The sequence below is a fragment of the Delphinus delphis genome, chromosome 17 (genome assembly GCF_949987515.2).
Source record: "Delphinus delphis chromosome 17, mDelDel1.2, whole genome shotgun sequence".
Taxonomy (NCBI): domain Eukaryota; kingdom Metazoa; phylum Chordata; class Mammalia; order Artiodactyla; family Delphinidae; genus Delphinus; species Delphinus delphis.
The window spans coordinates 34,399,620-34,455,813 of NC_082699.1; the positions used below are offsets into that span (position 1 = coordinate 34,399,620).

Consider the following 56,194-nt stretch of genomic DNA (forward strand, 5'->3'; position numbering starts at 1 on the left):
TTAAAGATATATGAAGTAAAAATGGACAGAACTAAAGGGAGAAATAGACAAATCCACAACTACAGTTGGAGATTTTAATATGCATCTTTCAGTAACTGGTCAAAGAGAAAAAAAATTAGTATATTAAAGATTTCAATAGTATTATTAACCACTGACCTAACTTTTACAGAACACCTATACGCACAAACTGCATAATACACTTTAAGTGTACATAGAACACAAACAGACCAACCATATGATATGCTGTGATAAAACAAGTTGCAAAAAATTTCAAAAGACTGAAATTCTTACTAAATACATCTCTCACCATAGTGCAATTAATTTAGAAAGCAGTAACAAAGAACTGGTAACTAACTAGCTATTATATCTCTGGATAGACAGAGAACTTTTATTTGGAAATTAAATAGCTAATGCACATGTCAATGAAGAAAGCACAAGGAGATTAAAACATATTTTGTATTGAATAATAACACAAATATCCAAAGTTGTCACATGCAGCTAATGCAGTGCACAGAGGGAAACATATAGTTTTGAATTCTAATATTAGAAAGAAGACAGGTTTAAAATCAATGATCTAAGTTTCCATCTACAGGGGCTAGAAAAATACGAGCAAAGTTAAACACAAAGTAAGTGGAAGGTAGGAAATAAAGAGTGAAAATCAATGAAACAAGACAAAAAATAGAGAAAATCAACGAAACTAAACATTCTTTAAAATTTTTAGAACAGAATTGATAAACTTCTAACTAGATTGATCAAGCAAAAAAAAAAGAACACAAATCTCTGAAAAGAACAAAAGAGACATCACTATATATTATACAGACATTAAAAGCTTAATACAGGAATATTATGAACTCTACGCCAGTAAATTTGTTAAACTTGAGGGAGGAGAAAACTTTACCTAAGTCTCAATGTGCTTTGATCTCTTAGGAAGGAATATGGATCATGATCATTCAAATAAGCAAATATAGACTCCCACTAGTGTGCCCAACCACAAGGTTTCAGTTAACGAATTAGGAAGAAATACGTAAGGAAGATACTTCTGGGTAGAAAGAGCATTATACCTAGAGAAAGGGAAGGGGGTATGCAACTTTAAAAGTGCTGCTGGAGATCCTTTTTGACCCACCTCCCAGAGAAATGGAAATAAAAACAAAAATAAACAAATGGGACCTAATGAAAGTTAAAAGCTTTTGCACAGCAAAGGAAACCATAAAAAAGACAAAAAGACAATGCTCAGAATGGGAGAAAATATTTGCAAATGAAGCAACTGACAAAGGATTAATCTCCAAAATATACAAGCAGCTCATGGAGCTCAATATCAAAAAAACAAACAACCCAATCCAAAAATTGGCAGATGACGTAAATAAGACATTTCTCCAAAGAAGATATACAGTTTGCCAACAAACACATGAAAAGATACTCAACATCACTAATCATTTGAGAAATGCAAATCAAAACTACAACGAGGTATCACCTCACACCGGTCAGAATGGCCATCATCAAAAATCTACAAACAATAAATGCTGGAGAGGGTGTGGAGAAAGGGAACCCTCTTACACTGTTGGTGGGAACGCAAACTGGTACAGCCACTATGGAGAACAGTTAGGAGGCTCCTTAAAAAACTAAAAATAGAACTACCATATGACCCAGCAATTCCACTACTGGGCATATACCCTGAGAAAACCATAATTCAAAAAGTCATGTACCACAATGTTCACTGCAGCACTATTTACAATAGCCAGGATATGTTAGCAACCTAAGTGTCCATCGATAGATGAATGGATAAAGAAGATGTGGCACATATATACAATGGAATATTACTCGCCAAAAAAAGCAACGAAATTGACTTTTTTGCAGTGAGGTGGATGGACCTAGAGTCTGTCATACAGAGTGAAGTCAGAGAAACAGAAAAATACCTTATGCTAAGACATATATATGGAATCCAAAAAAAAAAAAAAAATGTTCTCATGAACCTCAGGGCAGGACAGGAATAAAGACACAGACGTAGAGAATGGACTTAAGGACACAGGGAGGGGGAAGGGTAAGCTGGGACAAAGTAAGAGGGTAGCATTGACATATATACACTACCAAATGTAAAATAGCTAGCTAGTGGGAAGCAGCTGCATAGCACAGGGAGATCAGCTTGGTGCTTTGTGATCACCTAGAGGGGTGGGATAAGGAGGGTGAAAGGGAGACACAAGAGGGAGGGGATATGGGGATATACGTATGCATATAGCTGGTTCACTTTGTTATACAGCAGAAACACAACACTGTAAAGCAATTATACTCCAATAAAGATGTTAAAAAAAAAAAAGTGCTGCTGGGCAATGGACAATTGTGAGATTATGGTCAAAGGCTAGGCTAACCTCTTCCCTGCCACCACCTAAAGGCCCAGGTCAAAAATGGGGGCAGAGTTCCCACTCATCTGACTAAGAAAGGGAGGTGGCAAGTTACACCTCCCCTCTTTCTCCTAAAACATGTAAAGGCTTACAGAAGAGTCCCCCAAAATCCAAGGGAAAAGGTACACACCTTACCCAAGCATGGGTGTGACTAAAGTTGTTCAGGGCAGAGCTAAGAGCTTTATAAAAACTGTGCAGCACTGAAGGATCTATGCAAAGCAATGGCAAACATCTTTCATCTATTTAACAATACTTTCTAAGCTAAACAGAACTTAAAGGGAATTTAAAAAACTCAGTCAGTTCTGGAGTGTTTGAGCTTTTAGACTACTCCTAGAAAGTTAGAGAGACCATTATTCATTTATCTTTGAATTCTTTCAATGTTGTGGAGGGTAATGTTTTATATAAAATACACATTTAATAATGTTTCCTAAACAAAGAATTTGAAGGGATAATAAAACGAAGAAACAAGAAAAAGCTAGGACATTTAAAAACTATGTCCTGAAAGGAAATAACATGTTCTGAAGGCTGGTCAAGGGTGCAAAGTATATTAGTCAGATACTTAAATATGGTGACTTCCCTTGACTGAATATGAAGGAACACTAAATCTTCCATGAAGGCTTAGCAACACTATAAACTAATTTATGATATAACTTTTCATGCTAGGCTATCTCTCACAACCTAAAAAGGGGTGGCAGAACCTACGTGAAACTAGGAAGTTTTCAGTCAGTATAAAAAGCATGTTCTACCTCCTAAGACAAAATGCATCGGTCCTTTGAGCAGGTAAAAAGACTTTACCCTAATTATAATGTACAGCCAAAGCTGTCTATATGACAAAATGTGGAAAAAGACATTCTTTTTTTCTTACCATCTCCCTTTAAGGTAGAAAGAAGACGATCTTACCATTTCTACTTTATAGATACAAAAACTAGGATTCTAAAAGGCTCAAAACACCCAGCTCAGTAAGACCACCAGATAGGTCTTATCTCATTCTAGTGAGATCTATCCAGAAGCTTGATGAAGTCTTCCACTATCATTCCCAGTACTAGAATAATATGTGGGTGACATCTTCAACACTGAAATCCATTTCACTTGGGTTACTTCAGCTCAGGGAAGACTATGGCATAATGGAAAAGAAAAAAATAATAAACAGAAAAAAATTATGTTTTGATATGACTATAACCTTCCAATCTAGTCAGTGAAGAAGAATAAGGTACAGAACACTGTATATATTATGCTATCATTTTATAGGAAATTACTGAAAAATGATATGCAGAGAAATTTGAATAGACATTAAAAATCTCTGTAAAGACTCATAAGAAATGAGTGTCATGGATTTTTTTCAGAGGAGGGGAAACGAATAGCTAGGACAGTGGTAGAAGGGAGACCTTTTAATCTTTTACCCTTTTTATACTTTTAGAATTTTGAACTGAGACCACAGTAACTATTCAATAAGTTAAAGTAACGTTTAAAAATGAAAAAAACATTATTATAAAAGATTAGATAACAAAGACTGAAAACAGAATAAACAATACTAATTGTCACACACAAAAGAAATGGAGTTTTGTTCATTTTATTTAACAAATTTAGGCCATAAACTTAAATCTTCTATACACTATATGCATGTATCCCAGAGGAAACTCGATGTAAATACTTGATAGGAAATGTTTTTCCATGGCTTCTTCATAAAACCCTGTTATCTTCTCCTTTTTACATTAGGATTGTATCTGCAAAGAAAGAAACAGTTAAATGATATCTAGATAAATGACAGCATTCCTTTCACTTTTCAAGTTAAAGAGCTTTCAAAACATAGACATACTTCTGCAAACAGAAATGAGAATGCTAATTTTATCCTTGGGATCAGATATTAAGCACTGACATTTTTACTGTCATTTATCCTTTTGATGCTGCTTTGATGAATATTTGGTAAAACATCATCAAAAAATCCTGTAAAAGCACTAAAATAATTAATGAAAACAACAGTTTAAAAATTAATACATGTTTTTATACTTCCTCCAGGATGGCTGCAAACAGACCTCTCCACTCTCAAATTAAATTATATCATTTTCACCAAGAGCATAATGAACCTCAAATATAATTATAAAGTCTTCTCCTATAACAAACAATGTAGTTGGGCAACTATTCCCATCTGACTTGTACTTATGAAAAATCAGCACCATTTGTCAACATTTTCATCAATGATTCACACTGTCAATAATGAAATTAAAGAATCAAATTGGTTACAAAACAGACTCAAAATACAGTATTTCTTGGGAAAATGTTATTCTCCCCTAGCCAGTATCTACCTACAATATTGTTTATGAATATTTGTGAGCTAATTATTATAATGTTTGTTGGGTCTGCAGGAATGCTGAAAATGTTAAATCAGAATTAAATTATAATCATCCATTATAACTCCTCTAACCCTCCCACAAAAACCTGCTTTGAAACTCTAATCCAGCTTCTTATTTTTATGTATGTGCCAAATAAAACTAACAAATGGTCTGGTATTTTACTTGTCTTATTTCAAAACCCCATTCATTCATAATTCTACTCAGAGCTGAAAATCTCACAAATTTATCAGCCAAATTCACCCAGCTCAGGACCCTTCTTTTGCCTAAATGCCCCAAATAAATTTTAAATATCTTGTGACACAGTATAAGTGAATTAAGCTCAAACCTAGAAGCTATATCCAGTAAACCTAATTATGAGGTGCTCAAGTAGTAAAAAGAAATACCTATATTAAAAACAAGACAAAATATTCTTTCGGTGAAGGTACTGAAGTGTCTATTTCTAAGGATAGAAGAAACAAATATTTAAACTCTATCAATAGAACTGAATTTTATATACAAAGATTCAGGAGAAAGCTGAAATTAAACTTTACCTAAAGAGTTCATCGGCAAGAGATTCTTCTTTTGCATGTTGATTTTGCACCTGTCAAAATTAACATAGTTTCAGAAACTTGCTAAGTGATGAAAATATAGTTAATGAAATTGCCATGCTGGGTGATCACATCCCAGAGGTCACCAGGTCTGTAAGTTTTTGCCTCTATGACTTCTTGCCCATTCAACAGGTCTGTTCCGTATTCACTTCATGCCAAGATTACTGCGAAAGTCCTCTAATTGAACAACTTTCTCCAGCCAATCTCCTCTCAAAGGCAACCAACACATACATTGCTAGCTTGTTGAGTTTTTAAACATTTTTTTCCAGGAGAACCCTTTTACTAAATGAAATTTCAGTGTTTTGAGATCATACCACTGATGGAGGGGCTGAAAGGGCAATATTTACCCCCCCTTCAACCAGAGCAGCTCTGCAGGTAAAGTGGCTCTCTTCCTCACAGCCCCAAATCAGGACTCAGAAGTTGCTGCTGAATCACCTCACCCACAAAATAATTTAAAACACAAACTCACCAAACTCCTAAAGTACCTTTGACAGTTAGGACTGGAAATACCTTGTGCTGGGTGCATCTTCCTAAAGTCCAGTATGATGGACTTCAGTATGTATGATCCTATCATGTGCCATGATCCTATCATGTGCCATTCAAAACCCTTCAATGACTTCTCCCACCTACCAAAGAAAACACAAACTCTTGAGTCTGACCCTTAAATGGGAAAGGCTCTTCATAACCTGGCTCCATTCTACTTCCTCAATCACTTCTCACTCTCCTCTTCATGAACCCTGTATGCCAGTTAAACTGAATCACACAAAAAGACAAAACAAACAAAACAAACAAAAAACCAGGCTCATCTCCGAACAAATATACTGGGACCCTCTCTGCTTTTGTTCATGACAAAAAATGTGATACAGTATACTCCTCTTTCCACATCTGACCATCTTTCAAGGTGCATTCACTCAATAATTGTTTAGTGTCTACTATGCATCAAGGAACATGTTCTTCACCTCTTTAACAATGGCTTTCTAATCCTCTTCATTTAAAAGTAAGTCTGCTATGAAGAACTCCCACAGAACTTTACCTATGTGACTCCTAGATGTTCATCAATTTCTATCTTCTGTTATAATTATTTATATCACATCTCCACTAAAAAACTGTAAGTTCTCTGAATGCAGACACTGTTTGCTTACTGTAAGTAATTTACATTTGTGTATTTCCAGATACTATCTTAAAACTGTTTCTAAAAAGAACTCATTTAATCTTCATATAATCTCATTACTACTTTTACACTATTATTCCAATTGTAATCAATAAGGAAACAGAGACTTAGGTTAAGTACATTGTAGAAAATCAAAAAATTGTCATATGGAAGAACTGGGATTGACCAGGTCTCCTTGAATAAAAGCACCAGCTATTAACCAGGCTGTTACACTGCTTCTGAGTCTTTGGAAAGGGCCTAGAAGAAGACTTGCAGGGATTCAAACTTATAGAATGATTTTCTATTCATACAGTGAAATGTCAAACTGAAATTACATCTTTTACATTTTCTAATAAGTACAGCAGAACACAAATGGGAAGGCACATGATTTTCATAAAGCAGTTGTCAAAAAAGCTGCTGGTATCATTCTCCTAAATATTCTTAGAGGCTTCCTAGTAAGGGATGTGAATTTTAAAGTTTAAATAGTAAACAAAAATCAGCTTTATCTTATATATCTTAGTAAAATCATTAAGTAAAAAAGTATTAAAAACCAGAAATCCTCCTATTACTGGCATTTTTCAGTGGCTTGGGAGAACTACAAATCACAGTCTTTCAAAAGTCAAATCAGGTTGGGTAGAGGTCAAAGAGTTATTACGTTTAATGCACAGAATAAAAATATCCTATATTCAAAGAAAGTTTGGGAACTAAGTGATTATGAAAACTAAGACTGGTCTGCAGCAAAAGAAGAAAAAGGAGGGCTAAAAAAGAACAAAGGCAGGGAATACAGAAGAGTAGCTAGAGCAAGCCTAGGGAAACATCAAGACAGTAGCACATTTATACATAGAAGCTGCAGTCATGTAGAAGAGCAAAGTCAACTCTATTATCTTAGAGAGCAAATCCTACCTAGAGCACCTAAAATTGTTCTAGCAAAAAAAGGAGAGATTTGGTAGAATAAATCTAGGACACAGCCTCTCTACTAATGCTAATGAAATAAATGAAAGATAGGAAAAAGTCAGCAGCTGCACCATCGTTCTGTCAACTCCTCCCCATCCAAGAACAAGTAAAACTCGACAGCTATAATTAATCAAGAAGCACATAACCCCACGCCACAGACTTCAAAAAGGTGGCTGTGCAAAGAACCAAAAGATTAATGCAACTGATTCCTAACCCTCCCCCAACTCATTAAAAAGTGCTACGGAACTGTCCAAACCTGAGAATTCTTACTAATAATACAAATTTGGGAAAAAGTAGCCTGAGCAGGAAAGAGAAAACAACTGCTGGTGGACTGCTGGGAGGGGACTAATGGCATGGAGAGGTAAGTGGGACTGACACTGACCAAAGGCATAGGCTCCAGGCATCCCTGACAAATTAGGCAAATAACCTAAAATGTAAGTTATTCTCTTCTGGGATAAGATATACTCCCTGGTACATATTTAATTCCAGTTCCAAGAAAGAGCTGCACACAGCTTTACATTACCCTTGCCTTTCCTCAATTCAATGTTTTCAGGCAATAGAAACTAGATGGGACATGCAATGTGCCTTTGACTGAACATGCTGCCATACCAACAGTATGGAGGCATCAGGATAATTGTTTTTTATGAACAAGCTAAGATGGGTAGGAGTGACTTCAACGACATTCAATTTTTGCCTCACAAACTGGTTTCAGAATGTAATCCCTGCAATAAGATGTCATATAATGTTTCACACAGCAAACAATATCTGGAAAGGGTATTTTACTTTAAATAGCTGCAAGATGAAAGAAAACAGGAAAGCCACTCCACATCCAGATGGAAAAAAAGAGAGAAAGACTGGAATAGAACCTGCAAAAGACAGTTAAAGAACCTAGTCTGAAACAAATAATAACCCATAAATAAAAAATAAATAAAATTAGTAAGAACATGAATGCAATAAAATAAGAACAAGAGTTAAATATAGAAAAAACACAATGAAATGAAATGGGAATGAATGCTAAGTAAACAAACCGAGAACTCTAATAACACCATTTCAGAATTAAATAAATGAGAAATAGCTAACACTGTTTCCACTGTTATAAATGCTTTATTAAGTAGTATCGTATGTTATTCTCACAAAAAGCCTGTGAAATGGAGGTACTATTATTATTCCCATTCTGCAAAGGAAGAAACAGAAGGATAGAGAAGTAATTTCCTCAAGGTCACATAACATAGCTGGTGAGGAACAGAAGAGACACAACTGAAATTTGGATTTCTGATATAGTGAAAGAGCTTAAGAAAACCACAATGAACGTAGAAGAAATGCATGTGAAGGGCAAAGGTGATTTAATAAAAGGAGGGTTATGTCTTAAATGTAGAGAACCCAGCAAATATAAAAATGTTTTTAAAGATGTAATAGAAAAGTTCCTTGAAATAAAAAAAGAACTGCACCTACAAATCAAAATAGCATACTTTACTCTGGGAAAAATGAAGGGAGAATGATCAACACTGAGATATATTCTGACTGTTACTGACTTTCAAGCCTAAGAAGGAATACTGAAGGCATGCAAGTCACCTAAAAAGGGAGAAAAGGGGCACTGGCATGAGGTGCGGGCGGGGAAGCAGAGGAAGCACAAATAATTTCCTCACTCTTCACAGTAGGAGCCAACAAACAGTATCTAAAGTCAAAATATGTAGTTTGAAACAAATACTGATTGTAACCTGATAGTGTTTTTCTTATTTAGGGATCTCAGGAAATATCTGGAAGGAAGAAACATTTATACGAATTCAGCAATGCTTTCAGTTTTACTTCCTTCTATCAATCTCTCTCCTTCCCTTCCTACATTATCCCTCCCTGCCTCCACTCCTCCTCCATAAACAGACGTCTGGAACATTATGTATTTAATGTCTAAATGGGTACTTAGGATTTTCACTTCATTCTTTTGTGTACTACCATAATTATTTGGAATGCACATTTATAAAATGGCAAAGCCAGTTATCCTTTCAAAAAAGAATGAAGTGAAGGATGGTACCTCCATCCTTCCATTTTCTGACATTAAAAATCCTGACAACCCTATTTTTGAGTGACCTAACAATTTTTTGATTAAAAAAAGCATGTTTAAAAACAAATTTCTGAATACTACATTAAACCCATAATAAAGCAAAATATAAATCCTGAGATGTCACCAAGTACCAAAGCCAGCTTTTGCCCTGCCCTGGGGGGATCTACAAAGCAGGAAAAAACCCAGGCTCTCCTTTGATGTCTGTACAGGAAATGAGCATTATTAAAGAAAATCCAAGATAAATAGAATAAAAGACTCCAGCACTAAAGGGCGAAAGAGGAACAAACTCTACAACACAAAAGGAGACAGCAAAGAAACTTGCCTATCTTGACCCTGACACAGGGTGAAAGAAATAAATAAAAAATCTCACTATGTTTATAATGACAAGGTAGCCTTCACCCAAGCTTCTGGTCCAAATACATTAACTACCTGAATGATCCCAAAACATCACAAGCAGAGATTAAAGTAGTCTCATATTGGTAGAACAAGATTGGCAGACACAAACTTATCTTTTCTGGAGGAAATAAACCTCAAATTAGGACTTAAGGAATTCCCATAGATCAAGTTCCAAGGAAAATGAGCAGTTCACATTCAAAGATCACAAAATACATACTTGGAAACAAGGCACCGTAAGAGAGAACTACATTAAACAGATCAACACTTTAGGTATTGGTATCATTGGGAAAAGAATACAAGAGAGGAACTTTAAAATGTCAGCAGGAAACAAGATTTAGAAATAAATGACAAAGATTTCCAGAAATGAAAAAATCCAATAGGTTGAATGAAAACTCAGTGGATGAATGAAATACCAACCAGAGAGAGCTCAAGAGAGAAGTACTAAACTGGAAGACAATCTAAAGAAATTACCAAAGTACAATCCAAAGAAACAAAGCAGTGAAATATACAGAAAGGAGCTAAGATACATTGAGAAGAAAGTGGGATTTAACTTATGTCACATCAGAGTGCAAGAAAGAGATATTGTCCCTACCCCCTAATTACCAAACAGCCCTACTTCAAACAGCCCATTGAGATGACCAATGGAGCCCACCTTTGGGTTTCAGTAGCACCGGATAATCACGCAATACAAAGACTAAGAAGAAGACTTTCTACCTTTGGATATGGACTCTGATTACCTCTCAATTCAATGGTCATGTGTTTCTGAATTCTTAACTTCCACGTAGTACTTCTATATTAAAAAGCTCCCAACTTTAATGAATTTTTTTCAAATTCACCAGTTTAAAAAAAGGGGTTGAAAGAATTATGGATCACGTGGACAGTCTTGTTATATAACATACACTAGTACTCAAAACACCCAGGGAGAAAGTAAAAGAAGCATATTTTTGTATTCTTCCCTGTGAGTTCTCATTATAGTAGTTTATAAATATTTACTTGCAGCCAATAGCTGTAAAACAGTGAGTTTTTGGAAACCACATTCTAACATGGAGAGCTGTAAAGCAGTTCATATTTTCCCAAAAGAGCACTGTAACTGAGGTTTGGTTTCCTGAGGCTTAGATGGCATATTAGATAGGATATGATCAATAAATCTAGAAGTCCCTTAATGAAGTGTTATGGAAAGGTACAAATTAATCTTAATGCTCTGTAACTCACGAATTTTTCTGAAAGAATAACCTTAGGTCACTCATCTTAAGTTTGGTTTTAAGAAGAATTTGCTCTAAGGAAATCACAAGGGATCAAAATACAAATCAAACAAGTTACTGGGTCTTACTTCCTACTAACCTCCATTTCCTGCCTCAACCACTCCTCTAATTCTGTAGTCTTTCGGGTATGATGAGCTATTAGATCTGATCCTCCAATGATGTGTGGAAGTTTTCCTGCTCCAGGAAATTTGACCTGTTAAATAGTAAACCTTGGTAAATGCACTAAAAAATTGACAATCTTTTTTTTAAAAAAGCTTAAAAAAACAAAGACTGTAAATCACATATAAGTACTAAAGATGTTTATATATTATGAATGAAAATGAGTGTGAGAGGAAATAGAGCTGTTTCATTGATTTGAGTATATACAGAAAAAGTCAAATTCTTTCACTAGAGGCAATCCAGTTAAGCTTCTTTTTATTGAGTATTATTGATTGTTGTTTGGTAACTTAATTTTAAAAATTAGTATGCCTTTTGAATTTTGATTTAACAATGAGATTCTGCAACACGATACTGAACATGAAGTAAGCATGCATTAATACAGACTGGATCAGAAATATTCTCTTAGAGCAACAAATATTGTATATTAATGCATATATGTGGAACCTAGAAAAATGGTACAGATGAACCGGTTTGCAGGGCAGAAATAGAGACACAGATGTAGAGAACAAACGTTATGGTCACCAACGGGGGAAAGTGGCAGGGGGTGGTGGTAGTGGTGGGATGAACTGGGAGATTCTGATTGACATATATACACTAATATGTATAAAATGGATAACTAATAAGAACCTGCTGTATAAAAAATAAATAAAATTCAAAAAAAAGGGAAAAAAATTCTCAAATATCTTGTCAGTTCCTAAAGGAGGAGGAACTCAGATCTGATATTCAGTATACTTATTTATATTTTGTTTAATATACACACGTAATAATAAAATGCCTAGTTTTCATTATTGAATGTGCTCAGTTAGTTTGAACAAATCTGTTATTGTCACAAAGTCCTAAGTTAAAGAACGTCTTCAGGTAGTCATAGATCAATATTAGAAAATAGGAGGACCTGGGAATTCCCTGGCAGTTCAGTGGTTAGCACCCCACACGTTCACCGCTGAGGACACAGGTCTGATTCCGGGTTGGGGAACTAGGATCCCGCAAGCCATGCTGTGCGGCCAAAAGACATTAAAAAAAAAAAAAGAACTAGGAGGACACTGTCGATACAGCCAAAAGCCTGCTGCTTAAGGTAGAAAAAAACAGGTAAACAGCAACCTTTAAAGAATTCAACCTTAATAAAATTTGTTTTATATATTCATTTAAGTGTCAGTTTATGTCCTTAGTAGTTTTTAACTGTTTTAAGCAGAAGAAATAGCATCACTTTTCAACATAAACTGCTTTTATTACTAGTTAGCATATTTCTAAAAACATTTCAAACACTGGCCTCTTGTGATATTTTAGTTAAAGGAATACATACCTTTTTGAATTTCTTGAAATTCTTTAGTTCACCATAATCATTATTTACACTGGATGCATTTCTGGAAGTAGAGTTACGAACCACCAGTGACCTAAATTCAGTCAGTAACACCGTCTTTGGAAGCATCTCACCATCACCCTGAAGTTCATCATTGTTCTTAAATGGTGTTAAGATGGAGAGAAGAAATTAGAAGGAAAAGGAAAATTACTTGTCATTTAGGAGTTTACAGAAAAAAGTTCAAATACCCACAAAAACAGTAAAAAAAAAAAAAAAAAAAAAAAAAAAAAAAAGGTTTATTTCTGGCACCTGCTTTGTACTTGAAATCAAATCATATCTATTTCAAAACCAGAAAATTACTCAATTACTCTACAACTTTAGAAACATTTATAACACATTATCTATGAGAGAAGGCTAAAAAACCATAGTGTTTGAAATTTAGTAGCATATTCTAATAAAAATCATCCCAATAAACAATTTATCTTCTTGTATACATTTTCTTGGCAAGAAATAGTCTGCTTCTTTTCATTAAAACCATACACCACGATTATTATACAATCCATCCTAGAAGTTCTCTATACTATGTTTAAGGTTTCTTGGATTTTCAATAATTTATATTTTTTATTATTTTGGACACCTCAAAAAAAGTCAATCATTAATTCTGGGCACACTACCTTATTAACTGAAAGCCACTTTTTTATTCCAGATTAATAATTATTAAATCAGCTTGAAGATTCCTTCCTGTTGCTGGAAGAGATTCTTTATGTCACTTACTATTAACTAACTAGTTAGTTACATATCCACATTCTTACAGCTGCTCAAGGCTATCTTAGTTTTTAAAACTGCTTTACTATATATCCATTTGGAAGCTGCTAACAGGACTAAGATAAAAACAGTCAGAGAGAGAAGAAAAAAGGGAAAAGTCAAAAGAAAAGGTTCATGCGACAGTGACAGAACGTAATCAGGAACTCAAAATAACAATGGCCTAATACTTTTGTATTTTGTTTTAGAGTTTACAAATATTTCATTACTCTTTTGGATATAAACAACAACCCTGTTGTAAAAGTGTTAACCTGATTTTATAAACAAAAGACTTGCGGTTCATAAATGTGAAACTGTTGTTTTCAAGGTCACTATCTATGGAGTAGAGGGCAGGGAATTACACTCAGGCTTTGTCCATACTCTTTTTGCTATACCATGGTTATAATACGATCTATCCATTTCCAGAGGAGGCATAATTATGAAATAGATGAAAATTATAGAAAGAGAATCAATTAATCCTAAGAATATATAGACTGACAGAAATTGATGCAATGATGGTCCATACAAGTCAAATCTTTATAAAAATAAAATACAAATCCCTCACAGATAGTTCTTTAGTTGACCAGAGTGATTCTTGAGCTCACAATTCTTCGCAATTTCATTTTCTTGCTAAAAAATAAAAAATATTGCTCATAAGAGTTATAAGATGGTACCTTTCTGAAAACCTTAGAGATACTCATGCCCTTGACCCAGTTATTTCACTTTCAAGCATCTTTCCTAGAGAAACTATGACGTGAGAATAGAAATATACATATAAAAAGACTGTCGTATAAGAGTAAAGAACAAGAAGCAATTTAAGTTCATACAAGTTATACATCTAAAGAATGTAATAAGAGAAATGATAATAATACAAATGAATTTAAAATGGCTATAAAATTGCATTAACATTTGAGTCCAATTTGAAAAATAAGATTTAAAAACAAATGCCAAAATATTGACTATGGTTATCTGCAGATGGCAGGATTATCAACAAACTGTAATGTTTTTCTTTATTTTTCATATTTCTACATGATCGTGTATTACTTTTACAGTCAAAAAAAAAACCAAATTTTTAAAGAAGTCTATCTAAATTTATTTAGAATTGAATGTTAAGTCGTCCTTAATCCAAAAGAGTTATTTTAATTGTTCAAGATATTTATGGAGACTGCTTTGTATAAAATCATACTATCCTTCATATTCATATATCCAGACCACGTACTAGACAAAAGTATATTACACAGATAGCTTTCTAATACTTCCAATAAAAACTACAATTCCTTTGTATACAATAGGGGGGCATATCATTTTACATCAAATTTTCAATGATTCAGTAATAAAAATTCAGAAAAATTTTAATAAGTAGAAAGTTGGAAAGAAAAAGCAAGATGTACTCTGTGCTTGCTTAGAGACTAAAGAAAATTAATGCTATTTGTCAGTTGTAAGATTAAAAATTTCGATTCCAAGCCTACCATGTACCCTTTTACTGAGTATTTTCACATACATTACCCACTGGAAGTTGTTACTACAATCAGAACATTTTACTCCCCTGTACATTTTCCCCATCCTGTCCTACTCCCTCAAACTTGCTTAACCTCTTGAGCAAGTTTTTATTTCCTATCTCTGAGAATCATACTACAGCCTACCCAGACCCTTCGACTGAAAGCTTGGGACTTCTACACTCTTTCCTCTCTCCTCATTTATCATATTGAGTCAATCACCAAGTCTTAGAGATTCTACCTCCTAAAGGCCTATCAAACTTATTCTCTCAGACTGCCTTTCATGTTAGCATGCCCAATGCCTAGAATAAATAAGTGAATGAATGACATTCTGAGAAACCTGACAAAAGAAACAGCCAAAAGAACAGAGTGGACCTTGCATTTTTGTCTCAGTTGTCAAAACCTAGCTAAGTCACTTTGGCAAGTTACTTAACTCCCACTGCAGTTTCCACATCTGTTCAATGTGTATAGTACTACTTCACTGCAGGCTGCTATAAATAGCATGATGGTATCCAGGAGGTGGTAGGTATAATTGTGAGGCTTTCAAAGATGCTATATGGTAAGAGAAGAGGAAACCTTAATTTAGAATAGAAGGATGGAAAGAGGTGAAGAAGAGATATTCTGTAGACAGAGGTTGCTGTTAAGAGGAGGAATGTTAACAAGGATATGGAGACATGTTTGCATTTTATGGAGACTGGGAAATTGAAAGTAAGGCCAAGACCCCGACACAGTTGTCATTTACACAAGGATAAATGCCTAGCAGGGTTATCTAGCCAATAGCCCTCTATTTCAGCTTATAGTAAATCTTACAGACATGCTAGAATCCATACTTAATTCCAAAACAGAAAAATGATAGTTCTATCATCAATATATTTTAGAAAATGCCCTTCTGATATACAGCTAAGGAATCCAATGCCAGAGAAGTATGACATTTTTGCCTTCTTAAAAGTGCAAAAAGTTTTTTAAATGAAAGGATTAAAAAATATTTTTTCTGATCATCACTTCTGTAGCTAGAAAATTTAAGTGTAATTCTATCAATTCACGAGTATCCACAAGGACCTTCAGACAACAAATTCTTAAAACAGTAAAAATGAAAGAATTAAAAATAATTTCACACTGTCTGAGTAAGGTTGATGAATTATATCAATATCAATTTCCTGGTTTTGATATTATACTTAAGTTCTGCAAGATGTTACTAGTAGGGGAAACAGGGTGAAAGGTATATGGAATCTTTCTATATAATTTCTTACAACTGCATGTGAATCAGCAATTATTTCAAAATAAAAAGTTTTAAAAAATTATCTTACATTGAAAGCAAAATTACTTTTGTTAACAATGTTCTTACTAAAAAAGTACAGTGCTAAAATAGTGATTTAACTTTAGTATATCCAGAAGTGTGTCACAACTGAGTTGCTATTCACTCTCCAAACGTCTGCTACAACATATTTATGTTGTACCATATTTTTATTCAGAATGTCATGAATTCTAAAATAGTAAAATAAGGACAAAGTAAATTATGCTGCAGAATCGTAGAGCAAAATAAAATAATTATATTCCCTGATATCATTATACAGCATGTAAATCTTGGCCCTATCTTATTCAAGCCACTGATTTTAGAATTTTTTAAAGACAGCAAAAGGAATTCTTAACTAATACAGTGAGGGAACTTATTCTGGGAAGAAAACTGGATGTGCTGAATCAGGATCTCTGGGGCTTTGGTCTGGGAATCCCTATTTTTAAAAAGCTCAATAGGTGATTCTGATGCAGCTGGTCCACAAAATGGCATTAAGTATTCACTCATAAGGAATAACAAACATTGAGGATTTTCTACCTCATATGAAGATGCCAGTATATAGGCTAAACAGGACATATATTTTGATTTTTCAATAGTAGTTATAGATTTATATCGTGCTTGATACACACTAGGTTCTCAACAAATGCTTATCAAATCATTGTACCTGTGCTCTCACCTAATGAGGTAACCAGTCTACCAACAGTAGGCAACTTAATGATGCATAAAATACAAAATAAAGAGTTTTCTTAGACCAAAGTGGGTAAGACAAATATACCAACTTCATGAAAAGAGGACAGAACATTAAAGATAAAAATGAAAATTAAAAATCCCGAGTGATGTTATACATGTTCTATCCTAAAAATTCATTTAGCAGATACTTTGTTTTTACTAACTTTCTTCATCTCTCTGTGCCTGTTTACTCTATTAAAGTTCCTCCTATACTTACCATCATGGCTAAATGTCTGATATAATAAAATAGTACAGCCTGGGAATCTATTAAAACAATCATGGGGACTTCCCTGGTGGCGCAGTGGTTAAGAATCCGTCTGCCAATGCAGGGGACACGGGTTCGAGCCCTGCTCCAGGAAGGTCTCACATGCCACGGAGCAACTAAGCCCGTGCACCACAACTACTAAGCCTGCGCTCTAGAGCCCACGAGCCACAACTACTGAGCCTGCATGCCACAACTACTGAAGTCCACCCGCCTAGAGCCCGTGCTCTGCAACAAGAGAAGTCACCGGAGAAGCCCGCGCACTGCAATGAAGAGTAGCCCCCGTGCACCACAACCACAACGAAGAGTAGCCCCTGCTCGCTGCAACTAGAGAAAGCTCCCGTGCAGCAACGAAGACACAGTGCAACCAAAAATAAATAAATAAAATTGATTCTTTAAAAAAAAAAATCATGAATAAGTTTTATTTGTTGTCATTTATTATATATAGTCAAGGAATCATTGTATTTTTAACATTCACCCTATCAACCAACAAATTCTTATACTTAATACTAGGTGTAGAAGATACTAATTTTTTCCCCCAAATAAACATCATGACTGCTCATACTGTCAATACAAATACCTCAAGTACTTTTTAACATTCTAAGTTCCTATTTGCAATACTTCTTATTAAAAAATGTTACTTACAGAGATTTTGTTACTTTCTGGTATTGCTTCATCATTACAAGGGCCATTTGTTTCTATATCCAATCTTGGCCTTTTTCTAATATTGACATCTTCCTCTTGTTTTTGAACTTTCACTTCAATTTCTAACTCTGGTTTTGCGTTCTTCAATAACTGTTCCAATACTTCATTTTCTATGGCTAAATCATCAATTTCTTTTCTTTTTTCTGATCTTAGTTTTTCTGTAGAGAGAGATTTATTGGCAGAATTTTTCACAGTGGATTTTAAATCTATATCTGCATACGAGTTATCTGGGTTTCTTTCCACAGGCTCATTCTGCTGCTCCTTATTGTTCCATACTGAGGATGTAGTAGGCTGTGTTTGTTCTAACAGAGAACAAGACATTTCTATTCTTGCTGATTTAGATAAAGACATTTCTTGATTTTCTTCATCCCTTTCCCTTAGGTTCAAAAAAGGAGAGAAGAAAACAAAAACAGGAAATGAACACAGCTAAGTAATTTTTTTAGTTTGGCAGTATTCAGCCCCTTCTTCATTTAATTAACAATATTCTTGGTTTTACTGATTAACAATCTCACCAGAAATAAAAAAACACATCTGAAAACAGTACATAATTCATATACACCCTACTGTTTTGATAGGACTGGTCAATTCCATGGCTTAAAAAATAGGGAAATGTCTATCTTCTTTTCTGGAAGTTGCAGTAGTTGATGAATCAGTGTGGAGGAAAAGGTAGAAAATATAAAATATAAAAGACTTGGGGCTTCCCTGGTGGCACAGTGGTTGAGAGTCCACCTGCTGATGCAGGGGACACGGGTTCGTGCCCCGGTCCAGGAAGATCCCACGTGCCGCAGAGCGGCTGGGCCAGTGAGCCATGGCCGCTAAGCCTGCGTGTCCAGAGCCTGTGCTCGGCAACGGGGGAGGCCACAACAGTGAGAGGCCTGCGTACCGTAAAAAAAAAAAAAAAAAAAAAAAAGACTTGTCAGAAAACAACAGCTTACTTTATAATGTAGGGAACCTGTGGACATGGAAAAATTACCCTGGGACTAAATCCTGATGGGTTAATGAGAGCTAGATTCAAGATAGTAAGTTAAAGTGGCTAAATCCAGAATACAGTATAAACTATATACTGCAAGTAATATGTGAATATATGACTAAGGGTATTCTATACAATACTGTATCATTCATTCAATGAGTACTGAATACCTGACTCACTTAAACTGTACTGAGGCCCACAAAAACTTGGGTCTCTGCTCTCTAGTTTACTGGATTCATGTTGAACTGGAACAGTTAGAGTGATACTTTAATAATACTAATCTAATGTCAGGGTCCTAAATAAACCAATCAAGAAGTTTTTTGTAATAATTTACATGATCAGCGTTTGAACCAGAGAGCTAGCAACACAAACAGATGGAAACAGAGGAATTTATAAGACAAGGAAAATAAGAATCAGCAATACTGGTTTGGGGAGGCAGAGGAGAAACAGTCAAAGATGTTGACAAAGTAAATTACAAACAAAAATATATATACAAGGCAGTGATAGGGGAGAAAGTTTTAGGCCTATGATTAGGGGAAAAAGCAGGAGATTTCTGTGGGAAAGTAGAAATGATGCTTAAAGAATAAGTCAGGACCAAATATACTGATCATCTGTAACCTGAAGTACAATATACATAGCAGGACGAAAAGAAGTCCTCAAAGGGAGCAAAGGAGAAAGTCAGAGAGGCAAAAAAAACCCAGGATAGGACACTACCACAAAAGCCAAGAAGAGACCAGAAGGAGAACAAAAGTTCAAGAGTTGAGTGTTACCAAAAGGCCACAAGAGGTGGCAACTTGTGTCAATGATTACTTTCAAGGATGTCATGTCAAGATGAAATATTGCGAGTTAAGAAATATTTCACATAGAAATGGGAACAATAACAATAATCTCCTCTTTATGAGAAGTTTAACAGTGATTGTAAAAGATAAAGGGCAGTAGCTAGAGGAACAAATCAAGTCAAGGGAAGGTTCTAAAAACTAAAAATGAGATAGAGTCTTTGAACACAGACGAAAAGGACCTAGAAGAAGATATTAAACATGCTAGAAATTAAGAATAATTGATGAAGCATGGTCCTAGAGGAAATGAGAGACATGACCAAGGGAAATAGGTAGGTCAAAAAAACTGAGGTGTGGGAAACCTCTTCTTCAACAGAAGTAGAGCAAATGAAACAACAGAAGGAAAAAAATGAGGGAAAATGTATCTAATGACCTTAGTGAAGAAGGAGACTTGGACATTTCTGAGAGGGAATAAGCTCAAAGGGCCACAGCTTTCCACAGAAGCATACTTAAGCAGAACATGGACTTAGTACCATTCTACAATCGTATAACAAATATTAATATTTTTAGACACACAGAGCAGTATTATTAAAAATTATACCTTTTTTTGGTAGATGGCTGAAAGTAGTTTTTGATGGAGTTGGTTTGCTGATGCTGAGAAGCCCAATCTCCACTTTTATTTACACCTGGGAATTTAGTTGGTGAAAGCTGACATTTTGGGATTTTCATACTAACAAGAGTATTTGATACTATATTATTATTACTAGAGTTTACTTTGTGGGGTTCCTTCACAGTGGATGTTTCTTGTGAAGGTATTCTGAACTTTTGTTCCATTCCGAAGATTTTGATTTCTTTTGGCCTTTCACTCAAATTCATACTGCAGCAAAAGAAAGGAATGCAAGGTAAACAATCACATTTACAGCAATTTTTATCCAGAAACAAAGTCCTTTAAGTAGTACTAACGTAATACAGCTTTAGAACATAGTTATCTTGAGACAGTAGTTTAGTGAATATATTTTACTATCCCAAGACAGTAGCTCCTTTGTCATCAAAGCTCCCTGAAGACAAGATACCTTTCTCTTCTTCATCCCCTATAGCACATACTGTCAGGAATGCTCTATAAAAAACTGCCAAACACACATGGAATAACAACCTAGTATCCTATTATAAATTATACCAGGTCATATACTGAAGTGATGTTTGCTTTGTTTAAAATTGTAAAATTATTTCCATGTAAAAAAATAAAAACTGGAAATTTATAAAAAGAATAAGCTATCATTCCAATTTCAAATATAATGGGGTATTTAGATCACTTTTGATGAACTGATACGGTTATATTCCAACCAGATGGCAGTCTCTAGAACATAACTCTAGAGTAGAACTCTAGATCATCAGAAAAATATTTTAAACACACACACACAAACACACAGTTCTACAATGTAGAACTGGTTGAATATATACTACTTTTGCTATTCTTACTTCACCAAAAACCCCAAACTTGTCATTCAACTGACTTCTAAAAAATTAAGTTTCTCTTTTAAAAGTTATATTAAAAGTTCTGTTTTAAAAAAATTTGTAGTTTCTCTTTTAAAAGTTTTGATCTCAATATAAAACATAGGTATAGTGAAAATTTAAGTATGGTCTAATATAGTGCAATCAGAAGTATCTTCCAATACGAATAATTCATTATGGAGTATTTAAAATACAGTCTTAAGTGAAAAATGCCATAGGATACATATGAGCTACCCTTGCTCTCCGAAAAAAAAAAAAAATTCCAAAAAACTATTTTAAAAAACCCTCTTCAAATAGAGAACCACTGGGCTTCCCTGGTGGCTCAGTGGTTGGGAATCCGCCTGCCAATGCAGGGGACACGGGTTTGATCCCTGGTCCGGGAAGATCCCACATGCCGCGGAGCAACTGAGCCCGTGTGCCACAACTACTGAGCTTGCGCTCTAGAGCCCGCGAGCCACGGCTACTGAGCCCGCGTGCCACAACTACTGAGGCCCGTGCGCCTGGAGCCTGTGCTCCTCAACAGGAGAGGCCACCGCAGTGAGAGGCCCGCGCACCGCGGCGAAGGGTAGCCCCCGCTCGCCACAACTGGAGGGGGCCCGCGCGCAGCAGCAAAGACCCAGTGCAGCCAAAAATAAACAAATAAATAAATTAATTTAAAAAAATAGAGAACCACTAAAAAAACTACCTTTATGAACAAATATTGATTATTTAGATAGCCAGGTACACACATATAAAGTACCTCTAAAACTGTGTAATGTTCACATACAGGCAACATCATATAATAGAAACAAATTGATCTCAAACTTATTTCACCAGTCACAAATAAAACAGTATAATTCTTTGTAGTCTTCCATATACATTTGCACGGAATTAAAAAAAAAACTTTATTATTTTCAGGAGTTGGCAAACTACAGCTTGCAGGACACATCTGGCCTGCCACTTGTTTTTGTAAATTAAGTTTTATTGGAACACAGCCACACTCATTCATTTACACGTTGTCTATGGCTGCTTTAATCCTACAATGGCAGAGTTGAGTAGCTGTGACAGAGATCAGTGACCCACAGAGCCAAAAATATTTACTCTCTAGTGCTTCATTTTAATTTTTATATTTATTTTTGGCTGTGTTGGGTCTTCGTTGCTGCACATGGGCTTTCTTTAGTTGCAGTGAGCAGGGGCTACTCTTCTTGCAGTGTGCAGGCTTCTCACTGCGGTGGCTTCTCGTTTCAGAGCATGGGCACTAGGTGTGCGGGCTTCAGTAGTTGCGGCACATGGCCTCAGTAGTTGTGGCTTGCAGGGTCTAGAGCGCAGGCCCAGTAGTTGCGGCACCCGGGTTTAGTTGCTCTGCGGCATGTGGGATCTTCCCGGACCAGGGATCGAACCCATGTCCCCTGCATTGGCAGGCAGATTCTTAACCACTGCGCCACCAGGGAAGTCCCTCTAGTGCTTTATAAAGTCTGCTAAACCCTGTCCCAAAATGTTATTTTCCCTGGCATCCCACACTCCCAATTCTTTATCTCCCAAGAGATGACTTGATACAGGCATTGACTTTACTTCATTAATTTATTGATAGAATAATAACAATAGTTCGTTAACAATGAAGCTTTACCATTTATTTCCTTGCTCTGATTGTGTATCAGCTACATATGTTGTAGTATTCACTGGGGCACCTGGCATTAAGTTTTCATTGGCTGGTAAGACTTGGGAAAGGCTTGGACCTGGAGTTGTTGTCTTCAATCCTGTAAATCACAGAAGTGAAAGAAAGAATCACAATTGCTAGACACAAGATAGACATTTGGTCACTTAGAATTGTTAGGACTGTGCCATGTTGAGAGAATTAACTATAGCACACAGTTGTCTCCAGTCAAATACTTAACAAAACAGCCTATGAGCAGCAGCCTGTTGGCATCTGTGATGGGCTTATCTGAAATAAATCATTTTAAAGACACATCAAATCCTTCAGGTTAAACTATTATCAACTTAAATAAAAACAAACTCAACTTAAATTCTAATTCAAATTATGCTTTAGTCAGGAGACCAAAAATTAAAATTTCTCCCCCACAGAAAGTATATCTACTGTCTACACAAATCGAAATCAATGTGAATTTAATTTTTAGAAGGAATATACTATTTGAAAAGAAGAGATGAACAGTTTTAGACATAAATTTTTTGGCTACTCCAGAAAACCATAATGATTACTTCATCATTTTATATACCAAAATAGCAATTTAATTCAAGTGCCACTCTTCTGGAATACTTCTCTTGAACCTCCCACATTGAATTAGATGCCCCTCATTTTAAATCCCATACCACCCTTTACATCACTCTACTAACTGTTAACACACTCTTACTAACTTTTTAACACTAGCTGTGTGACCTGTATTACTTAACCTCTCTATGCCTTAGTTTCCTCATCTATGAAATGAGGATAATTACATGCTGTTTCTTCCTCACATATTGTTTTAAGGGCAAAGTGAACTAATATATGGACAGCACTTAGAAAAATGCTTGGAACATAGTAAGGACTATGAAGTGTTAGCTGTTATCATCACTGTATACCGTACTTGTTTACTTGTTACTTTCTCTTATTAGACTTGGAACCTCCTTGAGAACAGGGACTGAGTCTTGCTCATTTCTGTATCTCATCTCTGAGCAATGTTTGGTATATAATGGATATAAATAAGTTAACAGAATTAAATTAACTGAAAAAAAAAATTTTAAGTTGACATTTATTAAGTATCAAAGCTAAATTACCACTCTGTTAGCTCCTGACACAGGATGTGTTTAATAAAATGTTTATAACTGATTCCAAATTCAGGTATTTAACTTACTTCTGCCACTCTCCTTATATGACCACCTTAGCTCACTGGCATTTCCTTATACATACATATCCCTAAAATTCTTCTTAGCTTGCACAGTTTGCAAAAAATAATAATTATAAATGTGTATATAACCATTAAAAGAAATATTCATAAGCTGAATCTAATGACCCAGAATAACTAATGTCTGCCAATAAGATTATTTATAATATTCTCCTTGCTAAAATACCAGGAGGGTAGGGATTTGCTCTACTCTGCTCACCTCTTTATTCCAAGTGTTTAGAGTAATTAAAGGCATATAACAAGGTTCAATAAATACCTGTTGAAAGATAAATGAATGAATATGGAAGGAAAGGAGGAAACAAAGGAGAAAAAGGGAGGAAAGAAGACATGCATTCACTCTGTTACCCCCAAAACTAGCCGTGTTCTAAAATTGTTTGTAAGTCTGATGTCTATGACTTGGAACCCACACAGATCTACCTATGAATATGTGCAAGAAATAATACTACTAATTATAATGTAGATTTTTTATCAATTCCTTATGACCTTGTTCCCATATGAAATAACACAATAGAAAAGATGCTGCTCTAGCAGTCACAAAACCCCAATTTTAGGATTGTCTTGGCTGTTTTATTTATGGGACCTTAACTTTTCTCAGCCTTGAGGTCTCTTACCTTTTAATAGAAAGATTAGATGATCTTTAAGGACCTTCTGGCCATAAATACATTTCTAACAGTGGATGATAAAATTTTGTTGCTCCACCCTAGCAAAGATAATCTTGTGTACCAATAACTTAGTTCAATTAAGCAAATATTTATACCAACTATAAACAAGTATTGGGCTTGGTGATGTCAGAGAAACCAAAATTAGTAAGAGTTTATAATCAGTCTAGTGGTTGAAAGAGGCATGGAAACAACTGGCTATGCTTCAAAGTAGGAAAAAGTTCTAACTGGAATGCAAAAAAAAAAGTTACTGGGGTATAAAAAACCAAAATAATTAACCTGACTTGGAGAAGAGTTATGGGAGAGGAAAAAACCTAGAAAAACTTCACGAAAGAGGTGAGCATTTGTGGAAGGAGTCAGATTTTGAAGAGCAGTGCTAGCATTCTAGGAACAAGGACCATGATGAGCAAGGTCAAGGAGTATGGCACATAAAAAAATATGGCGTATGTATTCTGTAGGGAAGTATATTAAAAAAAGATGAGGATGGGAAGAGATAGGCTACAGCTAAACTGTTGAAGGCTCGAAAGTCTAGACAAAGGGCTCAGGGATTTATTCTATAGATAATAAGAACTAGTAAAAGTTTTTAGGAGAAGGGAAGGTGATTCTAGTGGCAAAGTGAAATATTAACTGTAGAGATGAATATGGAGGCAGGACCTTACTGAGGGCGGTTAGAACAGCCCTCAGGAAATAAAGACATGGAGGGTTAAATAGGGCAGTGGCTGTGGGAAGGGATGGTAGCAGACCTCTTGAGCAGAAGCTACAGAGGAACAATTTCATGAGTAAAAAATGTAAAAAAAATGTAAAAAAATGTAAAAAAAATGTAAAAAAATTTTTTTACTTGTATGAGTAAAAAAATGACTTAAATTTATAGTCTGAGTGCCTCCTCCATTTATATAAAGAAGGTTCCTCTCTAGTTCAGTCCTTCCCTAGTTTCTTGGAGTTTATATGACAAACAGGAGGTTAAAATCAAGCAAAAGAAACCAAAAAAATCTGATGCCTTGGCTGCATCCCAGAATATCCTGGAATACAGAGAATGTGAATTTGAATTTTAAAAAAATGTTTCTGAAGCATATAGCTAGTTGAGATTAGTTTTCTAAAAGAGAACAGAGGACAGTTGTTCCAAACAGGGACCTGGGACAAGAGGAGATACTCACATAGACCCAATGATTGTTTATTTTTACATATTTTTTGTTGTGTTGTTAAAGTCTGAAATTACACATAGCATTTTATTTTTTTCTGTAACAGAACAGAAATGCACAATCAACAAAATAGTATTTACAGTACATGCTATTTCTAAAGGGCTGTGGAGCTTTCTAATGGACAGCTTCTATAAGAATATGGCTCATTTTGGTATCCACATCAAAGTAGTTTTCTCTCTAAGAGAGGTTGAAGAGCTGGTCTTTGACTTCTGACTCTAAGGATAAATTCTAAGAATGTTAGTCCTGAATTTTGAGGAAACATTCACCATATCACAATTATTATGGAAACTTCACAAGCTCTTAAAACTGTATTTGAAGGTTACCCACGTATAGACAGAAACATATCTAGTGTACTCATGGGAAAGGGTACAGATATCAGGCGAATAAACATTCTTAACCAAATCATAAAATCCAAGTACTAGTCTGTTTATCCTTTTATATCTGCTCCCAGTAACCCCTACACCATCAATCATAATAGCAGTGTAATAACATCATAAAAGCTTTGACTTCAAGAGTCAGTTTGAATCAAATTATTTGCTATGTGACCTCTGGCTAATTTCTTAACCTCTCTGTACATCAGTTCCCTCATCTATAAAATGCAAACAATGTCATCTATCTTAAAAGGATTGTTTTGCAGATTAAATTGTAATGCCTTGTGTAAAGCACATACTTCAGTCTCTGCAGACTCAAGAGACAGCAGCTATTATTACTGATCAGGAGGTACACTGTCCAATTCTATAGGTGCCATTCAGTGGGCTACAATGTAAATGATATCCCCTGGAGTGTATTATTACATAGTGCTGCCCTTACTTGTCTTTTAGCCAAAGTCCAATAACTGCTGACAAATAGCTATAAAAAGAACTTAGGAGGCAAATAAATGTATAAAGAAATACCAAATGGATGCACACATAACTAGACAAAGAAAAGTTATGAGGAAGAATAAACGTAAAAATATCTAAGGTAAAGAAGCGAGAAGAAAAGAATAAATGAACCATCTTCTTGATGGCAACATCACCTTATCAAGAAAAGTAGGGGAATGAGTTTTAAAAAACCAAGGGGTAGGGCTTCCCTGGTGGCGCAGTGGTTGAGAGTCCGCCTGCCGATGCCGGGGACATAGGTTCGTGCCCCGATCTGGGAAGATCCCACATGCTGTGGAGCGGCTGGGCCCGTGAGCCATGGCCGCTGAGCCTGCGCGTCCGGAGCCTGTGCTCCGCAACGGGAGAGGCCCGTGTACCAAAAAAACAAAAAACAAAAAACAAACCAAGGGGTAATAGCTGCCCTGAGTAAACTGGCTTTTGTGATAGTCAACACTGAGATAATTATAATATGTATTCTTCATCTCTGTAAAATGGCATCACCACCCAACCAGCTACTCATGCCAAAAGATTAGGAGTTGTTTCTAAATCCTCCACGGGCAAGATGTGCTGGGTCTAGTTCCAAAATTTGGCCTGAATTTATTTGCTTTTCTGCATCTCTACTACTACCACCATGGCCCAAGGCACCAGGCTCTCTCTCACCTGGACCTCCACAAAAGCTTCTACTCATATCCCCACTTCCATTTTGGACCCCTGGAATCCATTCTCCACGCAGACACGATTGTGATCTGTTCCTTCTACCTGGAATTCTGCTATCCATATCCTCCCATGGCTGCCTTTTCTCATCATTCAGGACGTGTGAGGCTCAAATATGACATCTTAAGTGAGACTGTCCCTGACTACCAATCTAAAATAGCCTACTCCCAGTCACTATCACATCATCTTGTTTTAGCTTTCTCTTTGTACTTGTCCTTAACAGAACTTATCAGATGTGTTTGTTTGCTTGTTAACTGTCTGAATCCTGACTTTTAGAATATAAAGTTCACAGTAACAAGTATCTTGTTTACTTTATTCACCACTGTATCTTCAGTACTTACAACTGTGCCTAGTACTTGGCAGCCACAAATACTTATCGAATGAATAAATGAACAGATAAACATATGGCTTTTAAAAGACGGTGAAGATGGTCACCTGTGGCAAGTATAGTACATACATACAGGGACTTCCTTCGTGGTCCAGTAGTTAAGAATCTGCCTTCCAATGCAGGGGACGTGGGTTCGATACCTGGTTGGGGAACTAAGATCCCACATGCTGCGCGGCAACAAAGCCCGTGCGCTCTAGAGCCCATACGTTACAACTAGAGAGAAGCCCGCGTGCTGCAACAAAGATCCTGCGTGCCACAACTAAGACCCGATGCAGCCAAATAAATAAATAAATATTTAAAAAAATAATGGAGATACAGCCAATCAGCAATTTATAAAATAAAGTTGCTAAAGAATCAATAAAATAGTATTTTAATTACCTGTACTGGGCTGGCCCTGAGGATCACAGTAATTCTCTGTAGTAATGAAAATAACTGCCAATCCAATTTCTGCTTCAGGAATAGGTCTAAGACCTTGCCTGTTAGAATAAAATAGTTTAAGTATGATGATATATTAAAACTAACAACTTTTATTAAGATGATGTCAAACTGAATCTATCTTCCACCCCCCCGCAAAGTGACATCACTATTTTATGGTACAGAGAGAACTGCAAATACCTATAGTACTAGCTTATTCACTGGAGCAATGTTACATTGGGCAAGTTCACCACCTTTTAGTAATTCAATTATTTCATCTGTAAAACAAAGGTCTAGAGTAAAGGATACAGATCCTTCCAGTTCTAAAACTCTGTAATTTTCAGAATAATAGTAATACCCAGATGAAGCAATAAAAAAGATTTTTTAAAGCAAATCTATGGTTACTAGAATCCTAAGATAAAACTTAAGAGAAAAGGAGGGAGAAAAGTACAAAGAACTATAAATAAGCTACATCTATACATATGTTAGTAAATCAAATCATTTTACCAAATTTACATGTATTAATGAATCTTCTTATTAAAGGACTCTTATGGTGAACCTATCTTCTGTTATTCTGTAATGTGAATAATGACTGATTTTATAAAACATAATTTAATATAACTTAATAATGCTACATAGAAACTAAACCTCAAATTTTAAGAGCTTTAAAACTCCTTTTAATACTTATTGTAGAGATATTTTAAGTGGTTGTAGTAGCTTAACAAGTCATTTTCAAATGCTTAACATTTGTTTTTTTGTTAAGTTTTTAAAAAGATGATTCTAAAATGTATATGGAAAAATAAAAAGCCAAGAATAGCCAGGATGCTTCTGAAGAAGAGCAGAAAGAAAATATTTGTCCTACTAGATATGAGGACTTAAACTGTTATAGTAATTAAGACAATGTAGTAAACGTGGTATTAGTTTAAGAGACATATTGCTCAATGGAAAAGACGGCCAAAAACATTCCCATGCATGTAAGGTCCCTTGGTATAAAACAGAATCAATTCCAGATAGATCAAAAATAAATTTCAAAAACAAAATATCAAAATACTAGTAAAAATTAGTAAAAAATATAGGTGAATATCTTTTTGATCTATGAGTAGAAAAAGATTTCTTATACAAAAAGCACTGACTATGAAAGATTGTTAATTTTTAGGATATTAAAATTAAGGGCTTTCATTCATCAACACAATAAAAAGTTAATTTACAAAGTGGTAACAGATTCTGCAATCTTTTATGTAATCACATACAAGTGAAAAAAGGATTAATGCCAAGAATATATAAAAAACTCCTACAAATTAAAAAAAAAGGCACACAAATATGCAATTACCATATAATCCAGAAACTGCACTCTTGGGAGTTTATTCCAGAGAAATAAACACTTATGTTCACAAAGAAACCTGTATATGAATGTTCATATCAGCTTTATTTGTAACAAAAGCTGGAAAAATGCAGATGTCCTTCAATGTATGGATGACTCAACAAACCATAGTATATCCATACTACAGAATACGTAAAATATACATATGTATATGTATTTTAAGTGGCTGTAGTAGTCTAAAAGTTATTTCTCAAATGCTTAACATTCATTGTTTTATATGTATTAGTTTAACTTAGACTTGAACTCTAAGTGAATTTATAATAACACACAAAAAAAGATTTTAAAAAGTATTATCATCAAGTGATCACATACACCTACTTGTATTTCAGGCAATTCAAAATTGGTATTTTACTACCCTACTAATACTTTTGAAACTATACATACGTCATATCATGAAAATTAGTTATAAAAGATTGGCTATGTAAAACAAAATACACATTTAATAATGATGTTATAAGACATACATCATCTTAAATGGGGAAATACTGGAAGCATTACTTTTAAAGTCAATAGTGAGATAAATGTGGTGGCTACTATCACCACTTCTATCCAACACCTTTGGATGTCCCAGTTGGTCCAAAACCAAGAGAATAAAAGAGAGAGAGCAGTACCAGGGGCAAAAAGGATTAAAAAGGAGGAGAGAAATATTATTTATAGATGATATGGTTTATATAAAAAAAGACTATAAAGTATTAGAAATAAAAGGGGAGTCCAACGAGGTGGTGGGATATGAGATTAATATCAATGTCAGCTGAATTTCTATACATCAACAGTAAACTAGAAAATGTAATTAAAGAGACAATATCCATACCATGGTTATCCATACCATGAAACACTACTCAGCAATAAAAAAAGGATGAACTACTGATACACAAAACCTAGATGAATCTCTGAGGAATTATGGTGAGTGAAAATAAAAATTCTAAAAGGTTACATGCTGTATGATTTCATTTATATATCATTTTCTAAATAATAAATTTTAGAAATGAAGAAGAAATTAGTGGTTGCCAAAGTTTAGGGACATGGAGGGGGAGGTAGGGAGGGGTGTGTGGTTATAAAAGAACAACACAAGGGATTCTTGTGGTGATGGAACTGTTCTGTATCTTAACTATGGTGAATACATGAACCTACACATGTAATAAAATTATATAGAACTAAATACACACACATACACTACACACACAAGAACACATAAAACTGGGGAAATCTGTATTTAAAACAAAAAAAGAATACAATTATCCCAATAGAAAACTGGGCAAGAGACATGTATTTCACAAAGATGGAAAAATTAACATCTAATAAACTTCTGAAGAAACGTTAACCATCACTGGTGATCAGGGAAATACAAATCAAAATCACAAGATATGATTATATATCCATTAAATTGGCAAAAATGATAGTCTGAAAATACCGAGTATTGAAAATGACGTGCATCTAACTTAATCTCTTATATACCGTGGGTGGGAGTATAAAGCGGAAAACAGTTTGATACTGTTGAGTGTTCTAACCCTAGTAATGTAGTAATATATCCCAAAGAAAATCCTGCACAAGTACCAATAGGAAACATACAAAGATAATCTCAGTAGCAGTTTACAATAATAAAAATTTATTTAAAATAACTAATTAGTGAACAAAATGAATGTGTATTATTTATAGTTCAGTGATGACGATGTATCATGATCCAAAGATTATGATTCATTCAATTTTATGCAAAGCTATGGAACAGGTGAGAAGAGGATAAGGCAAAGGAGGAGAGGATAAAGAGAAAATAATTAAATTAGTAACAGGAAGAGGTCCCAAATATGGGCTAAGACATTGGGAAAATATCTCAGCAAGAACAAAAATCAGGGTTATATTGTTCCCCTAGACTTCTAATCTTTTTCAGAGATATTTAATTTTAATCACTGATTTCCTATACCCACTTCTGACAACTAATCAATAGCACCATGGCACTAACCCATCCCAATGTTGCCCTATTGTCTGAAATTCAGTCAATAGCTGACTTTACTGGTTTGATATAACTGTACCTTCAATTGCTATCAACGGCTTGGACTAAATGGACAGGTGTTATTTTAAGTGATAGTCTTTCTCAAACTGTAAAATTGTCCTCTCTCTATGACCAAATTGAAACAGGATCCAGAGAGTACAGAACAAAATGTCATCTCATGATCAAGTCACCAGCCTTTGAGCAACCTCCACTCCAGCAAGGCAGCAAGATGTAATGGTAAAGAGCATGGACTCTGGAACCAGACTGCATGTATTCACATCCTGGCTCCTCTGCTCGCTCCCTGTGTTCTACTCAAATCCCCTTTTGCCCTCTCTGCACAACGGGGAACATAGCAGTAAAAATACACATGATTGTATGAGGATTAAATGTCTTAATATATGTAGAACTCTTAGAACAGGACCTGCTACAGTATATAGTATTATGTAAGTAAGCTATTATTGCTATTGTTCAGCATGGCTTTTAAAGATTGGTAAACTGGTCATAAGTAAAATACTGCCTGAAAGAAGCCTTCTCTATTTAAAATAAACTTCTCCCCTCTGCCCTGTTATTCTGCTTTCTTATACACAGTTGTAATTATCTGTTTACTTGTAAGCTCCAGTGGTGGCAGGGTCCATAGCTATCTTGTTAACCATTATATTCCCAGTGCCTAAAACACAATAGAATCACAGTATATTTTGGTTGTAGTAGTAAGATGGTATTTTTGTTACACAAATATTTTCTTTTTCACAGCAGTTAACACATCTCCATTAAGCAAAATATTTATGGGACACATGACTGACATTTTACTTTTTACCTCGGCAAACCCATTTTTAAAAAAAGCAGTCTTCATGGTCGGAAAGACTCCTGGGTCAGGAAAAATGAATACTGTGGAGAGCTTATTTTATGGACTTTTTAGACATATAAATACCCTGGGCCCTAACTATTTTTTTAAAATATTTATTTATTTATTTTGCCATGCTGGGTCTTAGTTGTGGTGCGCAGGATCTTCTAGTCGCAGCATGCAGGATCTTTAGTTGCAGCATGCAGGGTCTTTTAGTTGCAACATGTGGGATCTAGTTCCCTCAACAGGGATCGAACCCAGGCCCCCTGCATTGGGAGCGTGGAGTCTTAGCCACTGGACCATCAGCGAAGTCCCAGCCCTAACTATTTTTTACTAGGTGAATAGAAATTCAGTCAACGGACTGCCAAGGCTGATTTTTTTACTTTGTGCTTCAAAAATGCTAAGATTATTAACACCAGTAAAGAGTCCAGGAAAAAAACCCTTGCTTTAGTGCTTTCAAACTGCCTCCCCTCCATACTACAAACACTATTCTAGGACACTTGATACTTTTTTTCCTGCTTTCCCATAACAGCCTATATAGCCATAATAGCCTAATTTTCATACAAATTTTCGATGGGTAATAAACAAAGGAAAAATACATTCCAGCTTGAGGCTATTTCAGAACAATTTTACATTTGAGTTTTAACTTCCTCAACTACATATTCTAGAGAAAAACAAATACTGCTTTATTAAGAGAGGTATATTCTGCAAATTCTATTAAAGTAACAAAAAAGCAGCAGAAAATAAATATTGAGATAAAACTGACATGGATAAATATATTCTATTTCTAGCATACTAAGTCACAATAAATTTCCAAGTACCATACACAATAAAATCTTTACAATAATTCTTGTATATACCTTTACATTATTATGTGGAGTGCAAAAAAAGTTACCTATAAAATCACCTACTTGCCCTTTTTTTTAACTAATAAAGATAATTCTGTACCTCTGGAGTATATCCATAATTGAATGAATCCGTTTTTTCTGAGAGTCAGGAATTAAGGTCTGTGAATCTGTTATTCCTACATCAACAACACAAGTTCCAGGAGCTGAAAAGAAACTATCTTCTTCATTGTCTTCTGTTATCAACCTAGCATCTCCTCCTCCAAATACAACTGCTGCACTTAATTTTTTATGCTAAAAATGGAAAGAAAAAGAAAAAAAGTAATGAAATAGCCATAATTAATGTCTTGAATACATTCTTAAAATTATAAGCATTTGATTTGGGAAATAAAATATAAGCAGAATTGAAGAAAAATTGATTTTATAATACTTCCTGAGAGGACAATCTGAGCTTCCACTCTGAGAAAATCCCTAGTTCACCAGGTACCACTGCACCCTGGAATCCTTACATCATCTACAGCTCCTCTTCACACAGCACTGTAACTGTGGGCTTACTTGCATGATTTTTCCACTTGCAACATTAACTCCTGGAACTGTCATTTCAGCACACAGAAGACATTCAACAGCTGCTTACTAACCGAACAAGTTAGAACTTAAACCAAAGTTTTTGGTCTCCTCCCTGTACGTATTTATATAAACAATTAATAAGCCAATTAAGAGATATTAAGAAATGCCATAGTCATATACATGAACGCTGGGCAAGTTCTGGTGCCTGGGCAGTTTTTTATTTCACTTCACACTTCTACACAAAATCTCAAAAGGAAGTGTATTAACAACTATTGACAACAGTAATAATTTATCCTAGTTTATAACATTTTCTTTACAAAAATTTAGCTTATAACATTACCTGTTTGGCATTTAGAAAGACAAATGTTTTCCCTTTGAAGATTTGTTTTCTTTCCTGTCGTTCTGACAGATCAATATTTTTACTTCCAATAACTGGTTCATCAATAGGTGGGTAAAAACTATAAAAAATAAAATAAAGTACATTCTAATTATACCCTACACTGTATGTATGTATAATCTAATGTATAACATTAGATTTTTAAATGGAATGGCAATCTAGACACTAGAAAGGCTTAATTTCCATAATACCATTATATTATTAAAAAATTAAGAGTTTTATCTGGGACTTAAGGACTCATAATGAGATACAATTAAATATATATGAATCAAACAACTTATGTAAATTACAAATAGTTAAGAGAGAAAAAAGTAATTAAAAAGTTTTTTAAAAAAGTAAAAACAAACCAAAAAAAAACCCCAAAACCAAATGGTTGAAACATCATTCATTAAAGATCAAATTCTATTAGCATGCTGTGCTTGCTTAGGAACCAGTAAGTATTAGTAATAATGTTCATATTGTAATTCTATGAACTACTGCTGTAAGTGTTTTGTTACAAATCTCTTTGGAGAAGCTCAGGGAATTTTAAAACCTACATTTTGTGAGTTTAAATAAAATTCCCAAAGATTTAAAAATACAATCTTTTAGCTCTTTAATGTAACACTATAAACACATCTTAATCATCCATAGAGATTACGGAAAAGAAGAAAATAGAGAAGTAAAATCAACAGATAATTCAGTTCATATAACTTTCTATATAATCAGATCTTTTGTTACAGCTATTCATAACTGAGCAGACTTTTAGTTTCTCTCTACCTTCTAGTAAAAACTATTAATGTTCATGGATAGAAAGGCTCGATATTGTTAACATGTCAGTTCTTCCCAACTTCATCTATAGATTAAACACAATCCCAGTAACTCCCAGCAAGTTATTTTGTGAATGTTAACAAACATTCTAAAGTTTACATGGAGAGGCAAAAGACCCAGAACAGCCAACACAATATTAAGGAAGAAGAACGAGGTTGGAGTACTAACACTACAGAATCCAAGACTATGTAAAGCGGCAGTAATCAAGAGAGTGTGGGACTTCCCTGGTGGCGCAGTGGTTAAGAATCTCCCTGCCATTGCAGGGGACACAGGTTTGAGCCTTGGTCCGGGAAGATCCCACATGCCGCAGAGCAACTAAGCCCGTGCGCCAAAACTACTGAGGCCCGCGCCCCTACAGCTCGTGCTCCGCAACAAGAGAAGCCACCATGATGAGAAGCCCGCACACGGCAACGAAGAGTAGCCCTCGCTCGCTGCAACTAGAGAAAGCCCGCGCACAGCAACGAAGACCCAAAGCAGCCAAAAATAAATAAATTAAAATAAATAAATAAATAAAAGATTAAAAAAAAAAAGAATCCGCCGGCCAACGCAGGGGACATGGGTTCGAGCCCTGGTCCGGGAAGATCTCACATGCCACGGAACAACTAAGGCCGTGCGCCACAACTACTGAGCCCACATGCCACGACTACTGAAGCCCGCGTGCCTAGAGCCCGTGCTCCGCAACAAGAGAAGCCACTGCAATGAGAAGCCCTCACACCACAACGAAGAGTAGCCCCTATTCGCCGCAACTAGAGAAAGCCTGCTCACAGCAACAAAGACCCAACGCAGCCAAAAAATTTTAAAAATTAAAAAAAAATTTTTAATTAAAAAAAAAAGCATGGTACTGGCAAAAAGATAGACAAATAGATCAGTGGAGGAGAATGAAGAGCCCAGAAATAAACTCACATAGAATCAATTCTGATCTTTTACAACAGAGCAAAGGCAGTACAATGGAGCTTAGTCTTTTCAACAATTGGTGATGGAACTGGACATTCACATGCAAAAAAAATGAATCTAGACCCAGATCTTACACTCTTCACAAAAATTAACTCAAAATGGATCATAGACCTAAACATAAAATGCAAAACTATAAAACTCCTGCAAGATAACACAGGAGAAAATCTAGATGACCTTGGATATGGAGATGACTCTTTAAATATAACACCAATGGCTTCATCCATGAAATAAATAAATGATAAGCTAGACTTCATTAAAATTAAAAAGTTCCACTCTGTAAAAGATAACATCAAGAGAATGAGAAGACAAACCACAGACCAGGAGAAAACACTTGCAAAAGACACATCTGACTGTTATAAAAAATATACAAAGAACTCTTAAAATTCAACAAGAACACAAACAACCTGATTTTTAAAAAGGGGCCAAAGACTTTAATAGATACCTCTCCCAAGAAATAGAGAGAGCAAATAAGCATATGAAAAGTTGCTCAATATTATATATCATCAAGGAAATGCAAATTAAAACAAAGAGATACCACTACACACCTACTAGAATGGCTAAAATCTAGAACACTGATACCACCAAATGCTGGTGAAGATGTAGAAGAACAGGTACTTTTATTCATTGCTGGTGGGAATGCAAAATGGTACAGCCACTTTAGAGGACACTTTGGCACTTTCCCACAAAACTAAGCACATTTTTAACCATATGATCCAGCAGTCATGCTTCTTGGCATTTACCCAGAGGAGATGAACTCATGCCATAACTTGGAAGCAACCAAGATGTCCTTCAGTAGTTAATGAATAAATTAACTGTGGTACATTCAAACACGGAATATTATTTAGTGCTAAAAAGAAATGAGCTATCAAGCCATGAGAAGACATGGAGGAAACTTAAATGCATATTACTAAGTGAAAAAGGCCAATTTGGAAAGGCTACATATTGTATGATTCCAACTATATGACATTCTGGAAAAGGCAGAGCTATGAAGACAGTAAAAGATCAGTGGTTGCTGGGAGTTGGGGAAGTGGAGGGATGAATAGGTAGAGTACAGAGGGTTTTTAGACAGTGAAAATACTCCATATGATACTGTAATGATGGATATATGTCATTCTACATTTGTTCAAACCCAAAGAATGTACAATACAAAGACTGAATCCTAATGTAAACTATGGACTTTGGGTGATTATGATGTGTCAATGTAGGCTCACCGATTGTAATAAATGTGCTACTCTGGTGGGGGATATCAATAATGGGGTAGGCTATGCATGTGTGGGAGCAGTGGGAATACAGGAAACCTGTACTTTCCTCTCCATTTTGCTGTGAACCTAAAACTGCTCTAAAAATTAAGTCTTTAAAAAAGATTTTAAAAAAATTACTAAAGCATAATGGTGATGATGAGGGGACAATGTAGGATGGGGGGGAATCTGGACAGTCACTAGAGTTAACTATCCACAGAGAGCAACATCCAATATGACAAAAATGTTTTGGTCATAAGAGTCACCATCCAGCATTTTAGAACTAATTTCCTTACATTTCCCTCCTCCCACCCCCCAGATTTCTCCTTGGAAACATACATTATCTCATACAGTAAGCTGTCATGACTAAAATTTTATTAATTAAAAAAACTTTTATAACTGACTAAACCACAAATGCATGGGTTTTAATCTGCTAGATTACTAATGGATGTTTTAAGGCTATTTTAAAGTAGTGATTCCTAGAATCTGCAATGTCAAATGACTGAGTTATCTGCAGGTAAGAGCAGATTTAGTTGGTAGGATGGAATGCAAACCCGGGGAGTTATTGCAGTTTTCTAAATAACTGACTTTAAAATTCTGTTTATTCTACTTTTAAACACATACAGAGAATAGTGGAAACTATTTTAACTATTAATTAAATCTACAATGAGAAAATAGGTAGCACTAAAAAATTAACAGGCATTCTAATTCATAAATAGGAAAAATTTTAATATCTCTTCATCAAACACCTTACATCCCTTTCAAGAAAATTCTTCTGTAGCTTACACTTCTTTTAGTGTAAAAGGCTTCATATATATACAAATGGGTGTTTACAAATTAGTCTACATAGTAATGTAACAACACTAGATTATTGGGCCAGTCTCAGACAAAAATAGAATGTAAATGTTTAATACATACATATGACTGAGTAAATGTGAGATTCCTACTGCTTTCTAATGACTAAAATAGTATTTTAAAATTATCTACAGCTTTGTGTTTTTCACATTGTCATTCTTAATTTTGCCACAGGTAACAGATAACAGTTAACTACAGTTTAGTTCAATGAAGAGTGAACATTTGTTATACCAAGTCACATTCCATGAGAATGATATGCAATTAGCTTTCCAGAGTTCTAACTTTTATTTGTGTGATTCTTTGATGTTTGGTTCCTCTACTAAGTGCCAAGATGGCAGAAACTGTAATGCTTTTTGGCTCATCATTATATCCTCAGGTCTATCTTGCCTGGTTCAATAAATATTTAATAAACCGGCAGTATAAAACAGAAATAAAAATTTCGCCTAATAAATTAGAAGTAGACAGAAAGTAAAAACATCCCTCAATACAAATGTGAGTATTAAAATTCTGGGACTAGAAAAATGTATTTTGGTTTTCTTTTAAAAATATTGGTAAATTTGAGCCCCAATACTCAATAAGACTGATCTCGAAAGGAAAAAAACCCACCGTATTATCAAGAATCGAATCAAATGTTGGAGTCATACATACACATACATATATACGATATATATATATATATCGTATATATGTTGGAGTCATACATACATATACATATATACGATATATATATATCGTATATGTATATAATATATATCATATATATTATATACATATAATATATATATCATATATATATACACATATATGATATATATAATACAGTGACAAATAATAGACCATGTTCTGGAACTTCATATACGCAGAAAAATCTTTCTCTCTTTAGTAGTATTAAGGATGAAAACAAGAAAGGAGAGACTAGTGATAAATGTGAAGAAAACATCATTAAAAAGTCAATATTTCTGAAAAATTACATTCTAGAAGTTTTAAAGCATCACTGAGGCTATAGTGATTTGACAGCTAGTAATAAAATTGGAAAACAGTAAATTAACTTGGCAGAGACCTAGGTTAGAGGCACACTGCCTGAATACAAGAATACCACAAATATAAAGTGACCTCTAACTCCTATAATGAAAAAATTAAAACATTTTTTGGCATACTTACACAGAAACTTCAAGAGCTACAAATAAAATAATTATGCTTTATTATGTAGTAACTGGTACATATCATTCACAAATTCTATAAAATATTAATCTAGAAATATTGACTTTTTCCTATGTACATTTTATAAATTCTTCACATGATGTTCAATAAATTTCATCTAACTCAGAGCACATCATCTTCACTTCTGTCCCAAGATTTTCCAAATACAGAAATTTTCTGAATTCATGGCTGTGGAAACTATTCCAAGCCACAATATTTCTTTGCCCAACATCTGGATAGCTGTTTATTTCATTAGTACCAAAGGTACATGTCCATGATTTCATGATTTTTTTTGGTGATCTCCAAAAGGTTTGAATTACATTGGCATCCACACCTTGTAAATCTGAGCTTGTATCTCCAGGAAAAAAATCTCTAGTGTGTGTTAAATTTCTTTGCTTTAAATTTTAATTGATTATTTAAGGTCAACTCTATAAGCTTCCTAAACTTTCATTTACCAAGATTGTTTCATGCTAATGTGTCTCTTGGGTCTGAGATTTTATTACAAGCTAATAAGTTAACCTATTCCTCTTTCATGGATGCTGGCAGAAGACACAAGACTCCTGGGTCAGAGACAAAGCAAGCAGCAAGCCTCAGTTTGCAGCAGGTCTCCTTCCATGCCAAGTCCCCTGGGGATGACACAGAAGGTACATACCATGGGTTGTGTTACAGGAGAGGTATATACCATGGGTAGTGTTACACTGAACTTGGGAATCCACCCATTTTATAACAAGCTATAAGCAGGCCTGCTCTCTGTCCTGGGAAGGAGATATTACCTCATCCCTCCAGGTTTCTCACTGCAAACATAACCCTGAGAAATGGCCTGGGTATAGGGTAGTCAGGGCCTTTCATTCTTGGCATAACCAGCAAGTTTTGTATGATGTAAGGACTCTCTCCCAACAGTGTTTTCTGAAAACAATGCTGCTTGTTGTTTAAAATAAACTGAGAAAGGGAAACTCCCTTTTTCTCTTGAGGATCATTTTTTTTACATTCAGACATATATAATATTCTAATGAACGTCCTTTATTAGAGCACAGAGTATCAAAATTAAATACTTCTTTTAAATGTAATCTAAAAATGACTTCATCTACATTGGTACTTTGATAACAGTATAGGAAAATTAGGTATCACAAACCATATCAGGTACTCTATCTTAACCCTTCACTTACTCTGTTTCGTGGTAACAGTGCAAAGATGCAGACATAACTGTACCAAAAAGGACTACACATTTTGTTAGGTAAAAATATAGTATGCCTCCTAATTTAAATTCAGGACTAGTGATAATGCTTTTACAGAACTAAAAGAACAGGTAGTTATGTAATAGAAGAGCCACCACAATTTATCTCATATCCCTTTTATAACCCATCCTACTACTATTTAATATCTTAAATTTAATCATTTTTCTATTTAATTGAGTATGGAGTCAAATTAGTCTTCAACAAACATATCAAAATGGATCCCAATAAGTATAGCAATCTATTAAGGCAAAAAACTACATACTTTAAAATAGTATTAAAAACTTGATTATCAGTTGCCATCATCAAACATGAACTAATGTAATAGTCTTTCCTGGTTAACACTGAATTAGGAGTTAGTGAACAATCTTAGAGTAGGGATGTTTTATTATAGTCATCTAAGTCAATACAATCGCAAATTGAAGCCAGAAAAAAACTATGCCTAATCTAAAGTAAAAACAACAAAAAACCAAAAAACCAAGGTTAAATACACCTGAGAATCTAAACAAATAAGCAAGAATCAATGACTAATTCTAAAAACTCTAAGACCATAAAACATATCACCAGTAGTAAAAAATCAGACCCCTCCACTCTTAAGTAATCTAGAATTAACAATGGTTTATTATCTGTAACAAGAGTCATTATTTATAGGATTTATCAACTTTTCTAGGGAGGGTCATAAATAGGCTTCAGGGAAAAATGTAATTCTGTTGAAATACTATGTAAGTTGGTAGTAAGTGAAGTTTCTAGAGGAGAGACCAGTGCTTTCATTTTCTCACAGCGGATCTAGGACTCAAAAAAGGTTAAGAATCATCTATTTTAAAATCTCGGGAATTCCCTGGTGGTCCAGTGGTTAGGACTCTGCATTTTCACTGCCAAGGGCCCAGGTTCAATCCCTGGTCAGGGAACTCAGATCCCACAAGCCACTTGGTGTGGCCAAAAAATAAATAAAATAAAATCTGAAGATCTCTTTCCAGAGGAAAGCATATTTTCTGTTAACCAGATTATAAAATACAAGAAACCTCCCAAATGAAAATTAAAAACAAAGAGAAAAATCTGATATTCAGTTACTTTTAAAAGCAAATACATATTATCAGGTATAAATAGTTCCTAAAAATATATGTACTGGGCAAATTAGCTTATAATAGCTAGTAATATTTTTAAATTGGTAATAAAATACTTAGCTTGAATAGGTAATACTTAACTTAAATTGGGTTATAAAATACTTAATTTGCATAGAATTTTAGATTTTTAAAACTTCCTCAAATCTATTATGTCATATAGACTATAAGCTACTGACATACATTTTAAGCAAGCATGTTCTTATGTTGACTAAAAACACCCACCGTTTTATAGTCACCAGTATTTTAACCATGTAATCTAAAAAGAAAAATCACAAATATCTTCCTCCTCAACCATAGCTTATATTACTGCAAACATTACTAATACAATACATACAGTGAATAGATCCTTTAGTCTGGTGGTTCACAAATTTAGCAGAGCATCCAAAAAATAATAAATAATCAAGCTACTATGAATCTTCCCAGATATTGCAATTAGCTACACTTCTTTTAATAAGCACCTATTATGATGCCAGGCAATATGCTCAGACTTTATGTATGCCACTAGTTAAGATAAATAATACTTATACTAATACTAATAATACTGAATACTTAGACACTCAGCAGGACAGGTATTAGTCTCATTTTTCAAAGGAGGTAACGGACACTTAGAAGAAATCAGCTCAATTCCCAAGGCCACAGCGCTGTTAATATTCTGGCCCAGGACTCTGAGGCTCCACAACAGGGATGCTGCACCACACAATTCCTGGTGTCCTGCATGCATGATGCCCAGCATTGGCATGTGTGCTCTACTGATTTCACCTCTATGCTATTACTGTCCTTCAATATTTTCCTTTTAATATTGGCACATATGTAACATGTGTTTCACAGAGATAAGAACAATCAACAAAGAACTGGGAAACTTTCTTCACATACTAACAAGAAAACTTCATTAATAATACTGAACTGTAACATTACATCCTGAAATAGTCAATAAAGAGGGAATTAACCTAAATAAAACCAGTGCTATCATATTTTGTATGTCATATTTTATTATATTTAAAATAAGCAATATACCTTTCAATTTCTGGAGGTTGTTTCTTGGACTGAACTGTTTTAAGAAATTCAGTAAAATATTCTGGTTTTACAATCGGACGCCCACAAATGAGTGCACATATTGTCTAAAAAGAAGAAAACATGTGAATACATATACTCATACCCTAGTTTTTTTAAAGATGTAAGTTATAGACTACAAAGAGGCTGTTCTATTCTGTTTTTCCTCCTGTCTCTCTAAATTTATAAAGGAGACACAATCTATAAAACAGAAGTCAGTACTGGTCACTGCCTAGTTTTAGTATAAAAATCCCTGTATAATCACTTGATTATTAGAAGCTATCAATTACAATACAGGGGGGGACAGATTGGGAGTTTGGGATTGACATATACACAATGCTATATTTAAAATAGATAACCAATGAGGACCTACTGTATAGCACAGGGGACTCTGCTTGATATTCTGTACTAACCTAAATGGGAAAAGAATTTGAAAAAGAATAGATACCTGTGTATGTATAACTGAATCACTTTGCTGTACACCTGAAACTAACAAGGTTGTTAATCAGCTATACTCCAATATAAAATAAAAATTAAAAATAAACAAACTGTGGTAACTACAACTCATGTAAGTCAGAATCCTGCAAAGCAAAGGCCTATATGCTAAAATAGCAATAAGACTGTTGAAATAACAAATAAATGTAACATACAGGCAAGTAGCAATAAACAATAAACAATCATTATTAAAGGTGAAAAAAAAGAAGTTACCAATTACAATATTAATTTAAAAACTGCCTGGGGAGGGCAGAACAACATAACATAAAATACAAGTCAATTTAAAAATGTATACCATTTTAAAAACATTAAAATGTACATCTTAGAATTAAGGAAATGTAATGTCTGCCCTAGAGAAGACAGTAACAAGAGATAAACATGAGAGAGTTCTTTCACCTTAATTGCCTTTCAAACTGATTTTAATTATGGAATAAAGTCTTTTTAAGAAAGTAAATAAAGGAATAACTCTTTAGTGTTGGACAAAAGCTGAAAATAAGTATATACAGATGGAGTGGGGGAAGAAACTTCAACTAGCAAGTGAATTAAACTATAAGCCTCAAATAAGATGTATCCACAAAATTTGAGACAGATTAAAATATACCATCACTGGCAATGAAAATAAGATTCAGCATAATTCCAGGAAATAATACAACTAAAGAATTGGTAAGAATGCTTCTAATAAACATGGGAAATTACCTAAATGTGAGCAAGCAATTTAGGGTATCTCTCAAGAATGAAATCTGAAAGTTATGAACCTCAAATATGAATGAAATAATTGACTTCTTGCATGAAGCAGTAATGTGCAATTCAACACTGGACTGAGTAAACTCCAATACATGTGATCCTGGGCAAAGGATTCAATTGCTCCATGCCTCAGTTTCCTCTTCAGAAAATAAAAACTGAACTGAATGCTCTTTAGGTTACCTTTTGGTTCTAACATTCAACAATTTAAAAAACATAAACTAACCTGTATTTTTGGAAAATTTACTAAAAAAATAATATAATGACAAATATTTTTTGCACACGATTGATCATAAATATTGAAAAAGGAGTATTGCTCTGCAAGCCTTTGTTGGTATATATACAGTACTCTCTAATATCCAGGGACTGGGTGGCCATTAGCATCCTAGTCACTGGAATACTGTGTACTATGGTAAATGGATCCTAGTTTCCAGGTCTGTCACAGACTCAGTAAAATATCTTTCAAGACAATCTAACTGCCTTTGCTCTTATTTCATACCCACCAAGCAATGGCATGATTATCTATTCCATTTCTCAGGTACCTTGGTATCTTCAAGGGGACCATGTTGGAGTCTACATGTAAATATTCTGGTCACTATAAAGATACATCCCTACTATAAACTAATAAATGGACATTTTGAATTATGAATCTATTATTTGGGTTTATTAGCATAAATTACTATTCAGGAGGCTAATCACTCTGTTGAATTTATAAATCAATTTCATAAACTTACAAAGATGAAACAATCTTTGATCCAAGTTTAACATGAGGTTCAATTTGAACAGCAAGCCTTTCTCTATGACACCTATTTAGGTATAAGACACATATTCTAATTTAATTAATTATATATTAAAGGATTTTTGTATCATTGAATAAAGGAATCTACTGTTGCTTTTCACTATAGATATTAACCTAAAACAATCTCACATATCTATAGTCAACCTGCTGAAGGAGACGAATCACCTCCCAAAATCATTCTTCAATTAGTTTTGGATTAACCAAATCTGAAGATGATGCAAAGTCTGAAACATCCCAAAATATATCACTGCTTTGACAAATAACATATATCTACATATCTCTAGATTGTGACAATACATTAAGGTAATATTGTAAGAACGTAAAGTCTTTGTGATTAGGGTCTAAAGCCAAATAAGAACTAAAGAAAAGAGCATGAAAATATGAGATGGTATCAGAGACTGGAGGAAGGAAAGACATGAGCTGCTAACTTTGAAGATTGGCAGTTGATCTCTAATTGCTTTGCTTTTAGACTGAAAACACAAACTATAGGCTGTAATAACTTCTTGGTGAAAGGATAATATAAATCATTTAAATGCTAAATCAATATCTGAAATATAATTTAATGTGCTTTTGCTTGCCCCATTCTAGCCTATACGGTAGATATGGGATTCACTGGCATATATACATCTACAACTAACAGTTCTGATAGTTTTAAAGCAAGTGACTTTTAAAACATCCGTGTATAGTGGGTAAAGGAATAAACTTAAATTCAGAGAACTTACTTTAACACAATAACAAGGCATTCAACTTACTTTAATGGTAACTTTAACTGATGTCATGACAAGGTGAGTACATTCCTCTGTCCAATTGTTTACAGTAAGTCCTCCAAGTTGCAATACAGCTTGACTTAAAGCAGTTTTCCCAGAGACATCTAAACAAGAAGAGCACGCAACCAAAGGTTCATACTCTACTCTGTAAATGAGAATAAGTTACACAAAGTTATCATAGTTATAGAGATGGCAACTTATGGTACTTTAAACTTTAAGCTCACATCATATGCTGTTATTTTAATTTTTATTAAATTACTAAACTTTCTAACTTATGAAATTATCACTTCCTAAGTCTTAAGTCGCAATTAAGAAAAAAACAGTGATCAAAGTTTAACATTATACTTTAACCTATGCAGAATCAAACAAAAGTAGCTCCCATCAAGGTTCTTAGGGCCCACTCAAACTCTCATTCACTCTTTTCACTATCTATGATTAATAAAATGCACTAACCACGTGTGGTGCAAAGTTCACCACTGTCCTAAGTAGGAACTAAATAGACTGGTCCCAATTCATTATCCATAAATATCCTTTTCCTTTAGAATCTGATTGGTACAAAATAAAGCTGTCCATTTTAATATCAATTTAAAAATTCTTACCTAAATTTACTTTCAAACACTCCAAAGGTAACTCTATCCCCTGTCTGCAAAATTCGGGAAAGGCCATTCTGCATTTTTTCCTCATTAACAAAGGTACCATACTTAGAATTATCTTTTATTGTCAATATAGGGATTTCATCTGTTTGACTCTGAAAAAAAAATCAATACATAATTTAAAGTCTCTTACTGCTCAGTAAATACTATTCCTAAGGGGAAAGGTTTCAAAACAAAAGGTTGATAACTTCTGGAATAGGTGATAGGTGGCTAACCTCCCAACACAGTAGGCAATAGAGTTATTGTTTTGGTTGCAAGCAAAGAATGATCACTCAACTAGCAATTAAGAGAAAAATGTCAATTCCAGAATCACTCCTCTTAGAACATACATTTTCTTTATTTTTGTAAGTCAGGGGAGATTTTCCTGACCCCTCATAATTTGAGAATTGTTTGCTTTTGTACAGTCTGTTTCATGTATAACATGACAGCTTCATTCCTAAGGTTTTTGTTTTTTTTTAAATTATCAAAATCACATAGTAAAAATCAGTCCAATGCAAAAAGGCTAGAGTGTCTGACTTGCAGTAACAATTCTTTTTCTTTAGTATTTTCAACAATGTTTTTCTATACCTAAAAGAATACAGACACAAAACCTAAATATTACTGAACAGATCCAGTATTTGCCAACATGCAGTCTTTGCTCAAAATAATGGCTTTTCTTCCTTAATTACCACCAGCATTACCATGAGCACAGCTATTTGTATATGTTTATATTACTTTTACAATCTACCTTTATTATTAAAACAACCAACACACCAAAACAAACTCAAAGCCATTCAAAGGAGCTGTGGGGCATATACAACAGCTGTTTTCCCTAGTAAAGCAATCAATTTCCCTTGTGAAAACCTAAGATATACAGGAAACACCAGTGTTCATATGGCTGCATTAACTCATTAAAGCAGGAGTCACGATGGTCTATTCACTGTTCTATTCCCAGGCTTTGGCACAGTGACTGACACACAGTAAGCACTCAATAAATGTTCAAGTAAATAAATAGAAATATGTTCTACTTCCCCTGAGTTTCTAAATCACTAAAACAAATAGTAAAATACTGAAACAGAAACTTCAAATCTTAAATAAACAAATATCACCAGTACCACTGCCCAAACGTCCTTAATTTTGTTAACATTTAAAGAAAACTAACAGCTTTATAAAAAGTCTCCCAAACTCTTACATATACACCAAGGTAAACTTTTGTGATTTCAATCCTCTTACTGTCAGCTAGTGAAATAAAATTAGTAACTTACCAGGTTAGTTACAGAAAAGTTAGCAGTTAATACAGCATGATTTCGGCTGATTGATTGATCATCTTCAATTAGAATGCCACAGTTTTTCCTTCCAACAATGTACTCAACACCAGCCAAAAGTCTGTATGGTTCTAAGAGAATTTTTTTAAAAAGTAAATTAACAGGTACACACATACATAAACATGTATTTAAGATATACATATGGCAAATATTTAAACATTTTTATTTTGCTATTTAAAGGCTAATAATCAACTTTACATAAATCAAACTTGTGTTTTCCAGTAAAGCCTCACTGAAGGAGGCAAATCTAAATAGATAGAAAGCTCTACCATTTTTCTAACAGGAAAACAATTTTGTCAATGCTTGCCCAAATTAACTTATAATTTAATGCACTACCAAATAAAATCACAACACTATGTTTGGAGCTTGATAAGCGAATTCAAAATTCCATCAGGAAAATATAATGTGAAAAACTGTCCAGAAAAATGTGAATATTTTGGGAACTTCCTCTACCAGGTGGTAAAATATGCCAAAGTGAAAGCAGTTAAAAAGTATGGTATTGGATCAAGAGTAAAAAATATAGATCAATGCAAGAAAAGTCCGGACCAGATTAAAGTGCATAATTTGGGGATTTTTTTTTTATGTTAAAGGTAGCTTTTAGAACGTGAAAAGGTTATTAGTTTTAAAAAAATTTGGAAATCACAAATTGTTGGAAGAACAGCATGTACGTTGAAGACTTGTAGAGTTTAGTCTGGTACCACTGGAGTGGTAGAGTGATTAGGGCAAATAAACTAGACAAGTAGAAAGGAGTCCAGGTAAACCTTGACGAGACCTGGATTATATTTTATTAATCAGATTCTTAACCTAGAGTGGACTCTTTCAACAAAAATCTTTTGTGTTGGTTTCCCTACATTTTTCTTAGAAGGATGGAACCCCATAGCCTCCATCTGATTCCGAAAAGAGTTCAAGATCCCCCAAAAGTTAAGAATGCCACCCACTGGCACTAGGGGCATTTTTCTTCTGCTGCCTCCTTAAAGGAACTCAAAGAGCCAGCCACAGGCTACAACTGTTTCTGGAAACTGTTCCTACTGTGTTACACCTCACAATGCTCCAAGTCCACAGTGAAACTTGATCTTTGAGTCTCTATACTTTTAGTATCTACAGTATTATTACAGTATTTATTTTCCTTACCATTAGTTTGCCCTCTCCATACTTCCTTACACTGTCAGTCCATTTAGCCTCTACGTAGATCTTTTCTTCACTCATAATGTAAACTTCCGGAGGGCAAGGCCAATCATAGGCTACAACTGCTTATCTATCAACTAATAAGTGCTTACATATATTAGGCAACCAATTTACATGCAATTACCATTTTCCGCTGCTAGAAATGCAGAAAAAAAATTTTTCAGTTGTTGTGATGACAAAACGGTAAAAGGCTCCGAAACAAAACCAAAATTATGCTTTCCTGTAGTTGCCATTTACACAAGTCATCTCCGTGGCTCCTCACAATGCGCTCAAGACAGAGTCATAGAGTCTTCCAGACTGTGAACTTATTCTGGATGTTTCCTCAAAAGCTTAAAACGCTAGATGTCGTAACATATACCCGGCCAAGACTCAATCCGGAAGACCATTTAAGCCCAGGTCAGAGCTAGTCCCGCCAGAGGAGTTGGTCCCAACCACGGAGAACCTGGCGGTAGACCGGGAGGAAAGGACCCGGCGGTCACTAAACGGCCCAGTGTCGCATGCCTCCTCCCCCCGTCAGACCAAAGCCTGGTTCGCAAGCACTGCGCACCCGCCGAGAAAGACTACGCAGTCCCCACACAACAAATGCGCGGCTTTCGCACCAGCTTTCGCAGTCTCCCAGGGCGAGAACGGTCCGAAAGTAACCATCCGCAAACCCTCTGCCCACCGCATCTGCTCCCGGGAAATCGGTCCCCGGACATCTCCCTACCGCCCTTACCTCGGGCAGGGCCCGCAGCTGGGAGCAACTTCCACATGGCCTGGAACACTAGGGTCTGGCCGATGCGCGACAGCGTAAGCGCGGCTGACCGACGTGCGCGGCCGCAGCGCCTGCGATTGGCGCAGACTCCGGGACGTGCGCGCTCCTGGAAGCCACACCTGCCTAAGAAGCGGAGGGGTAGATAGAAGTGCGGCGTTGGCGCCTAGTCGCCACCCTGTGGTTAGGGTATTGAAATGTGCTGTCTTAAAAGGATCCCATTTTAAGGTGTTCAATGAATACAAGATTATCGATTTTTTTTCTGATTGTGAATGGAAATGATTTTAAAAATCAGCTTCAAAGCAACGTAAGGAAACTTTCTAATTAAAGATATTAACGTAGTGACCAGTTACGTATTTCCATGCATTTGCAATTGCTTAAATTGCGGTCATTCCTTCGTATGGATCCTAATGATTGTGATAATTATGGTGAAGATAAGTATTTCACTCCAATTATTTTTACTCTTCTCCAAGCTCAGATAAAGTTCTCCTAATTTCTCTGTTTCATAATGTTGCACTTTCATCTAATCAGTAGCTAAGTACTGGGGAGTCTATCCGTCCTTTCCATTTCTACTTGTACCAAGCTGGTGCAAGCTCTTCTCTTAATGCTATAGTAGCTTCCTAATCCTTCACCATCCACCTCCTGCACTAATCCATCCTACAGTCTACACACTACAAAGTAAACACCCTAGAGTACACTTCTGATGTGTAATAATTCACATAATTTTTGGTTTTCAAAAGCATTCTGAAATGAGAAGGAAGAAAGATGTCACTTCAAAAGGCTGGTTTATGAAAGACTCTGTTATGAACATAGATGCAAAAATCTTATACACAAAATTAGTGAATTGAATCAGGTGGTATATAAAAAGGATAATCATGACTAAGTGGGGCTTATTCCAGAAATAGAAGGGTGGGTGTTAACTGGGGGAAAAAAATAAATGTAATTCACCAGAATAACAGGAAAAAGGGAGCAAAATAATGATCATCTTGGTAGCTGCAGTAAAATCCTTTGATAAAATTCCACATTCATCCATTTATGCTCAGCAAAATTGGAATGAAGGGAACATTCTTGATCAGATAAAAGGCATCTACCAAATAACTGCTGCTTACATTATACTTAAGGTAAATTATTTCATGTTTCCCCCTGACATCAGGAATGAAATAAGGACATATTTGCTCTTACCATTTATTTTAAACATGGTTTCGGATGTTCTAAGCAATGTAAAAGGGAAAAAGAAAAGGCATATGGATTGGAAAGGAAGAAATAACAGTCATTATTCACAAATAACATGATCATGTACATTGAAAATCTAAAAGAACTGAAAAGTATATTTAATAAGGTCACTGAACACAATGTCTAAAAAATTCAGTTGTATACCTTTATTCCAGAAAATAAATAGAATGTGACATTTAAATAGCTAATTATAGTAGCACCAACAGTCATCAAATACCTTATAAGAAATCTATCAAAAGATGTGACACAAAACATTATTGACTGCAAAAAACTACTGACAGAAATGAAAATAAGTTCTAAATAAATTCAGTATAGTATACCATGTTCGTGGATTAAGATGCCATTTCTCACAAAATTGATCTTTCTATACAATGAAAAATGAATTTAAAAAGTCCCAATTTTTTGAGTGGAAATTGATAAGCAGTTTTTTAAATCTATGTGGAAATGCAAAGGCTGAGAATAGCCAAGGAAATTTTGAAGAAGAATAAAGCTGGAGTGCTTACAACTACCAAGTATCAGGATGTATTTATAAAGTTATATTGTCAGTGTTCTGTTGACACGAGGATAAAAAATAGGCAACTGTGTCAAAATAGACCTAACCCATGTTAGGTCAACCATGTTGATCTGCATATGTAATTTGATTTTTCAAAAGTGATATTACAGATCAATGGAAGAAAGTTCTTCCTTTTTCAGTAAATGGTCCTAGGGTTATTAGTTAACACTACAAAAGAAATGAAGACTGACCCCATACTTCACACACATACAAACTTTCAAATATACAAAACAGTATTGTTAGCTTATAGTCATGTTGTACATCACAACTGGAAATTTCTATATTGTTTTTTATTTACTATCTTGCCTGTGCAATTTCAGAGGCTCCCCATTGGCCTTTCCCGCTTTGATAGCTCTTATTCCGTAGGCCAAAGAACTGTACTAATGTGGGTGCTTTACTAACTACCAAATATGTCCTTTTCAATTATATATTTGGGAACTGTGGAAATGACCACCAGATAGGTCCCTGTGCTCAGTGGATGTACTTCTTCCACACCTGGGCAAAAATTTCATTTATTATCTGGCTCCTATCTACCTCTAACTGTGGGCCATAATAATTCTTTGTGTTCCTGGGTGTCAATAATGATTGTGTCCAACAATCCTCAAAATGTTTGAGCATTCCCTCTTCCTCAGTGTATGGTTTCCCGAGGGAATGGCCATAGGTCCTTTTGAGGAAGGACTGAGCGTGGGGTGGGCATGGACGGGGAAATCATTACCATATATTCTCACCAAAGTGTTACAGGGTGCTTCCTCCTGGCAATCCTGCCTCTCCTTCAGTAAATGGGTTCTGGATTGGTAAACTGGCTCAAGTTAGAAAACTGGGTAAGAGACTGACTTTTTATTGAGACTGCTGCTCTCAGCCTTATGTCACCCATCCTTGATTTCTTGTCATTGTATAGATTGAGCATGCCCTTGTTAGCTAACCTCTATCTTTCCCCCTAGGGATGCCGTATTCTATTAATCATCTTCAGAGGTCAGGATCTCTGACTGTCACTCCTATTTTGCCACTCATTTGGATACGTGTAGTGGTACCTTTCTGATGGTGAAGTGCTGCCACCTGGCTTCTACTGTTTCAGGATTCTGTTAGCCTTGTTGTTTATCTGTGAACCCAGTTCTGTAACAACATCTTTTATCACTCCCCATGACCTACGAGGAGAGCCACCACTGAGCTTCTCAGTGATGCTGGTGGCCCTCTCACCAGAGAATTCCTAGTCACTTTGATAAATAGAGCATCTGTATTGGAATACTGGCATGCCTACTTCTCTGAGCATTTTGCTCCTTACATCTTCCATCTGCCATGACAATTCTTCCATTTCTACTTCTCTTCGTGTGGGCCACCACTTTCTTCAAGCTTCTAAGAGCCATCATGGAAGAATGATAGTCATATTTCCTAGGGTCCTTGATAGTATTAAATCCTCTCTCCCTGAAGAGTGCTGCCAAATCAATAAACTCTCCCTTGTGCAAATTTATTTTCCATCTGCTCCCTGTTTAGCAATTTCAGAATACAGTCTCATAAGCACTCTTCTTGTTCCTGCTGGTACATGTTGGTGAGGTCCTGCAGCTCCATCACTATAAAGTCACTTTTTCCCTTTTCAGAGCAAGTCCTTCCCTAGCTGGCTTTTGCTATAACTTTGTCCTGTTTATGTCTGATTACCAGAAGGACAGATTGAGTAGTCTCAGAGTGATTAAGGAAAACTTAACTGTTGCTTGGCAACAATATATGTCTGTTAATCAGAGTTGAGAAATATTAAAAAGATGGGACACAATGCGGGTAGAATTTAAGATTGGTAGCAAATTGGTCTGCTCATTGTTCCATGCTCCTTGCTTCGTGTAGTTTGCTGGCATCTCCTCTTACCTCTGTTCTGTTATAAACAAACTCTCTTAGATCTTTAAAGTCTTCATGGAAAATTCCCTCTACATCTTGCCTTAAATGAAACATGGCTCTCTCCCTAGGTCACAGCTTCCTTCCATGAGTTCTAGGATAGTCATTCCAATACCTCTCCCACTGACATGCACCATATTTATTGGCCAATAGAATTACTATTTCCCCCTAAACTTTCATTTCCATTTTAAGATATTCATCTTCCCTGCCTTGCAAAATCTCTTCTAGGTCAGGATTATTTCATATGACTACCCACCCTCTATACCCCTTTTATTGTTACTAACTGCAGGTATGTCCATGTCATTTGCCCATATTCATTGAGGACATTGCCATCTATGAGAGTTTTCTTCTCCATCCCAACTCCTGCCATCATTCTCAAGTAATTGTAAGACACAGCTGGACAACATATTCTACCAACTAGGCTCACATTTCTTTGACTTTCAGCTCCTGTGACTTTCATTTCTGCTTCAAACATACTACCCCTTTGATGGTCAGTTTTAGCTCTTTATATCACCAGAATCTTCTCCAGCTTTAATATCCAACTTTCTGACTGGAGCTGCTTGGCCTTCTCGCTTTCTTATATGTTCACTCCCATTACACCTGCTGTTTAGCTTCTTCCAGGTATCCAGCCACTTGAGCCCTCCACTTTACCCAGGTTATCTGTATCCTTCTATCCTCCATCATATGCAGGATAGACACCAGGATCTGAGCTTGAACTACTTTTACTCTTAGCTCATCTCTCAGTACTGAGAATAGCTCTCAGAATAACTTTTACTCTCCGAGCTTTCAACTCTCACTTTCAGCTCTATAGCTCACTTTTCTATGAACCCTAACAACCCCTCAGTCATGAGTCAATCATACAGTAACATTCTAGACTGAAGCTTCTGGATAAAATCTGCCTATCTTTGAAAACATGAAATGAATGCAAATTCATAAGCTCTAATATCAGTTGAACTACAGAGCATTATTCATCAGTCCCATTTCCTGTTTTTTTTTTAAATTTATTCCCTATAAACCTAAAGAGCTATTCCACAGCTTCGCAAATCTCCTCAAATCTCATCATCTCCTAGCCCCCTTCTAAGAATATGGTATCATACCTTACTGAGGAAATTGATGCAAGAACTTCCCTGCAATTTCTGTTCCTACTCTGCCTCTATCCCCATCATAAGACAAACTTCTTTTCTTTTAAAAGCTATACCTACATCTCATTCTTGCCTTCTTTTATTTTTTGGCCATGCTTCACAGTGTGTGGGATCTTAGTTCCCCAACCAGGGATCGAACCCATGGCCCCTGCATTAGAAGGGCAGAGTCTTAACCATTAGACCACCAGGGAAGTCCCTCATTCTTGCCTTCTTATCTCTTATTTCAGGGTGTGATTTGACCTTTCAGTTTGGGATCAAATTCTCCATTTGTACTTAACTTAAACCCATCTCCTCTCATTTCCACTAAGGTTTTGTTTTATGAGTTACCTCTTTATACTACATATCTTCAATTTCTTTGTTTGTTTTCTTCACATTATCATAAAAACATTTAAAAAACTATCTTGTCTTCCCCCCAAATTCCATTAACTCTGCCATTATTTTATAACAAATGTTAAGCTAAAGCATAGGTTTAATAGAGCTAGGATTTAATTGTCTCAAGATCACAAACTAACTAAGGTAGCTCAGTCTCCTCTGACATATAAGTGGGATTAAATAATAGCTACGTTGAAGTATTATTGTTAGCATTAAATGAGATAAATAAATAAATAAAATAAACTGTACTATGCATGGTAGATGTTAAACAAATATTAGTTCCTTTTCTTTCCTTCCTTTCTAGTTCCTTAAGGGTAGGGGCTGTGTCTAAGTCATTTCTGAGTCCCTACTGTATAAATCATTTTTATATCTCTAATATTTACCATAGTGATGGGCACAAACAGGCACATAAGTGTTTGTTGAACTTAACTGCTCATTGATGTCTTTTGAATATCTCATTGAATATCCCTCTTTCCAACCTTTACTTATATTGGAACTGTGAAGATAGATGGGGTGTGGGGGAATAAGAAGCATGTGGAGAAACAGTGTTGACTCAAGGTGTATCTTTATGATTCTGAGGATTATCTGATAATAAAGAACAATGAGTTATATTTTTTGTAGCCCAATCCTAATTCTATTTTACTAGAATTATTCTACTATAATGATTTTATATTTTTTGAGAATAAACAATTTAATTTCTATGTGACTAAATTGCTTTGTCTTTACATGGGAGTATAATAGTATATATGTTAATCTATGCATTATTAGTAACTTAATGAATTAATCTACTGGATTATAATTATCAAATTGGCTGTTTGACCAGAATTTATTTGTTAAAAAATTGGAAGTTAAAAGAATGCAAGACCCCAAGTTGCAAAATGTATGACTTGACTTTACAGAATGAGAACAAATAAGTCTACGTAATGGAAGCATGGGTTAGCTTTACTTCCAGAAGTCACTCAAGTAACCCTAAATGATTGCAAAGCACTTTAAAAATCTGAAGCTTAATAATCATCTAAAAGTGTAAATTAGATGAAGTACGTAAATACTAGAATACATAAGAGCTACTATTCTAAAGAAAGTCATATCTTATCAATTACTTTATGTTAACAGCACTTAACAATGACTTTCGTAGTACCATACCAGATGGTCTATAATAATTCTACCAAATCTCATTTATTTGTAAAACCACAGATTTTTAGACTACAAGTGATTTTAGAGATAATTTATACCAACACCCCAGTTTCATGGATGAGGAAAATAAAGCTGATAAAAATTTATTTGCACAGTAGCAGAAAGCCATTGTGCAGTAGAGTCATGACAAGAACAAACTTCTGCTTCTCAGTGCAGCTCTCTTTGGATCCCTTCAGCTGCAACCTGGACCAAATCCTTGGAGCCCTACCCTTGAGCAATCCCTGTGTAGTGCAGCCTGGGAAGTGAACACTGGATCAGAAACTAGAAGGAGGAACATTATCAACTGTTTCTTCTTTTTCTCAGACTCAGACATATACCTTTAAGGATGTTACAGGTCACATGTTCAGTACCTCTCACCTAAAATAAGCAGGACATCTGCT

At 35.2% G+C, this 56,194-nt stretch overlaps 1 protein-coding gene and 1 non-coding gene across 2 annotated transcripts; one reads left to right on the top strand and one right to left on the bottom strand.

Moving 5' to 3' along the window:
- Positions 1–3,956: 3,956 nt before the first annotated feature.
- NBN (nibrin) lies at positions 3,957–49,472 on the bottom strand. Its single transcript, XM_069541564.1, is given in 17 exon segments — positions 3,957–4,120; positions 5,278–5,327; positions 11,235–11,348; positions 12,615–12,770; positions 13,978–14,006; positions 14,009–14,042; positions 17,839–18,274; positions 20,246–20,521; positions 22,763–22,892; positions 28,231–28,328; positions 33,424–33,614; positions 34,228–34,345; positions 42,709–42,812; positions 45,532–45,691; positions 46,146–46,294; positions 47,444–47,574; positions 49,404–49,472. Coding segments are annotated over 17 exon segments (2,244 nt in total). The 5' UTR covers positions 49,441–49,472; the 3' UTR covers positions 3,957–4,089.
- Positions 41,406–41,478, top strand: TRNAE-UUC (transfer RNA glutamic acid (anticodon UUC)). The gene has a single exon. It is a non-coding gene; the product is annotated as a tRNA-Glu (tRNA).
- Positions 49,473–56,194: the final 6,722 nt, after the last annotated feature.